General features: G+C 39.3%; 5 non-coding genes across 5 annotated transcripts; 4 read left to right on the forward strand and 1 right to left on the reverse strand.

Annotated features, from left to right (window-relative positions):
• The first annotated feature begins 31,800 nt into the window (after positions 1 to 31,800).
• On the forward strand, positions 31,801 to 31,941 carry LOC141326987 (U4 spliceosomal RNA). Its single transcript, XR_012354311.1, has one exon. It is a non-coding gene; the product is annotated as a U4 spliceosomal RNA (small nuclear RNA).
• Positions 31,942 to 32,799: 858 nt separating this feature from the next.
• Positions 32,800 to 32,872, forward strand: trnak-cuu (transfer RNA lysine (anticodon CUU)). The gene has a single exon. It is a non-coding gene; the product is annotated as a tRNA-Lys (tRNA).
• Positions 32,873 to 37,417: 4,545 nt separating this feature from the next.
• On the forward strand, positions 37,418 to 37,558 carry LOC141327094 (U4 spliceosomal RNA). Its single transcript, XR_012354411.1, has one exon. It is a non-coding gene; the product is annotated as a U4 spliceosomal RNA (small nuclear RNA).
• A 492-nt stretch (positions 37,559 to 38,050) lies between these two features.
• trnas-gcu (transfer RNA serine (anticodon GCU)) lies at positions 38,051 to 38,132 on the reverse strand. Its single transcript has one exon. It is a non-coding gene; the product is annotated as a tRNA-Ser (tRNA).
• A 500-nt stretch (positions 38,133 to 38,632) lies between these two features.
• Positions 38,633 to 38,773, forward strand: LOC141326997 (U4 spliceosomal RNA). Its single transcript, XR_012354321.1, has one exon. It is a non-coding gene; the product is annotated as a U4 spliceosomal RNA (small nuclear RNA).
• Positions 38,774 to 72,089: the final 33,316 nt, after the last annotated feature.

Consider the following 72,089-nt stretch of genomic DNA (forward strand, 5'->3'; position numbering starts at 1 on the left):
AAAGAAAATGTTTGTAGTTACAAAACATTGCAATGCTATTATGCTCATGAATAGATTGTCTCACGTATACATATAACTATTTTTGATTCTTAGCAAACATTTCAATCCTAATACAACTGCATGACCAAGTGATGTTGACAACGCAACTGCAAGAGGGAAAAAGCATTTCGGTGTTGGAGATGGCACAACACTTCACATGCTCAAGAACAAGATACCTGAGGAGGGTAAATTGAATAAAAACATTTTTATAAAAACATAATTTATAAAAGTATGAATCAAAACACACACACACACACACACACACACACACACACACACACACATCAGTCTTGGTCATAGAAATTGGATGGAGTAGAACATTTATTTCTCTGTTTGCCATGGTCATTTGGCTTGCACATAATAACAAGGGGACTACAGTTCAATATGTTAACAAGTCAGAAAGGATTTAAAGTGTGTCATATTTGCTTGAGAGATTTTTGTACTGTGGATGTTACATGAAAGCTGATATTAATAGCCATATTTTGATCTTGATATAACTTGAATGCCACACAAGGTGTTACTTTAGCACAACTGTAGTGAAGAAGAAAGATGTTAGCTATTAGACATTGGTTGCAACACAAATGCTTTTCTGCTGCTTTGGGCCTCACTGCATAAAGTCGCCTCAGTGAGCCATTAGAGTTGATACAGAAGGTAGCCAGGTAATATGACAGAGATACACTTGTCAGCCATCCTGGTTTATAGATTTGAATGGGTGACTCTTTTTATTCCTTTGAAGTTCTTTGGCCTCATGAAGCATTCTTAATATGTACGTTGTCCTTAATGTTATCTCTTGTTTTATTTTGAGATGTAGACAAGGGAAGTGAGGGTGTCTCAAGAAGAAGACTGTCAGAGGTGTCAAGTGGTCCTCCGACAGTACAAGACCGCTTTAGGCCCTGAGGCCTCTGCCCTTCTCAAAGATCAAAGTGGCCTCAGTAGTCCAGACACCAGTGAGGATGAAGAAGAAAACATAATTTAGGTATTTAATTTATTAATATGTATGTGGGGGTGTTCCATCAAGGTAGATTAAGGAAAGTCTGCCTTAGAAACATTGCAATAATGTCAGCTGGTCTGTCTCAGCTCAACTCAAGCTGACTGACGCTGCCATTGCAACTCAGCTTGTCAGTTTGGTTGTAGAATATAAGGCATGGTACCTGTTTCAACAGCCAATCAGCTTCTAGCAAAGTCAGCTAGTCAAGTCAGTAAACTGTCAGCTGGTTGAAGTTTTGGCTGAAGGAAAGAGAGGATCAATTCATCCATTTGTTTAAGAAACAAGCTGCTTATGTACTCCATGCACAAGCACAAGCACAATACATGCTTATTCAAGCCTGGTTAAAGAAAACGTTGACTAGACATGGCTAAATTATGAAGTGGAACGGCTTGAGCCTGTAGTGAAAGTCAAGGTTAATTCAAGCCATGCTTTTTAAGAGAGCACAGTTTTCATTAGCTGAATTGATGAAATATCCCCATTACTGTTACTCTTCATAATTTATTAGTGTATTTATTGATGCTTTACACACCTTGTTCATTCTAATCTCTTTTGTTTTTCTGTATTTCCCCAGATGGAAGCTGCACAAAGGACCGTTGAAAGAAATGGACTTGCCCAGTATCTGTGTATTTGTAGATACTATGCTGATTCATTTACCACATCAACATCTATATGCATTTTATATTGTTGAATATAAACCTGTCTACAGATTGCCAAGCAATTTAGTAAGCACATTAATGTTCCTTGAAGATGCACAAAACTTAGTATAGGAAATGGAAGTAACACAGTAGTGAACACACACCCGGAGCAGTGAGAAGCCGTATTGCTGTGGCACCCGAGGAGCAGTTGGAGGTTACTCAAGTGTCTGACCTCAGTCGTGGTATTGAGGATGGAGAGAGCGCTGGTTATTCACTCCCCCCACTGACAATCCCTTCCTGAACCTAAGACTCGAACCCACAGACTTTGGATTACAAGTCCGACTCTCAAACTATTATATAGGTGCACCAATCTCAGCCAAAAATGCCTGATTTTAACAGATGTAATTAATGGACTGACATGATGTTTAGGTGGTGCATTCAAAATCCTTTAAGAGAGATGTGATTTGATTAAATAAAAAGTGCTGCATGTTTTCAAGTCAGGTGCTGTGCTGATTTGTGTACTGCCCTTACCCAGGGGACCCTGCTGATAGAAAATTAATTGGCATTTTCAATAAACCTGTCTGGTGTTTTTGAGAGCAATAAAAAATATACAAATATTTTTACATTTAAGAAAATGCATAAATTTACATTTATTTAAAAAAAATTATGTTAATAATAATATAATTTAATATAACAAATTAATAAATGATACTTTTAACCTGTCCCTTTTCTTTAAATGTGATGTTAAATTTTTTTTAAGTTATCATTTTTCAAAACTTTATTATTTATTTGTATTTTTTTGTGAAAACCTGTATGTATCTAAACTGTAAATCAAGTCATATTTCAGATTAATATGACCATAGACACCGCTTATTCATTCACTCGTGGTATTCATGTTATTTGTGAAGGTCTTATAAATCACTTTAAAAGTCTTACATTTAATTTAAACAAATTCTGCAGGTACTGTTATAAGGACATTGTACATTACACTTGCATTAAGTACTTGTATAATGGATAAGACAGTATGTAACAGAAAAAAATGATGTTATGATTTATCTTTATGTTGTATGTTATTACAGTTGACAATTAACTTGATTCTCTGTTCTGTTGGTGCTTCTCAAGTGAAATTTACCATGGCCCAGTGTTGTTAAATACAGCCTTATGGCTTGTTTGACCAATATGCACACACAGAATGTGGTGTATTTTCACTGGTATTCATGTGAACAGCAACAAATAAAGTATTTTCAAACAAAGATGAGCATTTTATGTTTTCAATTAATTTCCAACAATGTTGTTGACTGATTGCACAAATACTATTTGAACTGAACTGAGCCGATGATGGTGACATCACTGAATCAGTGAGGAACTGACTTTAACTGAAAATTGAGTGTTTACTATTGTCCTTTTGCATTATTGACACACTATTTTCCTTATAAGACAGGAAATTTAATTCTGTAAAGCTGATTTGACATTATTTATTGTAAAAGGCACTATACAAATGAAGTTAATAACTTTTACATACATTGTTGTCAAAATAAAATTTGATATGGTTCATACAAGGTAATAGCTTGAGAAAAAAATTATACATGGAATTTTGTTTCCTTTGAAATCACACTGCATTATTAATTAATAACTTTATGGTATGTGTTTTTGCTTATATTCAAACAACCTGATCTTGCTTGTAAGAGCTCTTGCATGCCATCATGAAAATAAGGTTCAAAGTTTGGCCATGTCAATTTTACCCTGAGTCATTTTGTAGGGTTCTGTAAAGGTATGCTTGGGCAAAGTCATGTCCATTAAAACATTGTTGTAGGACTAAAGCAAATGCATTGGCTAATAAAACAGATTCTGTCATTGCATATACTCTGAAGGTTGGCCACTATTTCCACATAAAAAGGAAAAACAAACAAACAAAAGGCTTAATTTTATATACTGGGCCTTGAAAGTGCTCTCTAAACCAGGCCTGGGATGGCTTGTGTAAATGAAATGAAAACAATTAAAACTTTGTTGAAGAGACAAACCAAATATATCATTGGAAAGGTCTTGGCCTGGAGAGTAACATATGTCAGTATGAAGATTCTACATGGCTCCTGCTTTCTAAATACTGACTTTTAAACCTCAACCTCGGACCATATTTGAAGGTTTATAATCCGGCAATAAAAAAAGTCTACAGACGTGAGACTAACTGTTTTATAGAGTTCTGGACCCCAGCTATCATGTGAACAGTCACTATTGGGAACCAACTGGGGGCACTGTCAAAAATGACCAAAAAGCATTTTTCCCCCATTTAACAATAATTATCTTAAAATCTTATAACACCAAATGTCTTTCCCAACCCCTAAAAACCCTAGCAATACTTGCAGTTTAATACTGCCATCTTCTAAATATGGGGAATTTATCAATGTATTTAAAAACTACAATTTCCAGTAGAAGCACGCAATTGAACACGTTACTAAGCGTATAAATCAGCGTCCATATTTGAAGTTCTTTCAGTTTCCAAATTAGGGTTTGGATTAGGGTTATAAAATGTATCTTTTCTGTATATGTCGACAATCTCCTACAGTTGAAACATACATTATATTGCATTTATATGATCAAGATCGTAAATCGTGAGGATGTCAGATCATCTAGGATATTTAACTGTTATTGTAGAACAGCCAAGTAAGGACAGCCTCCAGTGAATTTATAGACTACAATTCCGACTAGACACGCGCAATAGAACTCATTATGAAGCGTACACGTCAACCACCATATCTGTAGTTCTTCCAGTTTCCAGAGTACGAATGGGTTATAAAAACTTTACTAAACATATCATCAGTCTCCTACAGCCGAAACATATTAATATGATCTGGATAAAAAAAAAAATCGTCAGGATATCAGTTCATCTGGGGTAGCCACTGCATAAATTATTTTGATTTATGCAGTAAAAATATTATTTTAATTTATGCAATTGTAATTATGGCCTGAATGTTTGTTTAGCTCCCTCGGGAATGTAACAAAAATCCTCACATAAATATGCCCCATGTAGATTCTTTTGTGAACATTTTTCTCAACCATATTACTGTCATTAAAAAAATATATAAGTAAAAGTGAAGACCTTTTGCAAGTGTTTGTGTATTTGTGGTCTTATTTAAAAAAAAAAAAAATACACCAAATGCTCATTTATTGACTAGATTCTTAAAAGGTGATCAAACAATTATTGCAAGGAAATTATAAATTAGACCACATGGACACACCAATATTTGATAAGTACAAAAGAAATGCATGATATGAAACGGAATATGCTCCATGGAGTCTAGACACGGTGTTGAAGAGGTGAATAGTAATGTTGAGATCTGAATAAATGTGGAGCTCAGCTCCAAGCACAGTGGAAGGACCCCTGTGAACTGAATACGATGAGGACTGGAGGTGAATGTGGTGGAAGATCTGAAGACATCGATTTGCCTGAAATGACAACTGCCAGCAGTAGAGAGAGGAACAGCTTTAAACATTTTTTGCATGTCTTAAGAACAGTCTTTGAGGTTAAGTTAACTTGAAAAGCACAAACAACAGAACGTGAAATAAAGTTATGTGTCGACTGTAATAACATAAGATACAGTGCAATGTATTATCATGAAATATAAAACATGTTTCCAAATAACATCTGAAAATAATATTTGGAATAGGTGAATTTCTATTTAATCCTACTAGAGATTAAACTCAATGTCTCAGGTTTATTGTGAGTCACACCTTTCCACTACTACAGAAAGATGAGACACGGCTTCAGAAGCAGCACAGAAACAATGTAATAAACACGCAGAAACCAAAATGTAGTTCAAATTCTACATTTTTATTTCTTTTCATTAATTTGAAGAGAATCCTTTGGCTGCCAGGAATGGGCCCACTCCTTGTCACTAAAAACAAAAGAGAATTTTTTATAATGTTATCTACTGGGGATTTCCAATAAACAAACAGTTTAAGAATTGTGAAGCACATACAGTACCATTACAGAAAGTGTATTTTATAAGCATAACAGTTTCTTTTTCCATCTATGAAGGACCACTATTTGCAAAAAAACTGAATACAAAATTCATATATATATATATATATATATATATATATAAGATAAAATATATTAATAATGCCTGCATTAATTGATAAAGCAGAAAACCAGAAGAGTACATATCATATTGGACAGGGCTCCCAGTCAACCAATATTTCTGCTTTGCCCCATCAAGAAAATAAAGATAAAAAAAATAGCTTAAAACACACAGATATACACAATCATATCATTCTTAGCATAAGGCTATTATGTTTGATTATAGGCATATCAGAGTTTCACTGATACAATATACAATGGGTCATTGTTGGTATTTACAGCATGTGATCATAATTCAAAAAGAATAAACATAAAGTATCTGCCTAACAGTTATGGTATGTATGGTATGTATTGTCAATGCACAAGCAAGTTTGTAAATCATATTTTACAATGCATTCTGTCTACACTATGCATTTGATATATAGCTGTCTAACCTTTCTCACTCTTTCTCTTATTACACTCCTGATGGGGAAAGTCTCTAGGTGAGTGTGGTAGGAGCAATCTGTGAACATTAAAAACATGTTTCACATATTTCTTAGAGTAGCAACAAAATACACACAACTCTGAAGACCTAGTGAACTGCAATGATGACAAGAGATGTTTATCACTAATCAAAAGTTGAACCAGGTTTAACTTGTACCATGGAACCGAACTACTCTCAGTTTCAGTGTGGTATGCTTACCTGAATAACCAAGTAATCCACAACTCACAATTGAAAACACTACACTGCTTTCTCTACTGCTGGGCAATTCATTTTGGTCAAATTTTACACATTAAGCCAGCTGGATTTTAACCAGTGTAAAAAAATCTATGTCAAATTTACATTTACAGGCACTTACTCATTTGTGGCCTTTTCCTCTTAGGCATATCTCTTGGTTCCTCTGTGGGATAACAGATTACAGCAGAGTCATATATACACAGTGGAGATATACAGAGTATATACAGTCATGGACAAAAATATTGGCATTCCTGCTTTTCTGTAAAATAATAAGTGCACTACTTCTCTCAGAATGCAATTACAAATTGTTTACATTGTTTCCAAACAGCAGAGAATAAAGTCAAATCTGAGACATTCTATACAGAACTTCAATAATGGACTGGACAAAATTATTGGCAGCTTTTAAGAATCTTAAAAAATGATTATTTTTCAAGCATGTGTTGCTCCTTTAATTTGTAAATTTTTCAACTACCTGTAGCAATGCATATGTACTTTCAATATAGAAATCACACTTGCAACCAGTTAAAATGTGGAAAATTTAGAAAAATTGTGTCTATGTGTATTGTGGAAAAGCATGAACAGTCTCAAGGCTACAAGTCCATCTCTAGACATCTTAATGTTCCTGTTTTCGGGTACACAGTACTGTCAAGAAGTTTACAGCCCATGGCACTGTAGCTAACTAATATGCCTGGATGTACACAAATGAGAAAAATTTATGAAAGATTGCAACGAACGATTGATCAAAGAATGGATAAAGAACCTCAACTAAAACAGACCTTTTTGGTAAAGCACATCATTCTGAAAATCTTTTGACAATGAGGCCTTCAAAAGAAAAGAACACTGTCCCTACATTCAAACATGGTGGAGGTTCACTGATAATTTGGGGTTGCTTTGCTGCCTCAGACACTGGATGGTCTTGACTGTGTGCATTGCATTATGAAATCTGAAGACTACCAAAGAATGTAGGGCCCAGTTTCAGAAAGCTGGGTCTCTGTCAGAGGTCATGGGTCTTAAAACAGGACAATGACCTAAAGTAAAAAGCACCAAAAATGGTTTAAGACAAAGCACTGGATGGTTCAAGTGGCCAGAAATGAGTCTAGATCTAAATCAACTGTCTAGACTCTAGAGATCTCAAAACAGCAGTTGGGTAAACCCACTGATGGCTACAGAAAGCGATTCATTAGTTACTTTTTCCAAAGGATGTGCTACCAAATATTAAGTTGAAGGTGTCAAGTTTGTCCAGTCCATATTTGGAGATCTATGCTTGACTAATGAGCACCACCAATAATTACCCTACTAACATAACTTGCATACCTGACTTTTTCTTTTTGCAACTGAGATCAACTGCATCAATGGCAGACCCTGTGAAGACAGCAATGGGTTTGGAGAAAGAAGATTACTCATATACCAAATAAAGCTAAAACACAATATTTCAAATACATCATGATGACAACATCACACAAATTGAGTCTAAGCGAAGGTCTGTAATAAGCAGTGGCCTGTTCCACCATATAAACATTGGCAGCTACTGTTGGGTGTGTATGCAGGTAGAATACAAGAGTCCACACAACTTTAACACCTTTTTGAGGGGCCGATGTATGCTGCTAAACCAGCAGTGAACTAATGTCAGGGAGCTGAAGAACCTTAAATGACTCTACGGTTGCTTTAATTATGTTAGACAGGTAATCATGGTTTATTTTGTTTCAGGGAGAATTTGTTGTAATGTTTGGTGTTTTTTTTGTTCAGCTGGATACTTTCAAAATCTAGCTTCTCTGACTGGTCTCTCTAACATTACCTCTCCTAGCTTTAACAGCGTAACAACAATGCCATATAAGTGTACAGGGAAAAAAACAGGAAGGAGTACAGGAATAATAATTAGGGCCCGAGCACCGATGGTGTGAGGACCCTATTGAATCTGCTCCGTTTATTATTATTAGGGCCCGAGCACCGATGGTGTGAGGACCCTATTGGATCTGCTTCGTTTATTATTAGGGCCCGAGCCCAAAAGGGCGAAGGCCCTATTGTTCTTCTAAGGATTCTTATTTGTTTTTTGTTTTTTTTTTTTTGTTTTTTTTCAACCGTTGGGGCACTTTTGGGGGCCTTAACATACTCAAAAACTCTTGAAAATTTGCACACACGTCGGAATCTGCCGTCGTCCGGACGCCACAGAGGCTGGGACCCGGGCGTGGTTCAGGGCCTCTACAGCGCCCCCTGGAACACAGTTTGAAAACTTGATGTACTGCGCACACATACTTGCGCGTATTGATATGAAACTCGGTACACATATAGATCTCACTGAGCCAAACAACTTTTGTACTCTATGTCATGGGCTCCACGCAACAGGAAGTGAGATATTTAGGGCTGTTTAAAAAGCGCATGCTCTGGAATTTAACGTACTCCTCCCAGGAATTCCATGGGATTGTCACCAAACTCGGTCAGCATGATCTCAAGACATTGGGGACGCTAAATTGCGAGGAGATTTTTGATATCTCGAACGGTTTGGCCGTGGCAAGGCGACAAAGTTATGGCGAGAAATGAGAAACAGGAAGTGTCTAATAACTGTTGCACACATTGCCTGATTCTGATGAAACTTCACCAGTTTGTTCCTTGTATGATGCCGATTCCATAACTGTGACTATTATGAGTCAAAGTTATAGCGCCACCAACTGGCAGCAGGAAACGTGTCATTTTCAAAATGCTTTGAAATCAGCCTCTTAATTTTACTCGATTTTCTTTAAACTTCATCAAAATCATGTCAAAACACGGCTGATAAGAATATGTAAAGGGGTCGATGATAAATCAAATGCTGTTGCCATGGCAACGTGTCAAACTTTAAAATTACATTCCTGTCTTTTCGAGGCAGATAACATGCTTAGAATTTCATGAAACTCAACACACACATCAATATTAATGATAGTTAGACACTGGCAAAAGGTCATAAATGGGCGTGGAGCAGGCACTCTATAGCGCCATCTTTTGACAAAAGTTGGGGGGTTAGTTTTTCCTACAGTCACCAAACTCTGTACTTATATTGTTCTCATCAATCTGGACAACTTTCTAAATCAAACTCATTAGCTAAGACCAACAGAAAGCCGGCTATTTTTATTTGAAGGTGGATTTTTTGAAAAATCAGGTAGTAAACAAATTCACACTACTCCTAAGAACAACCAGCTGTTCACACCAAACTTTTTTAACATGAAGAGAAGATTCTGAAGATGTTAAATTGCGAGCGGATTTTGGATATCTCGAACGGTGTTGACGTGGTGATTTTTTAAAGATGTAGTAAAAAACATAACCCTAATTTTTTATATCTTTAAAGTGCAGCATCCAAACTCTTTAAAACTTTTTTCACACAGAGATCTAATCATTCTGAGCAAGTGCTGGAAATATAAATTTTATACAAGCTTCAATGAATTAAAGAAAATTAAAAAAATAACTCAGAAACCTGCTGTCACTCTGGTGAATGTCTCTACAGTATGTGTGTGCGTTCAGTCAGACACAGAGAAGCTCATTATTGCAGGGGGGAGGGGTGAGAGGCAGAGAGGGTGACAGAGTAGAGAGCCATCCTACAGACCATCTTTGAACAAAAAATGCATGTACTGTATGTAGTGTAATTACATAAATATGTCTGATCTTTGAGAGTCTGATATTTTGAGAAAATATAAAGGGTCACTAAGTCTTTCATTGTTCGTATTTTGCAGTTGTTGTTTTTTATTTATTTTTTACTTAACTGTACCATGAACTTGTCCTATTCAGTCACATAGCAAAAGATTTAAAAAAATACAACTTTTTAGCATGATCAATTTATCTTCATTGATAGACAATATTTACATAGTGTTATTTATTGAATATAAAATAATAATAATAATACAAAATTAAGACAAACTTTGACAACAAAACAAACGTTACTGTTATCTCTTCAAAACATCTGAAAACCATCATTTTAAGATCAGTTATATATATATATATCACCCCGTTATAATACTCAACTTGATTTTTAAAGATATTTTGAAAGAATGAAGCGTTTATAGAGCACTTTATTGTGTATTGCTGTACACCCACATGAACTGTGTTCATGTTCATGTTAATTCACAGTACATAAACTTTATATGAATACTTTTTTTAGCTTAATATTAATTAACATTAATAAATGCTATTTATTTATTGGTCATGTTAACTAATATAGTTAATTTTAACAAATGAAACTGGATGGCAACATTTTATATTTTGTGTGTATGTGTCTGTGTGTTGATTTTAAAGTGTAACCCTTTCAATTCTGTAAACTTAAAATCCAAACTAGCAGAGGGTTACTGTGAATGCGTGTGCCAACTGGGCACCGTCTTCCTTATTGATTCTTAGTTATGTAGCACTTAAGAGTGATGTCTTATAACAGAGCAATATCCACATACAAATTGTATAGATAGGTAACAATGACATTTAAGCAGAAGTGGTGGACGTAATGCAAGCAATAATAACATTTTGTTCTCATCATCAGAATATAGGGAAAATGTAGCATATTGGTTCACAGTTGGCATTTATCTGAAGTCCTTGCAGGGGATTAGGTTTATAGCAAACTCCTTCTAGAGATTTAATGAAATCAACATTATATTTGATCAGTCTGTTCTAGAGGCCTTAGAGATGTTAAATTGTGAACATCTTTAGTTTTCATTAAAGGGCGTGTCCGTGGCGGACTGACAAAGTTTGATGTTTCGCCATAGACATAGAAGTTGTTATAACTTAGCCATAAAATGTCCGATCTGCCTCAAACTTCACAGGTTTGGTAAGAGTCCTGGCCTAAAGACACCTAAAGGTCAATATTCAGATATTATCATAGCGCCACCTGTTGGCAGCAGGATATATCATATCTTTCACTAACTCAAACATACCAAGGTCAATCTGCACCAAACTTCATATGTTTGATGAAAGTGGTGGCCTGAACACATCTACATGCCAATAATCAGTTATAGGCATAGCGCCACCAGCTGGCAGCAGTAAATTTGGCACATTTAAGTGACTTTGACATATTTCTCCTATTTTTACTGTATTAAAAGCATACTGCCTACCGTTTGATGTTTTCCTAAAGCCACCGGTCGGCGGTGAGCCCGGGTGCGAGGGCCCGTTCATCGCTGCTTGCAGCTTTAATTAGGGCCCGAGCACCGATGGTGTGAGGACCCTATTGAATCTGCTCCGTTTATTATTATTATTATTAGGGCCCGAGCCCAAAAGGGCGAAGGCCCTATTGTTCTTCTAAGGGTTCTTATTTTTTTTTTTTTTTTTTTTTTTTTTTACACCTTCCGGGCACTTTTGGGGGCCTTAACATACTCAAAAATTCTTGAAAATTTGCACACACGTCGGAATCTGCGGCCATCAGGACGCCACAGAGGCTGGGACCCGGGCGTGGTTCAGGGCCTCTACAGCGCCCCCTGGAACACAGTTTGAAAACTTGATGTACTGCGCACACATACTTGCACATATTGATATGAAACTCGGTACACATATAGATCTCACTGAGCCAAACAACTTTTGTACTCTATGTCATAGGCTCCACCTGACAGGAAGTGAGATATTTAGGGCTGTTTAAAAAGCGCATGCTCTGGAATTTAACGTACTCCTCCCAGGAATTCCATGGGATTGTCACCAAACTCGGTCAGCATGATCTCAAGACATTGGGGACGCTAAATTGCGAGGAGATTTTTGATATCTCGAACGGTTTGGCCGTGGCAAGGCGACAAAGTTATGGCGAGAAATGAGAAACAGGAAGTGTCTAATAACTGTTGCACACATTGCCTGATTCTGATGAAACTTCACCAGTTTGTTCGTTGTATGATGCCGATTCCATAAATGTGACTATTATGAGTCAAAGTTATAGCGCCACCAACTGGGAACAGGAAGTGTGTCATTTTCAAAATGCTTCGAAATCAGCCTCTTAATTTTACTCGATTTTCTTTAAACTTCATCAAAATCATGTCAAAACACGGCCGATAAGAATATGTAAAGGGGTCGATGATAAATCGAATGCTGTTGCCATGGCAACATGTCAAACTTTAAAATTAGATTCCTGTCTTTTCGAGGCAGATAACATGCTTAGAATTTCATGAAACTCAACACACACATCAATATTAATGATAGTTAGACACTGGCAAAAGGTCATAAATGGGCGTGGAGCAGGCACTCTATAGCGCCATCTTTTGACAAAAGTTGGGGGGTTAGTTTTTCCTACAGTCACCAAACTCTGTACATATATTAATCTCATCAATCTGGACAACTTTCTAAATCAAACTCATTAGCTAAGACCAACAGGAAGCCGGCTATTTTGGTTTGAAGGTGGATTTTTTGAAAAATCAGGCTGTAAACAAATTCACACTACTTCTAAGAACAACCAGCTGTTCACACCAAACTTTTTTAACATGAAGAGAAGATTCTGAAGATGTTAAATTGCGAGCGGATTTTGGATATCTTGAACGGTGTGGACATGGTGATTTTTTAAAGATATAGTAAAAAATATTTTTATATCTTTAAAGTGCAGCATCCAAACTCTTTAAAACTTTTTTCACACAGAGATCTAATCATTCTGAGCAAGTGCTGGAAATATAAATTTTATACAACCTTCAATGAATTAAAGAAAATTAAAAAAATAACTCAGAAACCTGCTGTCACTCTGGTGAATGTCTCTACAGTATGTGTGTGCGTTCAGTCAGGCACAGAGAAGCTCATTATTGCAGGGGGGAGGGGTGAGAGGCAGAGAGGGTGACAGAGTAGAGAGCCATCCTACAGACCATCTTTGAACAAAAAATGCACATATGTATTGTAAAATTACATAAATATGTCTGATCTTTGAGAGTCTGATATTTTGAGAAAATATAAAGGGTCACTAAGTCTTTCATTGTTCGTATTTTGCAGTTGTTGTTTTTCATTTATTTTTTACTTAACTGTACCATGAACTTGTCCTATTCAGTCACATAGCAAAAGATTTAAAAAATACAACTTTTTAGCATGATCAATTTATCTTCATTGATAGACAATATTTGCATAGTGTTATTTATTGAATATAAAATAATAATAATAAAAAATTAAGACAGACTTTGACAACAAAACAAACGTTACTGTTATCTCTTCAAAACATCTGAAAACCATCATTTTAAGATCAGTTATATATATATATCACCCCGTTAAAATACTCAACTTGATTTTTAAAGATATTTTGAAAGAATGAAGCGTTTATAGAGCACTTTATTGTGTATTGCTGTACACCCACATGAACTGTGTTCATGTTCATGTTAATCCACAGTACATAAACTTTATATGAATACTTTTTTTAGCTTAATATTAATTAACATTAATAAATGCTATTTATTTATTGGTCATGTTAACTAATATAGTTAATTTTAACAAATGAAACTGGATGGCAACATTTTATATTTTGTGTGTATGTGTCTGTGTGTTGATTTTAAAGTCTAACCCTTTCAATTCTGTAAACTTAAAATCCAAACTAGCAGAGAGTTACTGTGAATGCATGTGCCAACTGGGCACCATTTTCCTTATTGATTCTTAGTTATGTAGCGCTTAAGAGTGATGTCTTGTAACAGGAGGAGTCACCAGCAAAGCAATATCCACACAAAACTTGTACAGATAGGTAACAATGACATTTAAGCAGAAGTGGTGGACGTAAAGCAAGCAATAATAACATTTTGTTATCATCATGAATCATGTTCTTATCGTCATCATCAGAGTATAGGGAAAATTTTGCATATTGGTTCACAGTTGGCATTATCTGAAGTCCTTGCATTGATTGCATTTAATTAAATCAACATTATATTTGGTCAGTCTGATCTTGAGGCCTTAGAGATGTTAAATTTTGAAGATCTTGAGTTTTCATTGAGTTGTTATAACTTAGCCATAAAATGTCTGATCTGCCACAAAATTCACAGGTTTGGTAAGAGTCCTGGCCTGAAGACACCTAAAGACTAATATTCAGATATTATCATAGCGCCACTTGTTGGCAGCAGGATATATCATATCTTTCACTAACTCAAACATACCAAGGTCAATCTGCACCAAACTTCATATGTTTGATAATAGTGCTGGCCTGAACACATCTACATGCCAATAATCAGTTACAGGCATAGCGCCACCATCTGGCAGCGGCAAGTTTGGCACATTTAAATGACTTATGACATATTTTTTCTATATTTACTGTATTAAAAGCATACTGCCCACCGTTTGCTGATTTCCTGAAGCCACCAGTCGGCGGTGAGCCCAGGTGCGAGGGCCCGTTCATCGCTGCTCGCAGCTTTAATTATTATTATTATTATTATTATTATTCTCCAAAATGAATCGCATTTTTGAGGGCTTAGACATACCCGAAAACTCATGAAACTTTGCACACACATCAAACCTGGCGAAAATTTACGTCTGATATGGGTTTCAGAAGTGGGTGTGGCAAAATGGCTCGACAGCGCCACCTTTAGACGTTCAGCGGTGTGCGCTTTCAGCTGTGATTCACGTACATGCACGGAAATCGGTACACACATGTAACACACCAATACCTACAAAAAAGCCTCTTGGAGCAAAATCCGGAACCCAACAGGAAGTCGGTTAATATTAATATTCTCAACAAAATTTGTGTCATTTTTGCCATTTTCAGGCGTCGTACTTGAACGAACTCCTCCTAGAGATTTATTCGGATCAACGCCAAATTTGCAGAGTCTAGTTTAAAGCCCTTTGTGACGTTAAATTGTGAAGATCTAGAGTTTTCATCGGAGGGCGTGTCCGTGGCGGCCTCGCAAATTTCGATGTTTCGCCATGAAAAAGGAAGTTGCTATAACTCAGGCATACAATGTCCGATCTGTCCCAAACTTCTCATGTGTGATAACACTCCTGACCTGATGACATCTACATGCCCATATTCAGTTTTACTCATAGCGCCACCTGCTGGCAACAGGAAGTGTCATGCTGTACTCTGCAACAAACTCCTCCAAGAGATTTAATCAGATCAACACCAAAATCGGTCAGTCTAATAAAAAGGCTTTAGTGATGTTAAATTGCGAAGATCTTGAGTTTTTGTTGAAGGGCGTGTCCGTGGCGGCCTGACAAATTTCGAGGTCTCGCCATGGATATAAAACTTGTTATAACTCAGCCATAAACTGTCCGATTTGCCTCAAACTTCACATGTTCGATAAGAGTCCTGGCCTGAAAACATCTGAAGGCCAATATTCTATTATAATTGCAGCGCCACCTGTTGGCAACAGGAAATGACTTGTAGCAAACTCCTCCTAGAGATTTAATGATATCAACATTATATTTGGTCAGTCTGATCTAGAGGCCTTAGAGATGTTAAATTGCGAAGATCTTGAGTTTTCGTTATAGGGCGTGTCTGTGGCGGCGTGACAAAGTTTGATGTTTCGCCATGGACATAGAAGTTGTTATAACTCAGCCATAAAATGTCTGATCTGCCTCAAACTTCACAGGTTTGGTAAGAGTCCTGGCCTGAAGACACCTAAAGGCCAATATTCAGATATCATCATAGCGCCACCTGTTGGCAGCAGGATATATCATATCTTTCACTAACTCAAACATACCAAAGCCAATCTGCACCAAACTTCATATGTTTGATAAAAGTGCTGGCCTGAACACATCTACATGCCAATGATCAGTTATAGGCATAGCGCCACCAGCTGGCAGCAGGAAATTTGGCACTTTTAAGTGACTTTCATATATTTGTCCTATTTTTACTGTATTAAAAGCATACTGCCCACCATTAGCTGTGTTCCTAAAGCCACCGGTCGGCGGTGAGCCCGTGTGCGAGGGCCCGTTCATCGCTGCTTGCAGCTTTAATTAGGGCCCGAGCACCGATGGTGTGAGGACCCTATTGGATCTGCTCCGTTTCTTATTATTATTATTCTTCTTCTCCGGAATGAATCGCATTTTTGAGGGCCTAAACATACCCGAAAACTCATGAAACTTTGCACACACATCAAACCTGGCGAAAATGGACGTCTGATATGGGTTGCAGAAGTGGGTGTGGCAAAATGGCTCAATAGCGCCACCTTTACACGTTCCGCGGTGTGCGCATTCAGCTGTGATTCACGTACATGCACGCAAATCGGTACACACATGTAACTCACCAATACCTACAAAAAAGCCTCCTGGGACAAAATCCGAAACCCAACAGGAAGTCGGTTATTATTAATTTTCTTAGCAAAATTTGTGTCATTTTTGCCATTTTCAGGCGTCATACTTGAACGAACTCCTCCTAGAGATTTATTCGGATCAACACCAAATTTGGTGAGTCTAATCTAAAGCCCTTTGTGACGTTAAATTGCGAAGATCTAGAGTTTTCATCAGAGGGCGTGTCCGTGGCGGCCTTGCAAATTTCGATGTTTCGCCATTAAAAAGGAAGTTGCTATAACTCAGGCATAAAATGCCCGATCTGCCCCAAACTTCACATGTGTGATAACACTCCTGACCTGAAGACATCTACATGCCCATATTCAGTTTTACTCATAGCGCCACCTGCAGGCACCAGGAAGTGTCATGCTGTACTCTGCAACAAATTCCTCCTGGAGATTTAATCAGATCAACACCAAAATCGGTCAGTCTAATAAAAAGGCTTTAGCGATGTTAAATTGCGAAGATCTTGAGTTTTCGTTGAAGGGCGTGTCCGTGGCGGCCTGGCAAATTTCGTGGTCTCGCCATGGATATAAATCTTGTTATAACTCAGCCATAAAATGTCCGATTTGCCTCAAACTTCACATGTTCGATAAGAGTCCTGGCCTGAACCAATCTGAAGGCCTATATTCTATTATAATCACAGCGCCACCTGTTGGCAACAGGAAATGACTTGTACCAAACTCCTCCTAGAGATTTAATGATATCAACATTATATTTGGTCAGTCTGATCTCGAGGCCTTAGAGATGTTAAATTGTGAAGATCTTGAGTTTTCGTTAAAGGGCGTGTCCATGGCGGCCTGACAAAGTTTGATGTTTCGCCATGGACATAGAAGTTGTTATAACTCAGCCATAAAATGTCCGATCTGCCTCAAACTTCACATGTTTGGTAAGAGTCCTGGCCTGAAGACATCTAAAGGCCAATATACAGATATTATTATAGTGCCACCTATTGGCAGCAGGATATATCATATCTTGCACTAACTCACACATACCAAGGTCAATCTGCACCAAACTTCATATGTTTGATGAAAGTGCTGGCCTGAACACATCTACATGCCAATAATCAGTTATTGGCATAGCGCCACCAGCTGGCAGCAGGAAGTTTGGCACATTTAAGTGACTTTGATCTATTTTTCCTACATTTACTGTATTAAAAGCATACTGCCCACCGTTTGCTGTGTTCCTAAAGCCACCGGTCGGCGGTGAGCCCGTGTGCGAGGGCCCGTTCATCGCTGCTTGCAGCTTTAATTATTATTATTATTCTTCTTCTCCGGAATGAATCGCATTTTTGAGGGCCTAAACATACCCGAAAACTCATGAAACTTTGCACACACATCAAACCTGGCGAAAATGGATGTCTGATATGGGTTTCAGAGATGGGTGTGGCAAAACGGCTCGATAGCGCCACCTTTACACGTTCCGCGGTGTGCGCTTTCAGCTATGATTCACGTACATGCATGAAAATCGGTACACACATGTAACTCACCAATACCTACAAAAAAGCCTCCTGGGACAAAATCCGAAACCCAACAGGAAGTCGGTTATTATTAATTTTCTTAGCAAAATTTGTGTCATTTTTGCCATTTTCAGGCGTCGTACTTGAACGAACTCCTCCTAGAGATTTACTCTGATCAACAGCAAATTTGGTGAGTCTAATCTAAAGCCCTTTGTGACGTTAAATTGTGAAGATCTAGAGTTTTCATCAGAGGGCGTGTCCGTGGCGGCCTCGCAATTTTCGATGTTTCGCCATGAAAAAGGAAGTTGCTATAACTTAGGCATAAAATGTCCGATCTGTCCCAAACTTCACATGTGTGATAACACTCCTGACCTGATGACATCTACATATCCATATTCAGTTATAGTCATAGCGCCACCTGCTGGCAACAGGAAGTGTCATGCTGTACTCCACAACCAACTCCTCCTAGAGATTTATACAGATCAACACCAAAATCGGTCAGTCTAATATAAAGGCCTTAGTGATGTTAAATTGTGAAGATCTTGAGTTTTCGTTGAAGGGCGTGTCCGTGGCGGCCTGACAAATTTCGAGGTCTCGCCATGGATATAAAACTTGTTATAACTCAGCCATAAAATGTCCGATTTGCCTCAAACTTCACATATTCGATAAGAGTCCTGGCCTGAACACATCTGAAGGCCAATAATCTATTATAATCACAGCGCCACCTGTTGGCAACAGGAAATGACTTGTATCAAACTCCTCCTAGAGATTTAATGATATCGACATTATATTTGGTCAGTCTGATCTAGAGGCCTTAGAGATGTTAAATTGCGAAGATCTTGAGTTTTCGTTAAAGGGCGTGTCCGTGGCTGCGTGACAAAGTTTGATGTTTCGCCATGGACATAGAAGTTATTATAACTCAGCCATAAAATGTCCGATCTGCCTCAAACTTCACAGGTTTGGTAAGAGTCCTGGCCTGAAGACACCTAAAGGCGATATTATCATAGCGCCACCTGTTGGTAGCAGGATATATCATATCTTTCACTAACTCAAACATACCAAGGTCAATCTGCACCAAACTTCATATGTTTGATGAAAGTGGTAGCCTAAACACATCTACATGCCAATAATCAGTTATAGGCATAGCGCCACCAGCTGGCGGCAGTAAATTTGGCACATTTAAGTGACTTTGACATATTTCTCATATTTTTACTGTATTAAAAGCATACTACCCACCATTTGCTGTGTTCCTAAAGCCACCGGTCAGCGGTGAGCCCGTGTGCGAGGGCCCGTTCATCGCTGCTTGCAGCTTTAATTATTATTATTATTCTTCTTATCCGGAATGAATCGCATTTTTGAGGGCCTAAACATACCCGAAAACTAACAAAACTTTGCACACACATCAGACCTGGCGAAAATGGACATCTGATATGGGTTGCAGAAGTGGGTGTGGCAAAATGGCTCAATAGCGCCACCTTTACACGTTCCGCGGTGTGCGCATTCAGCTGTGATTATCGTACATGCACAAAAATCGGTACACATATGTAACACACCAATACCTACAAAAAAGCCTCTTGAGATAAAATCCGAAACCCAACAGGAAGTCGGTTATTATTAATTTTCTCAGCAAAATTTGTGTCATTTTTGCCATTTTCAGGTGTCATACTTGAACGAACTCCTCCTAGAGATTTATTCCGATCAACACCAAATTTGGTGAGTCTAATCTAAAGCCCTTTGTGACGTTAAATTGTGAAGATCTAGAGTTTTCATCGGAGGGCGTGTCCGTGGCGGCCTCGCAAATTTCGATGTTTCGCCATGAAAAAGGAAGTTGCTATAACTTAGGCATAAAATGTCCGATCTGTCCCAAACTTCACATGTGTGATAACACTCCTGACCTGAAGACATCTACATGCCCATATTCAGTTATAGTCATAGCGCCACCTGCTGGCATCAGGAAGTGTCATGTTGTACTCTGCAACAAACTCCTCCTAGAAATTTATACAGATCAACACCAAAATCGGTCAGTCTAATATAAAGGCTTTAGTGATGTTAAATTGCGAAGATCTTGAGTTTTCGTTGAAGGGCGTGTCCGTGGCGGCCTGACAAATTTCGAGTTCTCGCCATGGATATAAAACTTGTTATAACTCAGCCATAAAATGTCCAATTAGCCTCAAACTTCACATATTCGATAAGAGTCCTGGCCTAAACACATCTGAAGGCCAATATTCTATTATAATCACAGCGCCCCCTGTTGGCAACAGGAAATGACTTGTATCAAACTCCTCTTAGAGATTTAATGATATTAACATTTTATTTGGTCATTCTGATCTAGAGGCCTTAAAGATGTTAAATTGCGAAGATCTTGAGTTTTCGTTAAAGGGCGTGTCTGTGGCGGCGTGACAAAGTTTGATGTTTCGCCATGGACATAGAAGTTGTTATAACTCAGCCATAAAATGTTCGATCTACCTCAAACTTCACAGGTTTGGTAAGAGTCCTGGCCTGAAGACAGCAAAAGGCCAATATTCAGATATTATCATAGCGCCACCTGTTGGCAGCAGGATATATCATATCTTTCACTAACTCAAACATACCAAGGTCAATCTGCACCAAACTTCATATGTTTGATGAAAGTGGTGGCCTGAACACATCTACATGCCAATAATCAGTTATATGCATAGCGCCACCAGCTGGCAGCAGGAAATTTGGCACATTTAAGTGACTTTGACATATTTCTCCTATTTTTTATGTATTAAAAGCATACTACCCACCATTTGCTGTTTTCCTAAAGCCACCGGTCGGTGGTGAGCCCGGGTGCGAGGGCCCGTTCATCGCTGCTTGCAGCTTTAATTTCAGCATTAGATTTTTTTAGCTCACAAAATTCTTTTCAACAGATCTAGCGCGGATAAATACAATCTAAATATCAGTAATATCAGATGGTCCTTTCTTGTCAACTATTCATAGAATTTGAGAATCTTGTGAGTTTTTTCTTAGTATCATGCTGCAAAAAAGATAAAGAATGAGGCATTTGAGTTATTTTTCCCTACTTGGTATCATCTGTCCTGCAATGTGACTATTTCACATATCGATGCTGAAAAGATATATCATGCAGCCCTTACCTGCATAAATCTCTATGGGGAAAAAAGCACCAGAAGTCGGGTAACTTTAATGTAACTCATGGTTCAAACACTTCAAGCCTTTACAAATTTCAACTGTAACTCTTTAAATCTGTCCTAATTACCTTGTCCCTCCATAATGTTCCTCTGCTCCACCTGCCCCTCTTTAATGGTCTCCTGCTCCTCCATAGTGCTCATCTGCTCCTCTTGTGTGATCGTGGTCTCTTTCACCTGTGTGGTCCTCACCTCCTCCTGGTTGATGTGTTCTCCAGTGGGTGTGAGGTGAAGCGTAATCAGCTCATCATCATTGCCAATGGAATCCTGGTTCCAACCTGTGCAAGTTAAACAACTGTTATGTTTTGCTTACTTAAAACAAGTGCAGCTTAAACCTGGTTAATCTTTATGTTTTAAGTGTTAATTTGTTTAAATCATACAGTGCAATTTTGTGGGTTTGCACATGACAAACTGCAAATGTGGCCGGCTGGACTTTGACATACATGCGTTGTGCTCTACCCATCATTCCCAAAAGTTTTTTTCTCTTTTGGGGACTGATTAAAGAAAGTGTTTAAGGGATGGTTTGACTATATTTCAGTCAGCAACAACAGATACTTACAAAAATTTTAAAAAGTCATAGTTCCTCATCCCCGTATTTGAGGAAGTGCTGTTCGGCTATGTCTAAAGATAAATTCATATTTAAAAACTTTAATTGTATGAAAAGACCCAGTATTGTGCTAACAAACGGTGTTGGTTATAGAAAAATTAAAACTTCTCCCAAGTTTCTACTGTCAGGTTAGGAGTTAACTATTGAATTGAAGTTTTAGTGGGGAGCCATCCCTTTAAGATTTAAACATTGATCAAAATGTTTTACATACTCAACCCAAGTTGTGAACTGTGACTTTAAAAATATACATGCAAGCATGTTACCTTCACAAAGATATTCATAAAATGAACCTGTCTTCTGAAGGTAGTCCTGGTCATAGGAGGAGAGTGTGCAGTGAGGGGTTAATATTTCACATTTGTTTTCTTTCTTTTTGGTCTCCTTTCCAAGAAGCAGAATGGGCTTGTATCCAATGGCATGGAGTTTCTCAATCTGCAATGACAATAGTGTGGTTTAAAGTAATAGAAACACAACGGCAAAAACAAATAAGATCATTTACTATTGAGAATATACAGTATAGTATTATTGATGACAGCATCCAGGTTAATGTGATTCAGAATTTTTGTTTAATGTATAACCAAGTACATGCAAACAGCAAAGGCTCAAACAAAAGAAACAAAAAACAACTATCAATATCTACCTTTTTCCTGAACATGGAAGTCCAGTCCGCTTCATAACGAAAAGATGCTTTTCCTCTCTGGTCTCTGATGTTTCTTGTCAAATGAATGCACAGCTTAACCCTGTGCACATTTTTACATTTAGTAAGGTGGAAGTTAGAATCCATCACGGTGACGCTCATCGGTTAATCTGGTAGATAGAAAAACAGCAAAAAGATAAATCTGACAACATGAGAGTATCAAAGAACTTTCTGCAAGTAGATTTAATCAAAATAAAGGGAGAACCTTTGAAATTATATGACCAAATGGGTAAATGCTCCACATACATACAGCTGATGTGTGTACAGTGTAAAGTTATTTGAGTAGTACAGTATAAATGCAGTCCATTTGTCATTTCTCATCTCCTTGATATATTATATTTCTTGAATGCAGAAGTCACACCTAACTTTAACCAGAAGGATGCTTTGCATTTCTGGTCTCCAGTGTTTCTAATCAAATTAGCATATATTCTGAGCTGATAATCTAATGTTAAACATATTAAAATGTCTTTAAAATGAAAATTTGGGACTGTGGTGTGTTAAGGCTAAGATGTAATTACTGAAAGGTATTACCACTGAAATAAAATCAGTACATCAAATTAAACATTTTTGCAAAATCAAAATTAAATCTGACATCAAAGTTGATAGTATCTGATATAAAAACATAAAATCATTGACAAAAAAATAAAAATAAAATATATATATATATATAAAAAAAAAAAAAACCTTGGACTGGCATGTTCAATTAATCATAAATGGTATCACTGAATTTACGTCCTAGATGATCCGGACAGTTTAATGTCACATACAGAATTGTACATACCATGACAATGGCTTCATTCTTGATGGATGTAATGTTGTGGTTCTTCTCAAGGCTCTTGACCAACCACCAACCATCCATTCCTCTCGCTTCTCATCAAACCGCTGAAGCTTCTTCTTGAGGCGCTGCTTCTGAGGCTGCTCCTTTTTGCAATGGGAACAGATCTTATGTGCACAAAATAAAATACCCTGACAAAAGGGACAATTTTTTTTGTAGACCCCCCTGGCATTATAACAGCCAAAGGACAGACAGACTGACAAAGATTGATAAGACAGACAAGTAGACAAAGATAGACAGAGATGCAATTTTGTGAAATAAAGCCTGAGAGATAGATAAAGATAGATTAAAAATATGGATAGGAATATAAATAGTGAGACAAAAGGACACAGAGGTTGTGAGAAATAGAGATAGAAAAAGATAACAAAAGAGATATAGGTTGGTTCTTAAAAGTGCCTTTTGGTTTACTAAATCAGGTTATCTAGATTTGGACAGGTGAGGTGACTCTTTTGACAAGATCTGGAGGGAGAACAGAAAATGTTAATTATGTAGTGCAGAGTAGTTATATTAAAATAAGGTTTAAAAAGTGAGAGATTCCCAAATGCTTAATAATACGCAAGATAATCATCCCAGATTTAAAGGCAATGTTATATGTAGTAATGTTAGGCCAAGTTATATTGTTATTACTGACACATTCAGAGTGTAGCCAACATTTCAGAAGGTCAAATCAGAGATGTCAAATGTAATAATAATACCATAACACTTTTTTTCCCCCGGTTACACTGAGAGTTTTTTTGTTATACATATATATATCTTACTTTTAATTGGCTAAATAGACTACATTGCTGGACAATAACCCATAATTTGTAGTCTATAATATATTTTTTCTTTAATTTTTCTTATTTGTATCACAGGATAAGGCAGAACATATATGTTATAGTTTCCATACTTTAATAAATGCTATGTCAGCATTATTTATATACTTTATTGATTACCTGGAGATGATCACATACCATGTGTGTCATATATTTGTCTTTCATTGTCCTTTCATCAGTCACAACGTTTGTTTTTATTCAGCATAGCTACAGCTGGATGATTGTTCATTTTGGATACGATTAAAACATAAGGTTAATGCTCCACCCCAAATTACCCTTCAGCTGACATAACTTAAACTAGAGTTAGCTTACATTGAAGTTAGCAAGACCCGTTTAGCAAGCCTAACTTCCGCTGATAACGAGGAAACCATTGTTCGGGCTTTAATTGTTGTCTTAACATGTAAACCACGCGAGTCTAATGGTACATAACAGGATCCATTATAACGTTTAAACAAAACGTGATCATTAATTATTAGTCTAGTAACTTACCTGGACAGTGGTTTAAGCGCAATGAGGAGAATTCACCCAATCACAAAGCAGACTGCCACCGTCTCCATAGCAACGGAGGCTGAGGATCATGGGTATTGCTGGCGTCCACTATCGAAAAATATTTATTTTCTTTTTTCTTTTCATTTATTCAATTTTTTCTTTAACACATATATGGCTTGAACTGACACAAAGCAATAAATAATTAAACAAATAAATAAAAAACATAAAAAAATGTAAGCTTCAGAAAATAATCAGGAGATAACCCTTGCAGCAAAATCATATTAATTTTATTAGTACAGCTGTCTTATTAAGGAATGAGCAAAGACGACACTAACGAGATCAATAAAAAACACAATAAAAATAAGTGTGATATTGTTTATTAGAATTACGATTAGAATTACAGAATATGCGTTAATGAAGAGACGCCCAACTTACAGTAAAAAAGTAAATAATTGCAGGGATGGTAATTTTATAGTAAACATCGTATTGTTAAATCTTCAAGCACACTTTAGCTCGTGTTATGTGTTAAGTAGGGCTGTTCGATTCCGAAAATTTTGGAATCGATTCCGATTCCGATTCCTGGTTCTGGAATCGATTGGATTCGATTCCAGAATCGATTCCTCACTGTTGTTTCGATTCTTTTTCGATTCTTGTTTTTTAGATTGGAGGAAGCTAATTTCGCAATGTATGCAGGATGTAAAGGTTGTATAAAGTTACCTTCTCATAATATTAAGCTTCATTTGTAAAAAAAAAAAAAAAAAAAAAAAAAAAAAGAAGATATATATATACTATTTTTCTGTAGCTCTGACTGATTTCAAATTGTAATTCGTTGCCCAGGAAATTAGTCATAACCCACAGCTCAGCGGTGGACATGCATTTATTGCATGAATAAAACAAGATGTGACGTGTATAAAATGACAAAACTATACACTGAAACAAAATAAACAGAACTTTAACAACAACACTGATATGAGAGCTCGTGGCGAGAACTGTCAATCAGATGCGCTCTCGGCCACTGATACGTGCTCTCTGCGTTTTCTTTCAGAGTTATCATTTGGCTGATAGATTAAAAATAGCATTTATTTAAGATGTAAATAAGATCAAGACACGTCATGATCTATTCTGTCGTCTAAATTGTGGACATCATGAGCCAGTTTTCCCGTAAAATAACATCTGAATCGTTTTTTGAACTGGTTCATTTAAATAATCTATCCGAACGAATCTTTTTGTGGAAATGTATCAGACTATAATAACTATTAGTGAGCAAGAGGCAAATTAATGGGTGCTTCTCAAACTGAAGGCTGCGTCCTTAAACTCATTTTTATTACGTTTATTTTCGTCAATCGACGTTTGATGACTTGCAGCCGAAATATGCAGCCTTCATGGAATGCAGCCTTCCGTTTAAGAGGTAAGTTTTGTTGAACTGAAAACGGCTCTGAATGAGGAGTCGATTCCCCTTGAGAGGATCGATTCCAAACGTTGGAATCGACTCTCGATTCCCAATGCCTCGGAATCGAGGAATCGATTCTTTTTGGAATCGATTCCCAGCCCTAGTGTTAAGAAAAGACAACTGTTGGACAATCTGTGCGTCACCCACGGATGGCCACCGTGGTCCCATCACGGATTTCAGTTATAGACTCAAAATTATAGGCTACTCACATTTGCATTACAGCCTACATTTTCAGTCTTGTTGGCCCATCAGTTTAAATTGCTGAATGACAGATGAATCGTACAGTAGGTCATATTATATTACATATTATATTTTAAATGAAGCAACATTAGGGTACTAACCACAAGCCACTGTGTGAGACCCGAGGTTGTCCGTGTGTCTGTTACGGAAAACTCCGTGATGCCGCCACGGAAATTCACAAAAAGCCAAAAGCTACAAACGAACTGATTTATACAAAAACAGGGGTAGATGAGGGTCTGACATGTTAACTGCCATCGCAGACACTTCTTGAAGACTTGTAGAGTCAAAACGAACTACTTTGGTCTAAATAAAGTCCAGTGAGGGTGAAAAAGATTCCGTGATATCATCACGGAACTTGAGCCGATAAGAGAAAGCTAGCGCTCAACCAAAAAAATATTTCACCTTAAGTATATTTGAAGCAGGTCTAAAAGAGGCCAGAATATTTAAAGTAAAAGGCAAAATACGTTTCCAAAAACGACGTCATTTGAGGCAGAGCCGGTGCCGGACCAGTGGATCCGTGTGTGGATCACGTAAAAAGAGTGAGTCAGACGCATTTATACTTGAACCCGGTTATCCGTGCGTGGACCACGGCTGATGCCTGTCGTTGACTTACATTAGTATCTCTTCCGTGAACCCATCACGGAATCTTCGACGATTCCGTGACTCAAACACGGATTTGGAGTTAAGGGTCCGTGGTCTTTACACGGAATTCTGTGAGATCAGGTTGATTTAAATGAAAATGCAATGTTATATAGACATCCCTTACAAAAATTAACCATGGTTTAAGTAAAGTGTACTTACTGTTCTTTGTTTTTTTGTTTTGTTTTTCTCAGATTGATTATCAAATGTTTAACCATAGCTTATAACTAACAATGCACTTTATTTCACATTGTGATTAATACATGCTATATGTATTTACTATAGTAATAACAGTAAAGTATGCATAATTGGATGCAACTAACTGTAAACCAAACAAAACAATAATCTTATCCCCATCGTGACTAGATGTAGTAATTTCATATTCAAATATTTATATGTACAATTGTAGTGTAAATGTGTAACCTTGTTTTGCTTTATTAGCAATAAAATAATGTTTTATTGTTGTAATGGATGCCATTATTTAGTCAGCTTGAATATATATTGTTGCATCATTATAAAATTTTTTTAAACATTTGTGTAGTTGTCCAATACCTGCAAAATGCACATTACTAACTATTATTTCCCTATTATATTTAGATGAGCACTAAGCCAAAGTGCCACAAGGTCATGGGTGATGGCGAGTGGATGGCCAGGTCGAGGACTTTTGCCAGCTCTGGGGTTTGTCCGTCTGGAGGCAACAGACCAGCACCAAGGCAGCGGAAGTGGTACAACCTCTATCAGAAGGTAAAGTTACCTGTATCTTATTGTAGAATATGAATGTGTACATTATTTGTCAAACATTTTTACACATGACTGTGTTTAATGTTTTTGAAAGAAGTGCCTTTTGCTCATTCAGCCTGCATTTATTTGATCCAAAATACAGAAAAAACAGCAATATAATTTGCACTGCATATTTGTATATATTTTTTAATGAAAACTGTGATACGTTTTGCAGAATTCATTGATGATGAAAAAGTTAAAAACAACAGAATTAATTTCTTTAAAAAAAATTTTTTTGAACAGTACTGTATATCGTTACAGAAGATTTTATATTTGATTTCTAATGCTGTTCTTAATATAACTTTTTACTGATTTCTAAAATGATTGCTAAATTTATTCAGCGTTGATGACAAAAAAAATTTAAATTTAAAGTACATGTAACTGTAAATTTAAACTGTATTAACATTTTATAATATTATTAATGTTTTTTATATTTTCTATTTAATAAATGCAGGACTGATGAACATAAGACACATCTTTCAAAAACATTAAAAATAGTAATGTGTCCAAACTTTTGACTGATCCTGTATTTGTGTGTTTTCTTTTATTATTATTTTTTTCATAGGAGAACTGCTTGGTGTTGACTACCTCCTGCGTCAGACTGGACAGCCCCTGGTAGTGGACCCTGACTCAGAAGAGACAGAGAACATGCTGGAGGATGTGGATGAAGGTGAGGATGAAGAAGACGAGGGCTTCAGGGTGGACCAAACACTTGACATTACTGAGTCGAGTCTTACTGATGACCCAAGCTTCTCTCTGTCCTCCACTCAGCCTGATGCCTCCTTCACGCCAGGTGCCTCAGCATCTCCTGACGAGTCTGTGGTATGTAAATGTCTCGTTTAATGTATGTATGTAATTATGTTTTATGTAATACTGTAAAATTTCTAGGGAAAACAATAATTTGTGCTGACCTGTTGCTTTTTGTCTGAAGTTGACAAAAAAAAAAACATCTAGAAAAATATATATATATTTATTTGTTTTGGTTTTTTTGTCCCACTTCACTGTACTCATAATGTTGTTGATTTAATTTTTTTCTTTTTGTTGTATTTTTCTCCCAGGCTTTGCATAGTGCTTGTGTGCTGGACAAAGTGGACAGCCTTGCGGAGTATCTTGTGGAGCTCAGGAATCAGCCATCTCTGGCTCTCACCAACCATCAGGTCAGTTTCTCTTCTTGACCTGTCATATGTTAACACTACCACTTGTTTTGTTTTCTCATTTGCCTTGTATTATATGTTCTCTCTGCTTAGGTGGGCAATATAGTTGGCAGAACCTGCTGGATTTCGGGAGTGGAGAGCGTGAAGAGGCATACATTCACCACCACTGCCCCACTTGCCCAGTGGCCAGATTGTTGTCGCCTGATAGAGACCATTTCAAGCTCTGTGCCATCCATAAGAGTCCAAAAAAGAAAGGGGATAAAGTTTTATTTATGTGTATTGTTTTCTGCTTTCTGTTCTTTTGCACTTGAATGCACTAGTGCCATGGACATTAAGACAGTTTTATTTAAAAGTATAGTTTTGTTTTCTGTTCTTTAGCACTTGCAAAACATGCACAGGAGTCATTAATATTTTAAAGTTTTATTCATTTGTATTGTTTTGTGCTTTCTGTTCTTTTCACTTGCAGTTAATGCACAAGAGCCATGGACATTGGACGGTTTTGTTTATATGTATAGCTCTGTTTTCTGTAGAAAGTATTGTTAAGATGTATTATTCTGTTTTCTGCACATGCAACATAACTATAAGAATAAAAATGTAAAAAAAAAAAGAATAATGAATAATTGGCTATGACTGATTGAAAAATAAAAGTTTGGTCATGATTAAATAACTCTTTTTGTTTGTCATTGTTACAGTATCATTAAACAGTTATACGCCTTTTAAAAATGTTGATACAATTTGGGATGATTTAATAAATAAATGTAAAATGTTTTGTACTATAAGTTTTAGAACACAACTACAGCCGAAATATATTTAAAGTAAACTTTGAATAAGATATCAATAATCAGTAATATAAATCTAATAAAATATTACTTTGTCATTTCAAAAATGATTTCATTCATTTGGACATCATTTATGTGATAATTACTGTTAAATAAAACATTCAGTAAACACTTCAATGTATGGCAACACTGTAATATGAACTGGGAAGCTTGTGATCATCCTTACTCCCATATAAATGTACAGGAAAATAGAGAAAAACATTTTTTTTCAGATAATTTATTGTAAATATACACTCCAAAAACATTGCTTTAAAGGACAAAGAGATAAAATTCCCTTTCATTTCTTTTCTCCTCATTTTTTCCTTTTCTCTCTCTTTTTTTTCTTTTTCTCCCCCCCTTCTTCCCCCTCCTTCCTTTTCTTCCCCCCCCCTTAACAGACTATTGTTCCCCAGCTTTGGCGCAATCGGTTAGCGCGTTCGGCTGTTAACCGAAAGGTTGGTGGTTCGAGCCCACCCAAGGACGTGTGAAATGCCGGAGTTTTGCACGCGCGTCAGGTGTCCACTAACGCCTATGCCATTCTTAGGGTTGCGAGGCACAGCTTTCTCAGGGCGTTTATCTTGTGCACCTTCAATAAGCTGGCTTGTTTTAAAAGAACTCAGCGGCGGGCATTTGGTGAACATTTTCACCAGCTCGAGTAGTTTGCTGTGGCATGTGGATGCCTTCTTTACTGATGATCTGTCTCTGGGGCTCATCTAGTTGACATAGTATCCGCTGACATTCGGCTGAAGGTGCTGATCCACCATCTGCTCTTGGTACGGACTGGAACCGGGGGACTGTAGTGACCATCAGATCGGAATGCAGAATGGATCTGGTGGCTACGGTGACCTCAGAATAAGAAGAAACAGACTAATATTAATGTAGATGCAAAAGTTCCATGTTGCCACAAAGTCAATACCCAATACCCCACCGGGATGACTTGAAATACAGTCAGCATCGGCAATTTTTGCCAGTCTCTCTGGAGGCTTGTTGAGAAAGATAGTCTTGCTTCGTTTTGTTTCCTTTTATTGGCGTGGCTGGTTGTTGGTCCTCGTCAAAGAGGTGTCCACCGATCATAGCGTGCCGGAGCCAGAAGACTTGTTGTTTTGTCAATATGTTCTCAAGACTTTGCGGCAGGTATCAATAAACTACAGCACAATCACAGCTCGCCGCTACCCATCGTAAACAGGTTGGGCCTGTCTGTTCCGGTGGGCTCTCAGTGGTGCTAAAGCATCAAATGAAGAGGATGGGATTCGAACCCACACAAACCAAGGCGTGCCGAGCACAACGGACTAGCCTTGCATCGCCTTAACCACTCGACCACCTTTCGTTTTGCGCGGTCCTTTTGTTTAACACTCCCGATTCAGACCACCAGCTCATTAGTAGAGCGCTCAGTGAACTGAACTGAGTGTGTCAGATAGGGAAGACACACAAAAATTGCAGAGTGGGGTCCCCAGGACCGAGGATCACTGCTAAATGTACCGAACGACGAGGATGGGATTCGAACCCACGCGTGCAGAGCACAATGGATTAGCAGTCCATCGCCTTAACCAGTCGGCCACCTCGTCGCATTACGTGCCGTCTTTTATTTAGCACTCCCGATTCAGATCATCAGCTCATTAGTAGAGAACTCAAAGAACTGAACTGAGTGTGTTAGATAAGGAGGACACACAAAAAGTTCAGCATGGGGTCCCCAGGACCTAGATTAAGGTCCAGTGCTAAAGGAACCGAACGACAAGGATGGGATTAGCAGTCCATCGCCTTAACCACTCGGCCTCCCCGCCCCCTTGCTGACTGAGAGAGGCCATGCTGCGGACCTTTTCAGCTGCTGCTGCTGTGCTTTCAGCAGGCTGTTTTGAGCACAGAGGGAATAGTGAATGAGCCGTCTTTTACACACCTCTAATCTGTTCCGTAGAAACACGGTGCAGCAACCCGTGCCAGGAGACTGTTTGTGCGGCAGTTTAAAGCTTGCTACCACCTTGTCGGTTCACATCCACGTAGGTGCCTGCAAAGGTCACGACCGTCGCCGGCATTCTTTCGCAGAGGCAATATTGTAGCCTATGAGGTTTATCCGAGGCGCGATCATTGCTGGTTGAAAACTTTACCCAATACCCCGCCAGGATGACTTGAAATACAGTCAGCTTTGGCAATTTTTGCTAGCCTCTCAGGAGGCTTAGAGTATTGTTGAGAAAAAATAGCCTTGTTTCGTTTAGGTTTTGTTTCTCGTCGAAAAGGTGTCTGCTGATGATTGAGCGCCAGAGCCAGAAGGCTTGTTGTTTTGTAAATATGTCCTCAAGACGGGTATCATTAAACTGCAGCGCAATTACAGCTCACCGTTACCCATCGTAAACAGGTTGGGCCTGTCTGGTCCGGTGGGCTCTCAGTGGCGCTAAAGCTTCCAGTGCATGTCGAGCACAATGTATTAGCCTTCCACCGCCTTACCCGCTGGACCACCTCGTCATCTTGCGTGGTTTCTTTGTTTAACACTCCTGAACCATGTGCATGTGGATGCCGCCTTCGTCTTTTGTTTCAGCCGCCGAGGGCCTGTTTTCCACTGAGGCCCTGCGTCAAACTCCCTATGAGACACAATCGAACGTTAGTAGTAACCTCCGATTACGGCCGAATGTGGATTCTGCTCGGACGACGGGGCACCGGTACATCCTTTGTAGCTTTGGCTTGTTAGCCAAACGCTACAGCAGTTTGCCATTTCCCATGAAATCATCCTTGATTTCCTTAAGAAAGGTGCCCCAAATTGGTGGAAAATCACATCTCAACCATACGCTGTCCAAAGCATTGACCCGCCTTCACGCGGCAAAACAGAACGTGTTGTTGGCCCGCACTGCTGGGTCAAACTGCGCTTCCCAAAAACAGATTGGGTCAAAACCGACAGAAGAAAACTCTAAGCCTGCTCTAAGCCCTACCCACGGGGAGGGCTCGACAGTCTCGCACAACGCGAGAGCCTCCGTTTCGCCTGTGTAATTTGGGGGCCGATGAAAACTGGGTCCGACCCGGTGAAGAAGCCCACGACCAGCCCGGCTAGCTCAGTCGGTAGAGCATGAGACTCTTAATCTCAGGGTCGTGGGTTCGAGCCCCACGTTGGGCGGCTCTGTTGACTCTCTTTCTTCCCAAAAGGGTGGCGGGCTCCAGCGTGCCCATTCGCCGCGCAGGCTGAGTGGATTTTGCGAGCTCCGGAAACATCTTTCAAAACAGATGTCGCTGTTAGTGCGAGCAATTTTAATCCCTATCACTAACCCTAACCCTTGCTTTTACACCGGTGATCCGGCGGCAGCAAGCAACAGCGGCTGTCTCTGTGGCGCTACCTGGAGCAGGATCGTCTGTTTCCGCGGCCGTCTCCTCGTCCAATCGCCGATCTCGCCGTCCATTGTGAGAATGGACGAGAGCCAATCGCGTCGCTCGCCGTCCATTGTGAGAATGGACGAGAGCCAATCGCGTCGCTCGCCGTCCATTGTGAGAATGTACGAGAGCCAATCGCATCACTCAAGCTCCATTGTTGAGAGCCACTCACCGCGCTTAGTTTCATTCTAAGTCAGGTTCAAAAATCAGACGAACGGAATATAGGATAAGTTTTCAAAGTAAGTAATACATGTTTTCTACTTTCTTCCTCTCTGTTTACAATGTTCTCAATTGGTAACTCGTTACGTTTTCGTCCGTCGTTCATCCGTGTTTGGCGTTCACAAACTTTTGACTCGCGAATTGCCCATAATGAAACAGTTTAAATGAAATCTAACTTTCTAAAATCTATTTACACGTTCTTAAGTTCGATTTAAATGGGGGAAAAAACGCGTTTCAGCTGTAAGTGCAGTCATCCCTTATGACAATTTACCTTGTTTTTACTATAGTGAAAGCGTAGGAACCATGTTGTGTTTTTGGCTGATCGATTACAACTGTATGAACACAGTCTTACTATAAATGAAAATCTGAATGAACAGCAACAACAAAAAACGTTGTGCTTGTGTTTGTCGTCATTTACCATGGTTTTACTATAGTGAAAGTATAGTAATCATGTTTTCTTTTCATGACTTGCCTAAAATCTCACATATTAAACATAATTGTGCCTGTAATCGTACTTATTAAACTCAGTTTACTCGTTCTTTAAGTGTAAACACAGTCTTAATATAAATAATCAAGTAATTTACCATGCTTTTACTATAGTGAAAGTGTAGTAATCATGTTTTGTTTCCATGATTAACCTATAATCTCACATATATAAAACACCATTTGCCTGTAGTTTTGCATAGTAAACACATCTATTCTATTTAAAGTTTGATTTGGATTTTAAAAATATGTGTAGTTGTAGACATTATCATTTCTAATTAACATTTAATGTGATTAACTAACAATGCACTTTATTTCACATTGTGATTAATACATGCTATATGTATTTACTATAGTAATAACAGTAAATTATGCATAATTGCCACAAGGCCATGGGTGTTGGCGAGTGGATGGCCAGGTTGAGGACTTTTGCCAGCTCTGGGGTTTGTCCGTCTGGAGGCAACAGACCAGCACCACGGCAGCAGAAGTTGTACAACCTCTGCCAGAAGGTAAAGTTACCTGTATCTCATTGTAGAATATGAATGTGTACATTATTTGTCAAACATTTTTACACGTGACTGTGTTTAATGTTTTTGAAAGAAGTGTCTTTTGCTCATTCAGCCTGCATTTATTTGATCCAAAATACAGAAAAAACAGCAATATAATTTGTACTGCATATTTGTATTTATTTTTTAATGAAAACTGTGATACGTTTTGCAGAATTCATTGATGAATAAAAAGTTAAAAACAACAGAATTAATTTCTTTAAAAAAATTTTTTTTGAACAGTACTGTGTATCGTTACAGAAGATTTCATATTTGATTTCTAATGCTGTTCTTAATATAACTTTTTACTGATTTCTAAAATGATTGCTAAATTTATTCAGCGTTGATGACAAAAAAAATTTAAAGTACATGTAACTGTAAATTTAAACTGTATTAACATTTTATAATATTATTAATGTTTTTTATATTTTTTATTTAATAAATGCAGGACTGATGAGCATAAGACACTTCTTTCAAAAACATTAAAAATAGTAATGTGTCCAAACTTTTGACTGATCCTGTATTTGTGTGTTTTCTTTTATTATTATTTTTTTCATAGGAGAGCTGCTTGGTGTTGACTACCTCCTGCGTCAGACTGGACAGCCCCTGGTAGTGGACCCTGACTCAGAAGAGACAGAGAACATGCTGGAGGATGTGGATGAAGGCGAGGATGAAGAAGACGAGGGCTTTGAGGAGGACCAAACACTTGACATTACTGAGTCGAGTCTTACTGATGACCCAAGCTTCTCTCTGTCCTCCACTCAGCCTGATGCCTCCTTCACGCCAGGTGCCTCAGCATCCCCTGACGAGTCTGTGGTATGTAAATGTCTCGTTTAATGTATGTATGTAATTATGTTTTATGTAATACTGTAACATTTCTAGGGAAAACATAATAATTTGTGCTGACCTGTTGCTTTTTGTCTGAAGTTGACAAAAAAAAAAAACATCTAGAAAAATATATATATTTATTTGTTTTGGGTTTTTTGTCCCACTTCACTGTACTCATAATGTTGTTGATTTCATTTTTTTCTTTTTGTTGTATTTTTCTCACAGGCTTTGGCTAGTGCTGGTGTGCTGGACAAAGTGGACGGCCTTGCGGAGTATCTTGTGGAGCTCAGGAATCAGCCATCTCTGGCTCTCACCAACCATCAGGTCAGTTTCTCTTCTTGACCTGTCATATGTTAACACTACCACTTGTTTTGTTTTCTCATTTGCCATGTATTATATGCTCTCTCTGCTTAGGTGAGCAATATAGTTGGCAGAACCTGCTGGATTTCGGGAGTGGAGAGCGTGAAGAGGCATACATTCACCACCACTGCCCCACTTGCCCAGTGGCCAGATTGTTGTCTCCTGATAGAGACCATTTCAAGCTCTGTGCCATCCATAAGAGTCCAAAAAAGAAAGGGGATAAAGTTTTATTTATGTGCATTGTTTTCTGCTTTCTGTTCTTTTGAACTTGCAATGAATGCACTAGTGCCATGGACATTAAGACAGTTTTATTTAATAGTATAGTTTGGTTTTCTGTTCTTTAGTACTTGCAAAACATGCACAGGACAGGAGTCATTAATATTTTAAAGTTTTATTCATTTGTATTGTTTTGTGCTTTCTGTTCTTTTCACTTGCAGTTAATGCACAAGAGCCATGGACATTGGACGGTTTTGTTTATATGTATAGTTCTGTTTTCTGTTCTTTTGCACTTGCAAATTATTATTAAGAGGTAATATTCTGTTTTCTGCACATGCAACATAACTACAAGAATAAAAATTAAAAAAAAGAAAAAAAAGAATAATGAATAATTGGCTTTGACTGATTGAAAAATAAAAGTTTGGTCATGATCAAATAACTCTTTTTGTTTGTCATTGTTACAGTATCATTAAACAGTTATACGCCCTTTTAAAAATGTTGATAAATTTGGGGATGATTTAATACATAAATGTACAATTTTTTGTACTATAAGTTTTAGAACATAACTACAGCAGAAATATATTTAAAGTGCAAAAACTTTGAATAAAATATCAATAATCAGTAATATAAATCTAATAAAATATTAATTTGTCATTTCAAAAATGATTTCATTCATTTGGACATTATTTATGTGATAATTACTGATAAATAAAACATTCAGTAAACACTTCAATCTTTGGCAACACTGTAATATGAACTGGGAAGCTTGTGATCATCCTTACCCCCATATAAATGTACAGGAAAATAGAGAAAACATTTTTTTTTTTTAGATAATTTATTGTAAATATACACTACAAAAACATTGCTTTAAAGGACAAAGAGATAAAATTCCCTTTCACTTCTTTTCTCCTCATTTTTTCCTTTTCTTTCTTTTTCTCTTTTCCCCCTCTTCTCCCCCCTCCTTCCTTTTCTTCCCCCCCCTTAACAGACTATTGTTCCCCAGCTTTGGCGCAATCGGTTAGCGCGTTCGGCTGTTAACCGAAAGGTTGGTGGTTCGAGCCCACCCAGGGACGTGTGAAATGCCGGTGTTTTGCACGCGCGTCAGGTGTCCACTAACGCCTATGCCATTCTTAGGGTTGCGAGGCACAGCTTTCTCAGGGGGCGTTTATCCTAGCTGGCTTGTTTTAAAAGAAGTCAGTGGCGGGTGTTTGATGAACATTTTCACCAGCTCGAGTTTGCTGTGGCATGTGGATTCATTCTTTACTGATGATCTGTCTCTGGGGCTCATCTAGTTGACATGGTATCCGCTGACATTCGGCTGAAGGTGCTGATCCACCATCTGCTCTTGGTACGGACTGGATCCGGGGGACTGCAGTGACCATCTGATCGGAATACAGAATGGATCTGGCGGCTACGGTGACCTCAGAATAAGAAGAAACAGACTAATATTAATGTAGATGCAAAAGTTCCATGTTGCCACAGTGTCAGATTGGAGAGGATCTGGTTTTCACAGTCTTGCGTCGATGGCCGTCCAGGTGAAGAGGTCTTCACTGATGATCTGTCTCTGGGGCTCATCCAGCTTGCTACCACCTTGTCGGTTCAGATCCAAGTAGCTGCAAGAAAAGGTCACGACCGTCACCGGTATTCTATCGCAGAGGCAATGTTGTAGCTTGTGTGGTTTATCTGAGGTGTGATCATTGCTGGTTGAAAACTTTCCCCCGATATCCCATCGGGATGATTTGAAATACAGTCGGCTTCGACAGTTTTTGCCGGTCTCTCTGGACGCTTCTTGAAAAAGATAGTTTTGCTTCGTTTTGTTGGAGTGGCTGGTTGTTGGTCCTCGTCAATGAGGTGTCTACAGATCATAGCGTGCCGGAGCCAGAAGATTTGTTGTTTTGTCAATATGTTCTCAAGACTTCGCTGCAGGTATCGTTAAACTACAGCACAATTACAGCTCACCGCTACCCATCGTAAACAGGTTGGGCCTGTCTGTTCCGGTGGGCTCTCAGTGGTGCTAAATCATCAAATGAAGAGGATGGGATTCAAACCCACACCAACCAAGGTGTGCCGAGCACAACGGATTAGCCTTGCATCGCCTTAACCACTCGACCACCTCGTCACTTTCCGTGGTCCTTTTATTTAACACTCCCGATTCAGACCATCAGCTCATTAGTAGAGCACTCAGTGAACTGAACTGAGTGTGTCAGATAAGGAGGACACTCAAAAAGTGCAGAGTGGGGTCCCCAGGACCGAGGATTACTGCTAAAGGAGCCGAACGACGAGGATGGGATTCGAACCCACGCGTGCAGAGCACAATGGATTAGCAGTCCATCGCCTTAACCACTCGGCCACCTCGTCATTTTATGCGGCATTTTCTATTTAGCACTCCTGATTCAGATCATCAGATCATCAGTTCATTAGTAGAGAACTCTAAGAACTGAACTGAGTGTGTTAGATAAGGAGGACACACAAAAAGTTTAGCATGGGGTCCCCAGGACCTGGATTAAGGTCCAGTGCTAAAGGAACCGAACGACAAGAATGGGATTCCAACCATTGCACAGAGCACAATGGATTAGCAGTCCATCGCTTTAACCACTCGGCCACCCCGTCCCCTTGCTGACCGAGACAGGCCATGCTGCGGACCTTTTCAGCTGCTGCTGCCGTGCTTTCAGCAGGCTGTTTTGAGCACAGAGGGAATAGTGAATGAGCCGTCTTTTACACACCTCTAATCTGTTCCGTGGAAACACGGTGCAGCAACCCGTGCCAGGAGACTGTTTGTGCGTCATGTTTAAAGCTTGCTGCCACCTTGTCGGTTCACATCCACGTAGGTGCACGAAAAGGTCACGACCGTCGCTGGCATTCTTTCGCAGAGGCAATATTGTAGCCTATGAGGTTTATCCGAGGCGCGATCATTGCTGGTTGAAAACTTTACCCAATACCCCGCCAGGATGACTTGAAATACAGTTAGCTTTGGCAATTTTTGCTAGCCTCTCTGGAGGCTTAGAGTTTTGTTGAGAAATATAGCCTTGTTTCGTTTAGGGTTTTTTTTCCTCGCCAAAAAGCTGTCTACTGATGATAGAGCGCCAGAGCCAGAAGGCTTGTTGTTTTGTCAATATGTTCTCAAGACAGGTATCGTTAAACTGCAGCGCAATTACAGATCACCGTTACCCATCGTAAACAGGTTGGTCCTGTCTGGTCCGGTGGGCTCTCAGTGGCGCTAAAGCTTCCAATGCGTGTCGAGCACAATGTATTAGCCTTCCACCGCCTTAACCACTGGACCACCTCGTCATCTTGCGGGGTTTCTTTATTTAACACTCCTGATTCATGTGCATGTGGATGCATTCTTCGTCTTTTGTTTCAGCCGCCGAGGGCCTGTTTTCCACTGAGGCCCTGCGCCAAACTCCCTATGAGACACAATCGAACGTTAGTAGTAACCTCCGATTAGGGCCGAATGTGGATTCTGCTCGGACGACGGGGCACCGGTACATCCTTTGTAGCTTTAGCTTATTAGCCAAACGCTACACCAGTTTGCCATTTCCCATGAAATCATCCTTGATTTCCATAAGAAAGGTGCCCCAAATTGGTGGAAAATCACGACTCAACCATAGGCTGTCCAAAGCATTGAACCGCCTTCACGCGGCAAAACAGAACGTGTTGTTGGCCCGCACTGCTGGGTCAAACTGCGCTTCCCAAAAACAGATTGGGTCAAAACTGACAGAAGAAATCTCTAAGCCTGCTTTAAGCCCTACCCACGGGAAGGGTTGACAGTCTCGCACAACGCGAGAGCATCAGTTTCGCCTGTGTAATTTGGGGGCAGATGAAAACTGCATCCGACTAAAATTACAAAAAAAATTTTAGGACTCTAATGATGTTTCAGATGTAACTTTTCTCATCTCTGTTGTTAGGTTGTCACCATCTCTGAGACTCAAAGTGTCAGAAGTCGCATAAGCTGGTTTTGCAAAATGGAGGTCAAAACTATACTTTCAGGGATCATTTCTATAGTTTCTAACTAGGAAATGCATCTTTGTTAAAAAAAAAACAAGTTTTAAATGAGCATCAGTTTCCATATGAGTTCCATACAGTCTATCTTTTCTTTCATTAACAAGTGTAATAATGACATTAATGCAAAGGTGAATATCTGGCCCATTATTATGCATAACAGCTAAAAGACAAGGTACAAGTATCTTTTAACTATAAGGGTTATTATAGATATGCATTCCCCACTGTCGAAGAAGTTGTGACTGTCACAAAATCTTGCACTGACACATTTAAGCCATATTAAAGAAAAATGTTTAGGTATAGAGAGATGATATGAGGGCAGTTAAGAGTAAAACGCTCACCTCTAAAATTCTCTATCTGCTCAGACAGCCTCCACTCAGTTAGTTTATCAGCGACAAAGCTGTCCATTTAAAATGACCTGGAGAAAACATAGCAATAGAAGTTAGCAACAATTTGAAGACTTGACACGCTTCTTTAACTCTTACTACTTAAGCCAGTAGAGCACTGTATAATATGATAAGCACAGCGCAGCTGGTTAACATAACTCAACTATTGTGTTGCCTCGTCGCTCTAGCCGCGGCTAAAGGGGGTTGCACACTGGACGAGAAGGGTTTTTAAAATTCAAACACATTATTCTCTATGGGGCCGTTCACATGTCGCACCTAAAAACGCGTGGAAAACGCTAGGCGCGCCGCTTTCATCCTATCAACGAAGCGCTCGGGCGCTTGCGCTCCGGAAGCTTGTGCCGTTGCTAAGCAACCATGACCTGCGCTCTCCATAAATACGCGGAAGATTCAGGAAAGGATAAATGGATTTTCAGCATTAAAAATCGTTTGCAGTAGCTCTGTTATTAAATTTATTTAAAAATATTTATTCCTGTACAGCTATGATAAACTGTTTCTCCGACTAGGAAGTGCTTTCAATGCTATTACGGGACAGGATGAAGCTAATTGGTTAGTTCATGTCACATGAGCTGAGGTGCGCATGCCGCGCGCCTACATTTGAAATAACGAATTTGAGCGCGCAAAAGACGCTTCATGTGAACGGCCCCTATGAGTGTACACACACCGGCGGCGCAATGTACATAGTCTTATATTAAATTTACACTTATTTGTCACAAATCGTCGTTATACTGACTTCACCATGTGCTGCAATATAAATTTAGTTTTACATTAATTTACAGAAATCGGCTACTAGAATGAAAAATTGCTGATGTTAATGGATTTTCAGGTGATATTCTCAATTCATTCAGTTAACAGACGTTAAGTGTTCAGACTGCAGACTCAGCAACGGTTGTATTTAATTATACAGTACAATCATAACATAGTACTGGAATTATCTAAACCCATGTCCTTAAACATAACAATATTGCTGGCCATAAACTGAGAAAGTACGCGATACCTCGAGTTGTCCTAGACGCGGCGAGGGCGGCTTCTCATCCGATGTTTGAGCCCCTTAACGCGGCATGAAGTCGCCACTAGCTGCACTGTACTTATCGTATTACCACCATTATAACAATGAGATAAGTACAGCACAATTTATGAAAAATAGAATTTAAACACCGTGTAAAGTGAATTCAGTCATTTAGGTCATACATTTACTTCTCAAAAGCATTTCAACCATTTTGACATCCAATTTCATGAACTTATCGTTATTTTTAATCATTCAAATTTGGCTGGGTGGTTAATAACACTTTCTTCTTTAGTCTGAAAAACTCAAAACACATTTATTTTGATTTTACACGGATTTTAAACTAGTTACATGTCGCGATATCCGCGGGTGACTACATGATAACCACAGAATTACCACGGTCATTTTTTCAGCAAATGGTGCTAAACTACCAACGGGGACATGGACACAGAAAAGTTTACGTTACATTGACACTGAAAATACTTGCTTACCTTGAATACGCGACGAAGTTGTACCGAAGAAGCCCAGGCCAAAAAGGATCGAGTGTGAAGTTCAAGTGACGGTTACTCAAACGACTGTTGTGAGAAAATACCAGAATAGCGGGGGGAAGGCTTCGTGAACCCAGAACATGGGTTACTCTTTGAAAAATAACCCATAAACCTAAACAACCCAGGAATTGGGTCAAAATATTAGCCCTATAACCCAGAAAATAGTTACTCTCTGAAAAAATAACCCAAAATTTTAACCCAACACAAATAACCCAGAAAATGGGTTAAAGAAATAACCCAGGAGTTTTTAGAGTGTAAGTATGTAATCATGTCAGTGCAATTTAGACAAGTCCAACGGATTCATAGACCCAGAAAACATTGGGTTAGACACCAAGATTACTTGGCTAGGACTTAGGATATTTTAAGGGTTTTCATCCCATCTTGGACGCCATCTTGAAAATGACACCTTTCTAGTGGTCAAACTTTGGTAAACTTTTAGTATGTTTTTAAGGACACCTAATACTACAAAAAACAGCTGAGAAACCTTTTGTTAGAATTTTTTTAGGGTTAACGTAGACTAACCATGTTCCGTACACAAACGATGTTCCGTACAGATTACCTTTTACTGCCGATCGCTGAATAAATCATACATAAACTATATATCTGTGTCAATCTTCATTTCTCCCTCTTTCACCCCCGATCACGACAGAGACACTCCCACCATTTGTTCCAGAGAGATTTCAGTAAGTTTGTTAGGTCCGCCCACTGCGCTTGAAAATGGATGGTGGGCAAACTAAACGTGAAACTGGCACTTGGGAGGGAAGACAACTAGAGCAGCAAAAATTTGCATTTCCATTAAATTTATGGATCTCACAGTATTAGTCTTTATAAAATGAATATTAAGTTATCACAAATTGTTAAATAAATTACCTTTTGTTGAATAAATGCTTTGAAATGGGAATATTTAAACGTCAAATGTGGGCGATGACCACTTGGCGCCACTCTCCGTCAGCAGACGCGGTTTGCCCATCATCCTGCGCGCAGTTTTGATTTATAAGTTCATAAAGGGTCAATTAAGTTAGCATTCATGTTAATTTAAAAAGAAAAAAGTTGGCATTAATTTAATGTTACATGAATTTAATGTTTTGACATTTTAAATTGTCATTCTTTAACAAATTAAACATGAAATAAAACTGGATTGTAACGTAACATTATTTTATTGCCAACTTTTCAGTTATTTAATTTATTATAAAGTCAAACACAATGATAGGTTATTTAGAAAAGTTATTTAGTAAGAGTTCATATAAGACATACAATTTCATAATTCATAATATAACAATTTGAAAAACAATTTCACACAATTGACACAAATAATGTTAATTTACAGGAAAGTCAGCAAAGCAAAAGGAAAAGAAAGATGTCAGGAAAGAAAAAAACAATATTCAAAGGAGAAATCAAATGAGGCAGTTGAGGAAGTGAAGGCAGGGGCAAGTTTAAGGGCAACTGCAAAAAAATACAGCATTCCCCACACTACTCTCCAGGACTATAAAAAAAATGAATATGTCCACAACCCTCATCCTAACTCAGCCCTGACACCTGCAGAGGAAGAGGCTCTAGTTTCTTTTATTTTCTGGATAGCGGACCATGGCTTTCCGGTGACAAGATCCCTTGTCAAAGTGTTGGCTGTGGGGATTATAAAAGAGAGTGGCAGAACGGAGAGCACCACTGTCAATTTGGAGAAGGGCCCAAGCGATGTGTGGTGGTCCAGGTTCAAGGCCCACCATCCAGAATTAACCTCACGGACAGCAGATTCCCTTGACAGAGCCAGGGTCCATGGGGCGACACCAGAGGCCATTGAAGCCTTCTTCAGGCTGTTTGAGGACCTTTACGTAATGCACGGTTTAGATGAAAAGCCACATCTCATCTACAACTGTGATGAGACTGGCTTTGGAGACAAGCCTCGGTCCAGGGAAAAGGTCCTGTGCCAGACTGGAAGGAAGCATGTGTACCAGCAGCAGCAGACCACCAGGGAGCACATCACAGTCCACTGCTGTGTGAATGCCTTCCGAGTAATGCCTACAGGCTGGATGGGCCCCCCAACGCCCTCTACGGTGTCCAGGATAATGGTTACATGGACTCGGAGCTCTTCTTAAAATGGCTCAGCCATTTCATTAAATATGTTCCTGAAGAGAGACCACTAATTTTAATCATTGACCAACACGAGACACACGTTTCAAAAGATGTAATCATGTTCTGCAGGGAAAACCGAATTGAAATTCTCTGCCTACCTGCCCACACAACCCATATTCTGCAGCCCCTTGACATTGCAGTCTTCAACCCACTGAAGACTGCTTTCTCCACTATGGCTTCCAGGATGGGTCTGGTGCGAGGGGACATTGTTGTGGGGAAGAAGCAGTTTTCAGCTCTCCTCAAACATGTCTACCCCACTGCAGTCACAGCCCAAAACATTAAGGCTGGGTTCCGCAAGGCTGGCATCTTTCCTCTCTCCAGGGCTGCTGTGGACACAACACAGGTATTTTGACATTAATAATATGATAATTCATCCTCTAAGTTACTTACATTTCTTTCCAAGTGTGTTAATGAGTTTTACATACACAGCAAAAAGGGCAGAGTTAAATTAACTCTCCAGGAAGTTTATATGATTCTACTCTCAAGAGTGTCAAGTGTTAAAATCAGAGAGTTAAATTAACACTGAAGCAGAGTTAAAGTTAATGAGATAATTAGTGATTAACGAAGTGATGATTGATCATTATTGGAGACACCTGATGTTAACAAGCAGAATCGCCAAAGGAGAAAACCACATTTTTTAAGCAACCATTGTAGTGGTCAGTGTTTGCATTAGTTGGGCTCTTGACCCTTATATCATTAACATTAGATCTTGCTGGGCTGCTTTATTTGAGGAATAACAACCAGGCAAGCCAAGACCACAAGTCATCAGGAGGTGATGGTTATGTTTTAATGTAATCATTGCTTGACCTGAATCATTGAACTCAATTTAGAATCAAGTCTCTGAGTTATTTTCCATTAAAGGATCTGTAACTCGGAGATAAGCTTCTAAAAGAGTTCAGTCTATTAACTGTTGTATATATTTAGTCTCATGAGTCCACAACAAACAAATCTCTCCATCTTTTTTTAAAATATATTCTGGAAGAATTTCTCATAAGTCAAAATTGGGTTGTTTAGACAAACACACACATCAAGAACCAGCGTATGAATCTCAGGAACGGTGACAAACGACGTGTTCAGATAAACAGATCAACTCTGAACTCTCATCATTTATCCATGCCGCAATGCATGATGGGAGTCATGGATGAGTCCTGATTGGCTACAATACTATTTTTGATGGTCACCGTTGTTGTGGTTCTCACACTGATTCTTCATGTCTGTGTGTCTTATCTACTTTATTTTCTTTTTGTCTAGACTTTGATCAAAATACTTTTTTTTTTTTTACATATCTGTCTGATTAAAGATGTGGTTCTCATTCATAGAGTCTATGTAACCAGTGATAAAAACCATAGTCTAATATTTCACAAAGAATTATTGAAAACCTGGTTGCCTTTTGTCTGGCTGTTATAACACTGCTACAGCAGCCAAACAAGTTGAGATTTTACAAACGTTAAGTTCAAGAGCCCAACTAATGGAAACACTGACCACTGTAATGGTTTCTTAAAAAATGTGATTTTCTCCTTTGGTGATTGTGCTTGTTAACATCAGGTGTCTTCAATAATGATCAATCATGACTTAATTAATCACTAATTATCTCATTGACTTTAACTCTGCTTCAGTGTTAATTTAACTCTCTGATTTTAACACTTAACACTTTTGAGAGTGGACTCATATAAACTCCCTGGAGAGTTAATTTAACTCTGGCCTTTTTGCTGTGTACGTTTTATTTTATTAGGTGGTAAGAGTGCTTCCATCTGCAGATGGAAATGATGCCACACCATCCAGCGCTCCCACCACTCCGTCAGACACACCATCCATCGCTCCCGCCACTCCGTCAGACACACCATCCATCGCTCCTGCCACACCAACCAGCTCTGCCACCACAACATCCATTACTCATTCACCCACACCATCCAGTGCTCACGCCACTCTCACCTTCACGTCCAGCACTCAACCTGATGACAGATTAAGCACAACTCAAACACCTTGTCCCACCTGTAACCGGGTGGCTCCCAAAAATTACCTGGTGGCAGCAGGCGTAATACCCGAGAGTCTGCCTAATGTCCTCATGAGTCCAGCCCTGGAAAGGAAGGAGAAAGTGAGGCGTCGCATTCCTTTGCCAGCCCGTGTCATCACCAGCGACGAGTGTTTCAACCTGCTGGTAGAAAAAAAAACTGAGGGAAAAGAGAAGGAAGAAAACAAAAGAAAGCGCAAGGAAGAGATGGCAAAAAAGGAGGAGGAAAAGAGGCAAGCCCAGGAGGCCAAACGTCAAAAGAGGCAGGCACCTCCTACTCAGACGGAAGATGGGGAACACTGTGCTGTCTGCCGTAGAGTGGTCCCACCTGGCTCAGAAGATGAGGCCATTGATGAATGGCTCCAGTGTGATTTGTGCCAATTGTGGTTCCACTTGGTGTGTGCAGAAGTGGAGGAAGTGCCAGACACCAACTGGCTGTGCCATAAATGTTGTCTGTCAACATAAAACACAAACCTACACACACACACACACACACACACACACACACACACACACACACACACGTTTGTTTTTGTGAATTGTGGGGACATTCCATAGACGTAATGGTTTTTATACTGTAAAAACGATATTTGCTATCACCCTACACCTTCCCTACACCTAAACCTAGCCCTCACAGGAGACTGTGCATATCTTTACATTCTCAAAAAACGTATTCTGTATGATTTATAAGCCTTTTGAAAAGTGGGGACATGGGCAATGTCCTCATAAGTCACCCTCTCCTTGCAATACCTATGTCATACCCATGTTATTACACCAATTTGTGTCCTGATATGTCACAAAACTCACCTTCCTTATTAATTTAAATGTTGTTTTCTTCAGTAAAAACAAATAAATGGCACACTGTTGATCTGTTGAATGTCCATTTTTTCAAGATACGCCCTCTGTACGGAACACCATTGTAAGCCTGTACGGAACATCGTTAATGCTTATCATCTTCCGTACACATGCGGAGGAGGTGCTTTTCCCCACTTTTCTCAAAAACTATTGGTCCAAAAGACATCAGTCAACGTGTTACTGTGTAATAGTATTCTCCCAGAGAATGTTCACACAAACATGCTTGTCAGGCTTTCAACAACGGAGGAGTGGTCATTGGCGTGCGATAAAAGACGAAAAGTGTACATAGTTAGTCTACGTTACATATCTTAGTATCCTACCAGTGTGTGTTACTGTGTTTTGTTCGTATAAGCTAATACTGTTAGCTGCGGCTAGGCGGTAACGTTATATTTATGTCTTGCCGAATATATGTAGTGAAAGAAATCTGCACCTCACTTGAATAGTCAAATACAGAAAGTTTACTTAAGATGTAATTGTCCTAAATACAGTCGCTATAATGTTTTGAGTCCAGGGCCCGTATTTACAAAAAAACATCTTAAGGCTAAAAGTAGCTCCTAACTTGATGATTTAGGCGAAAATCTTAAAAATAATGGGCGTGTCAGTCCTAAATTTAGGACTCCTAAATTTTTGCTCTAAGAGTATTTCACAAAGCATTTTAGCGCTAAAACTAGCTCCTAAATCTGTGCAACGTAAAGACTGATTTATACGCGTCGCTTGGGTTTGTGAAATCACCCATTTCGTGTGGCGGTGTGCAATTTGTTCATGAAAACAATGATATAAGGGACAATTTGGAGTTGGGATAACCTCAAAAACTAAAAAAGATGTGTGGAAAAATATATGTGTGCAAATAAATGCAGCTTTCCCACTTTTGTCCAGAAGCAAAGATTACTGTGAAAAGTGCTGGTATTCTTTGCAAAGTCAGGCAAATTAAGGCAGAGATTTAAGTGATAAACAACAGCTACAGCTAAACGGACATTACTTTCAAGTTGCCGATAATGTTTTCATATAACCTTGTCATGCTATTGCAGATTGAAATCCTTTGCCTCATTAAAATATTTATTGCATTCATAAGGAGCTGCCATTCGAGTATTGTCAGAACCTTGATCTGTGGCGTAATTGGGTTGTTTCTATTTGTTGCAATTCTGCAATAGTCATAATACCTTAAGACCACATCTTCTGAAAAGCTCATTATCATCCAATGCTTCTAAAATCTTCCGAGGCAGACAGCCAGCAACAGCCATTATAGGATAGTTTTAGGACTTGATCTTAGTGATTTAGGAGTCCTCTCCACTGCTCCTAACATTTAGCAGATTTAGGAGCTAGTTTTAGTGCTAAAACGCTTTGTCAAATACTCTTAGAGCAAAAATTAGGAGTCCTAAATTTAGGATTGTTTTAAACATTACTTTTAAGATTTTCTCTTAAATCGCTAAGTTATGAGATAGGCTACTTTTATCCTTAAGATCTTTTAGGAACAGAGGCCTAGAATTTGGTGATGCACGTGCGCAGGCAGCACAGGCTTGCGGTGCAGAAGAACGCTTCGAGTATAAATCAGTCTAAATCAGGCTTAAATCACAAGATTAAATCCTAACCTTCCTAATATTGCTGTTGCTGGCGATCTGCCTCGGAACTTAAACTATTTAGAAACACTCTTCCTGTATATGCACGCATATTCCTACACCACTTTTTTTTTTTTTAGTCTTGGAGGTTATCCCAGCTCCAAATTTTCATACGATGGGCAAGAAGTAACAGCTGTTCTTGCGTCCAGTTTGGTTTTGTTTTACGTTTCCGTATCTCGCTATCAGCCATGATTATTCTATCATGAATAGAACAAAAAAATTTTTTTACGTCAACACCAATAGCCCAGTGGTTAGTGCGTCAATATATAGCGTAACTCTGCTCAAAGCGCCCCAAGTTCAATTCCAGTTTCGAAATGTTTTGCTGCTCCCGCCCCCTTCCCTTCACCCAATGATTTTGTGTCAGTTCTCCGCTATTGTGTGTCATTAAAAGCATAAAAAACTCTTTTAAAAAGTCTGTTTATGTATAGCGACAGACCAAGAGGTTGTAGCCTTTAGCCTCCTTGTTAGTGCATCCGCCTCACGTGCTGGAGACCCGGGTTCGAGACCTGCTTGGAGTGGGTGTGGTAGGACTTGGGTGTGAGGGGTTACATTTACATGCATATCAGCTAATTGTTTGTTATAAAAGGCTGTCAATCATTTTAACGCTTGTTTAGTACGTGACACTTGCCCTGTATTTTAAATTCTTTATTTGAATATGGCCACATTTACAACAATATTTCTATGAATAAATGTCTGACAGAGACCCCTCCCCTATCAGCCAATCACTGTATGCATGGTTAGTGAGCAGGCTGACATCATCCATAGTAACAAGATCAACCCCGCCCTTACTCTTAGCTTAAGACTTCTCTCTACTGCTCAGTAAAAGTTTGTCTCAGCAGCTTTGTTAATAGGTTTTAAGAGAAAACTCTTAGCTAAAAACTTTTACTGCTATTTAGGAGAACTCTTAGTGGTAAGATAAAATGTTTTGTAATTACGGGCCCTGGTCTATATTTCTGGCATATCGTTCCCCTTCTGGAAGGCGCATCATTGCACTAATGGAACAACAGAAGGAGAAGAATGGACATCTGGGAGGAGGATGAAGAACAGAGTCCAAGGTGGAGATGACGGAAGGAGGAGCCTGTCTCTGTATGTCCTCATGTTTCCTTCCCTTTCTCAGGGAACAAGGGTTGTAGTTGTAACCCGAAACGGTGATTTTAAAAATGATAACAATGTCCTTTATTGTGCTTCAACCAAAAAACTGCACTTTCTGTGAGATCTCTTTTCAATTCATGATACACAAATGTGAAGTTCTTACATTGTAGACAGAGCGAACACATTGTCCATAATCCAAATTATTCCTTGCGCTTTTATGCATAACCGAGTGTTGTGAACTTTTCTCAGAGACCAGGAGACGTTTTGGATATCTTGAAGCAGAAGTTTCTCTTTATTGAGATCCTAGCTGTTCGTTCGCTGCAGTCATCAAAAGTCGTCTACTAAGGCATATACATTACAGTTTATATACCTTTCTAGGGGGAGGATTACATAGAGGTGGAGTCAATCTAAACAAAGCATGCAAATGCAGTACAGGAATCAGCCCGTTACCAGAGTTCCCCAGCCCTGATCTCATTATCATAACAGTGTCATTCAAAGGCATAGGTGCTAATTCAGTCAGTCTGACAGTATTGCCCATACCTTCACATTATCATTGAGACAAAGGTATCATTCAAAGGCATATATACTAATCCAATCAGTCCGACAGTATTGCCCATACTTTAACATTATCATAGAGACAAAGGAATAGCTGTAACAAAAAGGTTAATGTCTCAGACACCTGGGCTGCCTGATTTGATCTTCTTCTAATGTCATCATCTGTACCTCTAAATTCAATGTACTTAACTTTAGATTTATCTGTGATGCTATGTAAGAATCTAGGGTCAGCATTATCATAAACAGATTCTTAAATTTGTAATCCCACAGTTCCCCCTTTGAGAGTTCTAATAACTCTCACATAATACAAATTTAAACATTTAAAAGTTCGTTCTTGTAACCTTTGATTGTTACAGGCACATAGTACTTGCTCTGTGGTGATTGTTTGTAACGGCATGTTGACACAGAAAGAAACATGCAGCTAGGGCCCGTTAAGTTCTTACGGGTAATAGTCTTTTCTGGTTGGACCAGTCATTTCAGCATGATGGTCGTGGGTCTTTTGCTGAATGAAACACTTGATACTGTGGACGCATAGATAGTACACCAGTAGGAGAATCAATAGCAGAACTGCTATTTCCTTGATCCACAGCCAGGGTTTCCCTAACAAGTTTCCAAACCATGAAGAACTATCTTCAGTCATCTGGTGTAATTTTGCTGAAAGATCAAGAATGTCTTGTTGGATTTTGTTGCGATGTTCATGGTGATTACTAGAATGGCAATCTTGATCATGTTGATGGATGACTGAAGTTCTCTCATGTGATTCTCTGAAACTTTCATAAGTCCATTCTATAGCCTACGTTGGTTAACATAAGCCCCATCTTGCAGTCATGTAACTTGAAAAAGTTACAGGCACATACAACTTATTCTGTGTTTTGTCCTAGATTTACGTAGGTGTAATAGTTCTTTTCAGAACCATAACTGTTGACACATAAAATGTCGTACAAACTACATGATGTCACAGAAAATCACGTAGCGTAAGAGTGGAAGTCTTGAAGTCTATGGTGCCTGAATAGCTGTGAAGCTGTCTGTTTTCTGTAGTCCGTTTCCCACGTAGATTCACTCAGATGACTCTTTGTCCTCATGAAGCTTGTTCATGGATGTCTGAAGTGATGCTTTACACCAGGGTTTCTCTTATGAAGATGACTTGGCATACACACCTGAAACACAAGAAAACAAAGAAACAGCAGACCAGCAGTATTCATGCATAGACTTTTTTAGACTTCTGTTGATCATATAGTGGTTTTATTTATTACATTAAAATTCTAGTGATCGTATAGTGTTTTTTTTTTTTCTTAACCTTATCTTAATTTGACACCTAATAGACCAGTGAGGTGGGGATTGAAAGTACTAATGGGGAAAAACCTATGAGGAAATGTTCACCGCAGGATTGGCCCCCGAGGCCTATTGCACTTCGGTTCTTTCCTGGGCTCCTCACTGGTTTGTGTGTCCTAATCTGTCCCTTTAAGTGTTGTGCACACTGTATAGTGTGAGACATAAGTTCCTAATGCAGAACAAAAATACATGTATTTCCAAAACAATGCAATCACTACATTTCAGTCCTCTAATTAAACATCAGTCCTGGTAGACATCATAACAGAGGATGGGTTACTGAATAAAATATTCTGGTATGGCTGTGAGTGTTGTTAACCAAGTGTCCCCAAGTTTGGGGGGAGTGATATTCAACTTCCCTTTGTTCTGTTAACAAAGAGTCTTTCATCTTTGTTGTAGATTACTGGGGTAATTAAGAATTCACAGCCTTAACGGTTAGCACCTCAGCAAGCTGCCCAGTGAGTTTGGTGTAGTGGGGAGGTGCTGTTTTAGCATTGCTAGCAGACTGTGTAAAAGCTGATTTACATTGTTCATTTCTTTTACGTATTTTTTGTTTTTCCTGCATTCTTTCATCAAGTGTCCAGGTTTACCGCAGTAATGACAACTACCCTCTCTCTTAGGACATTTACTTTCCTGTCGGTTCTCTGTTTTCAACTTAAAGGAAGCTGCTGCAATCTTTACTCTGGCTTTAACATCAGAGTTTCTTTCCCAAGTAGCTAACCTGTCCAAGTTGCTTTGCAGGGTTCTATTGGACCATGTGAGATCTAAGAAAGGCAGTGCATTTCTATATTCAATTAAAAGGCCATCAAACCATGTACGAGCTAGTGGTCCTTTATCATCTAGCACCTTCTCTGGAGTGTCAACTATTCCACTGTATGCTGCAGCTGACTGACAAAACCTTTCAGTGTACTCACTTACAGTTTCATCTTTCTTTTGCACACAGTTAGTGATTCTGGACCAGTCTGTTTTGGGTCCTATGATATTCTTTAGAATTTTTAAAACACCTTCTCTCAAATCGCCTTTATTGGCATGTTGTAGTTCAGAAGTAACAGCAGACTCAAAACTGTTGAATTCAGATTCAGTTAGAATTTGTGACATCAGCTGTGTGACTTCTGCTAACGACATGTCATAAAGACGCATTTTGCTGTTCAATGTTCTTCTAAATTCTGAAAAATGTGTGCGTGCTGAAGGTAAGCTCTGGGACAATCTCTCTATGTCTTTAGGTCTTAGCGCTTTGGCAACCATTTGTACTGGGACAACAGAAGAGTTTGGAGAAACACCTTCAATTTTCTCAATTCCCTGAGATCTTCTCCTAGCACCACATACCTTCACTGAATTCACTGCATCTTTCTCCATTGTTACAGTATTGCCACTGTCTTCTGGTCTACATGAAGACTGTAAGTCAGGATAGCTTTCATCTGACTGTTGGTCTTTTGAATCACTTTTGGTTGAAGCCTGGTTATGGCCCACCTTTTTAGTGAAACGGGACAATCTAGTGTGCAGCTGTTGGTTTTGTTCTTTCAACTTAGTGATACACTGAGCCTGTTCTTGTGCTAACGATAGTGTAAATTCTCTGTGGCAGCAGATAATGCCTTTTAGGTTTTTCTTTCGGATACATGTTCCGAGTACCTTTTTGCATTCTTCAATTGACCAAACTTTATCTGGATCAATACCAATACCAATGTCCATAATGGCATAGCTAGTCCACCTTTCTCTGTGGTTGGAATTAGCCTAGCATTCTTTCTAACCATTTTTCAAGTTTCTTTGCTACCACGCAATCACAACACTAAAACTTCTCTGATCAACAGAGGGTACGCTTGTTAACACAGATCAACTATTGTTAACCTTCCCTGAATTAACAGAGGACAACACAAACTACTAGCACTTAATGCTAAACTTCTCTGCCAAAACAGAGGATAACAAATTTTAGCACTTTAATGCTAAACTTCCCTGCTTAAAACAGAGGATAACAGATATTAGCACGTAATGCTAAACTTCCCTGGGTGAACAGAGGATAACCAATTCTTCCCTGCCAAAAAAACAGAGGGTGAACAAATATTAACGTAATGTTAACCTTCCCTGAGTGAACAGAGGATAAACAACTTTAGCACGTAATGCTAAACTTCCCTGAATTAACAGAGGGTAACTTTTCATCTCTAAAAGAACACCTTTAGAGGATAACTTAGTTAACTAAACCCTACAGCTGTCTGTTAACTCTTCTCTGACGGCGCAGAGGATAACTATATGTACTGGTCTTTAGCGGTTCTTTTGAATAGAGTAGCACTCACCAACCCTTGGTTGTAAAGGAAGATTCATGGAAATCTTTGTTCAGCTGGAAGTTTCGCTCTGGATTCCAAAAGATGCAGTCTTGAAAGCAGATCTTCTGTTGAGCTTGCTGTTTCAATCTGGATTCAGGAGAAGAAGCTGGAACTCTATCCGGGTCACGGCACCAAAACTGTTGTGAACTTTTCTCAGAGACCAGGAGACGTTTTGGATATCTTGAAGCAGAAGTTTCTCTTTATTGAGATCCTAGCTGTTCGTTCGCTGCAGTCATCAAAAGTCGTCTACTAAGGCATATACATTACAGTTTATATACCTTTCCAGGGGGAGGATTACATAGAGGTGGAGTCAATCTAAACAAAGCATGCAAATGCAGTACAGGAATCAGCCCGTTACCAGATTTCCCCAGCCCTGATCTCATTATCATAACAGTGTCATTCAAAGGCATAGGTGCTAATTCAGTCAGTCTGACAGTATTGCCCATACCTTCACATTATCATTGAGACAAAGGTATCATTCAAAGGCATATATACTAATCCAATCAGTCTGACAGTATTGCCCATACTTTAACATTATCATAGAGAGAACACATTGTCCATAATCCAAATTATTCCTTGCGCTTTTATGCATAACCGAGTCAACTAGCTATATTGTAATATTGGACTGAGATTAAAGTGTACAATGGACAAAACATAATGAGAAACATAACTAGAATGTTCCATTTTATACATTTAGTTTGAAACTCTTTCTACACTAAGGGGATGTTAGGCTTCTCTCTATTATGAATTTTCATGTGCCTGTCAAGGCTTCCTTTTTGACTGAAACAGTTTCCACACTGTTTGCATGTGTGAGGCCTCTCTCCAGTATGAACTAACATGTGCTTATTAAGGGCTCCTTTTTCATTGAAACTCTTTCCACACTGTTTGCATGTGTAAGGCTTCTCTCCAGTGTGGACTCTCATGTGAATGTTAAGATTTCCTTTTTGATTAAAACTCTTTCCACACCATTGGCAGGTGAAAGGGCTCTCCATGGTGTGAATTTTCTGGTGGACTTCAAGGTTTCCACTTTGATTGAAACTCCTTCCACACTGTTGGCATGTGTAAGGCTTCTCTCCAGTGTGAATTATCATGTGTCTGTTAAGGCTTCCTTTTAGAGGGAAACTCTTTCCACACTGTTGGCAGGTAAAAGGGTTCTCTGTAGTGTGAATTTTCTAGTGGACTTCAAGGTTTGTAGTTTGAGCTCTTTTTTGTTTAGAAGTCTTTTCAGACTGTAAAGAACAAAAAGATTTTTCTCCAGATACGAAATCATAAATATTCTCAAAATGATCTTTCTCTTCGGTTTCATTCAGATCTTCTCTCTCCTCTTTCAGCTCTGTTAGGTCTAAGGTGGAAAAAAAAGGAATAAAAGTTAACCCAAGTCTAAATGGCACAAAACAATTAACATCAAAACATGTAGATTTGTAATGCATGTATGCTAGATCCTATACCATGGTGTCCAAACCTGATCCTGCTCAGCCGGTACTAGGGATGCACCGAAATAAAAAATTCTTGGCCGAAACCGAAAACCGAAACACCGAAAGAATTATGCCAATTATTAGCACCATTGCATTTATGGCTATGACTGTGTACCAATTTGACTAAAATCAAGGCATTGCAATTAAATAAATTAATATTAAAGTTTCAAAGAATAAATCAGTTATATTAATTTAAACAATTATTATCAATCAAGTATTATATAATAATAACATATACATATATTTTACTGCCTTTGTTAAAATTGTTTACATTTTATAACACATTATCCATCAGTTCACATTTACAAGTCTACGTTTTTCTCTTCCAGCAGGAGGCACTGTCAGAATGGTAAACAAAGCAGCGCAGCAAATGCCTTTGAAACGTGCAGCGCTCATATTTATTCAATAGATAGCCTTTTGAAGTTTCATTAAAATTAAGAGCTTTAAGTCTTCCAAAAAAGGTTAGGATCTCTCTCTCTCTCTCTCTCTCTCTCTCTCTCTATATATATATATATATACAGACTGATATCAATGTTTCTGTACCATTTTTGTCTCCTAGGCAATAAAATGCAACAAATTTAGAGAGAGACGAGGAAAAAAAGATGAAAAATTCATCACAATTCTTTCTGAGGTTTTATTAAAGGGGCAATTATGTTAGCCAATCAAGAAACGGGCTGTTACACTGACCTGTTAGGTCAATGTCCAAGTTTATTTATCTAATTTAAATTACTTTTAAAAACAACAAGTGTTTACTAAAGTGATGTACAAGCATACTAAATTTAAAACAATAAACATATACAGTGGTGTGGAAAAGTGTTGGGCCCCTTCCTGATTTTTTTTTTTTGCATGTGTCACACTTTAATGTTTCGGATCATCAAACAAATGTAAATATTAATCAAAGATAACCCAAGTAAACACAACATACAGTTTTTAAATGACATTTTTATATTATGTAGGGAGATCCAAACACATATGGCCCTGTGTGAAAAAGTGTTTGCCCCCTAAACTTAATAACTGGTTGGGCCACCCTTAGCAGCAACAACTCCAATCAGGTGTGTGCGATAACTTGCAATGTGCGGTTACAGCGGTGTGCAGGAATTTTGGCCCACTCATCTTGGCAGAATTGTAGTAATTCAGCCACATTGGAGGGTTTGAGCATGAACCACCTTTTTAAGGTCATGCCACAGCATCTCAATAAGATTCAGTTCAGGACTTTGACTAGGCCTAGTTCCATTGATCACAGCAAGTTTTCCAGGTCCAGAAGCAGAAAAACAGACCCAGACCATCACACTACCGCCACCATATTTTACTGTATATACTGCTCAGCAGCAGTTTTTGTCTTGGACCTCTGCCATGCAGGCCATTTTTGCCCAGTCTCTTTCATGAAGTTTTGCATGCTCTTTAGATGTTGTTGTAGCTTTTGAGGACCTTTTGGTCTACTTCACTCAGGCAGGTCCTATTTATGATTTCTTGATTGCCAACAGGTGTGGCAGTAATCAGACCTGAGTAAGGCTAGAGAAACTGAACTCAGGTGTTAGGGGTGGGCGATATCTCGATATTTAAAATTAGGGGTGGGAAAAAAAATCGATATTGCAATATATTGTTGTGCTCTCTGTCGCAATAAATAATCGATACACTAACGGCCAATATCGATATTTTATTACAACACAAATGATTAATTTACCCGTCGTCAGTGTCACTGTCACTACCCAATATCTACCATTCTGTTTGCGGGGGCGCTGTTCGAGTAAATAGGCGTAAAGTGGCGGAAGCAGCGGCCAGTGAAGAACACAAGTTATCTTACAACATCAGAGAAGAAGCGCAGAAAAAAAGAGAAGTGAGAAGAATGGCGGAAGATAACGAAAAACAAATCAAAGACGCACCCGCTAGTTGAGCATGCTGATCAGTTACGCCTGTTTCACACATACTCCGTCTGCAGTGCTTATGCGTTGAGTATTTTTTTCCGCACCCATGTTAACGGATTAGAGCGTTCACACTGCACGCGGTTGCTGTGCAAGTGCATTGAATAATACGTTGTTTATTATACGTTGATTTTAAACGTGAATATATCTAGAATTGTATTAGTGTACTGTGATAAAAGAGTATCACAATGCTGAAAAAGCACGTTTGTATTTGAAATCAAAATAACGGATAAATGGTGTGTTTGTGGTAAACAGCCGCGGATCAGGAACGGACTGCAAACGTGTTCTGTGTGAAAGCAAAATGAGTCCGTGCTGCTTCTGCATCGCATACGTAACGCACACGGACTGCATACACACTGCAGACGGAGTATGTGTGAAACAGGCGTTAGTGTTCCTCAAGAAGAATATGCCTTGATGAGACCACTGTCCAGGTTAACATAAAGCACTTTACAGTAACTTACTACTGACGTTTCAGTATCATGGTTTACACATGTTAGTTAATGTTCATGTTGTTTTTTAATGTTCAGGCACTTTTATCTGTCTAGCTGTACAGTGTTTACATTTAAGACCAGGAGGCAGTGAGTTATTATGCAAATGCATATTTCTTTGCACAGTGTTGGAAATGTTGGCATTAATAAATGCATAAGATTTCCTTATTATGGGTATTTTTTTCTTTTTCAGTCACATATACCGTGATATATCGTTGATGAAATTTCTTCCAATATATTGAATATCGTAGATATCGTGAATCGCGATATTATCGATATCATGGGCCACATATCGCCACAGAATTGAATCGTGAGTTACCTGTATCGTCCCACCCCTATTTAAAATATATCGAGATATTTTTTAAACTCGATATGAATTTTGACATAATGTTTGATATAATGTTTATATTTAATTTTCACCTCTAAGATTGTTTTCCTTCTCTGTGTTGTTCTCGCCCCCGTCTCTTTGCTTTTGTTCCCCCTCCCCTCGCCTGTCTTCTCATTCAACATGAGTCTCTGCAACCTCCCCCGAGGCTACAGAACTCGTCGCAAAAAAAGGACAACCGGCTCCATTACATGGAGATACTTTGGTTTTAAGGCGTCAAACCCGCACGTGTACGCACATTCAAAAGCAAATTTAATACCCCGCGTTTAGAGAGCGACTCCCCAATACGCGCAAATTAGGCTACATTAAATGCTTGAAAAAGTCGGTCTCTATTTGCACTTTGAATATTGAAAGAGTAGTACTTTGATCATGCCAGATTTATGGACCATGACGATCCATTAACCCCTTATCTGTTACTCCCATTTTTGAACAGACGTGAAAATGAAGAATTGAAACTTAAATCTTTATAATTCAAACATTTTGTAATATGATTTTGATGTACATTGTCCATGTTAATGCTATGTCTGATTTTAAAATGGCTTTCAAATTATGAATTTTGATATTTTAAGTTTTCATCTGATATAGCCTATCATTTCTAAAGTGTAATAGAGAAAAAAGGTAACAAGGGTGTCTGTGAAAAAGGTCAGAACTCCTGTTATGAAGTATATTTTTAAGGTGCACCACAACAAAATGTTAAATATCTTTTTAGGAGCCTTAGACCTTTCCTATGTAATATGGTTTGGTTTGATTAGATTAGGCTTTATTTGTAAAATGGTGAAGTAAACTGTGTAGCTCTAATATGTATACAGGGATTTTTAAAAGAAAATTCGCAGAAGCACTTTGTTCTGAACTGCCTACCTCTGAGTTTCAATAAAAAAGACTTTGGAATTTGGCATATTTGTTTTTGCAGTAGTTTTTGGGGGGTTATTTATCCAGTAAAGATATCGAGATATATTTTTTTCTTCATATCGCCCAGCCCTATCAGGTGTGATAAAACACTGTTATGTTTTAACACTTTTTCACACAGGGACATTTGGATTTTATTTTCCCTTCATTAAAAGAAACCGTTTAAAAACTGCATCTTGTGTTATCTTTGATTAATATTTAAATTTGTTTGATGATCTGGAATATTAAAAATCAGGAAGGGGGCCAACACTTTTTCACACCACTGTAAAACAGACAAGAGTCCAACACAATCATAAAAACTTAACTCTCATACTGTGTTGAAAGCCAACAAGTAAAGATGAGTTTTAAGACTAGGTCCCCCGGTTTTTAACCTTATGGCAGGAACAACCAAAAGTAAAGGCTCAGTGGATCTAAGTGCTCTTGTTGGAGTGTATAGCTGTATTAAGTCAGAATATGCTAGTCCATTTAGTGATTTAAACACTAAAAACAAAATCGATTAAAATCCATTATAAAATGAACAGGAAGCCAATGGAGAGGTGCCAGAATTGGTGTAATATGTTCTCGTTTGTGTGTTCCTGTCAACATACCAGCAGCAGCATTCTGTACCAACTACAAATGTATGAGAGAAGCCTGGTTAATACCTAAACATATGTATAACTCTTTCTAAGTTACTAAAAGATAGAAAAGATTTCACTTTGGATAATTGCCTCAACTGGAAACAACTAGCTTTAATTACCGAATTAACCTTTTTTTTTCCAGTTTTCACTCCATAATAACACCCACATTTTTTACATGTACCGCTGTAAGATCTAAAAGCAAGAGGAAAGCATAATTACCAAAGTCATTAGCTAATAACTGGTCATTAAAAACTTTTACAAGTGCCGTTTCAGCGCTATGATGGGATTTAAAACATGACTGGAGCACTTCCTGAACGCCATGTAAATCTAGAAAAGACAGCAGTTGTATTAATACAACCTTTTCTAACACTTTGGGAAGAAATGGCAGTTTTGATACTGGTCCAAATTTGCCTTTTTAATCAATGGTTCCACTATTGCATGTTCAAAATTCTGTGGTGCAACACCTGAGGTAAGACTGCTATTTATAATTCTCTAAATATTGGGTGCAATGGTTTCAACAACAAGTGTGAAGGGACAATGTCCATACAGTAAGAAGATGGTTTCATCTTACCAATGTCTCCTAAAAACTAAAGAGACACAGGCTCAATCTGGTTGAAACGTTTTAACCAGATTGAGCCTGTGGTTTTATGACAGCTGTATCTTCTATCAAAAAAGAAATAATAGAAACCAGCCTACATTTTAACTGGGAAGAGGAACAGACATTTACTTATTTAAGCTAATAATTAGGACTGTATAAATCAGCTTACAATTGATTCACATTTACTGCTATAATAAAAAATACACTTACATTATAGTTTATATAGATTAGAGTAAGCCTTGATATGCACTTGTCCTTTAGACAGCTAAATCAATCATTCATTTGTAGAAAAAAGTAACAAGTTTTATGTAAGAAAAAAATAATTTGTTGTTCAAGTAATTTATTTACAAGCAATATTCTCTCTACAATTTCATCAGTTATAACATAAATAGCCATATCTGTGGTATTCGTCACATTAAATTGAAGGATGTAAGTTGTTTTTATATAAAAAATAAGTATGATTAAAAAAAACTATGAAAGTATATTTGGGAATATACTAGGGGTGGGCATAGATTAATTTTTTTAATCTAGATTAATCTAGATTAAATCTTGCAATTAATCTAGATTAATCTAGATTAAAATGGCTAATTTGAATTCTGCTGAAGGCATTCAGAATATGTATGCTACCCAAATAATGACTTAAAGTCTTTGAGAATGGATCATAAAACTCATAAAGCTGTTCTATGATAATTTGTTGATGAAAATAAATTATGTTCAATTAGATGTAGGACTTGTGTTTACTAACTAACTAACAATGAAATTATTTTTTCTACCTATTAGATTGTGTTTTTTTTTAACGTCAACACCTACCCAGCCCATTACATGTTACACCGTACTTTTATTTTGACAGGTTGCCGTGAAGTTTCTGTGTATACAGTATGATATGATGCTAGTTTTCTCAAATGAAACGGTAAAAGTGACACTCACAGCAGTTTGGGAGATTGAGTTTATCTGTTCATGTGAGATGAAAATGCCAAAAATTACCGGGAGCGTCACGTGTGTTTCATGCGTGTAGTAAAAGCTCGTCTGCGCAATGCATACATACAGCTAGGCAAACGGAACATATCGGATTCATATTAAAACGGTCTTTTTGCATTTCAGTTTTCACATACACTAGTCCATATCGCGATTTGAATTAAGTGACTGACCAACATTTGATTTATGAATCCAAAAAACGTCGAATTTACGTGGCATTTCGCTATAGTAGATTCGGTTTTTATGAATGGAGAACGACGCGACCCCGTCTGTGTTTTGGCGGAGGAGACTTAAACGCGCGACCATATTCTATAGTCTTCGGTATATATCCGCGTTAAACTATCAAGGTGAAAGTCATCATAGCTTGCGTAGTTTAGACCCAGCTCCCAACCCAAATTTGAGAATAGATTAACGGCGATATTTTTTTTATCGCGCGATAAGAGTTTCACGTTAACGCAGCACGTTAACGCCGATAACGGCCCACCACTAGAATATACACATAAAATCATGATTTTAGCTTTAAGAAAAAGTTTATTAATTTTATGGTGAAATACAGCACCTTCTTTATAAATATGCCCTACTGCTCTACTCTGATGCACTTGAAGCGTGGTCATCAATTTATTTACTTCATTATATTAATATTATTTGAATTATTCTTTATTTCCTCTGACTAGAGGAAAATGCATGAAAAAAGTATTATCTGTTCCGTTTGTATAGTCTCAGTGAGCTTTTATGAGGTTTCACGCATGCACAGAAAGGCAAATTTAACACTTTCTTACGTTCAAGTGTGGACGAGAAACTTTTGGAAAATGCTTGAAAACGTTAGGGTGGATGGAGAAAATTTTTACAACAAAAACACCTTTTCATTTGTATCCGGATTAATTTAGATTCAGTGTCCACTGTCTGTTTTATTTGCTTACCAAATACTTTAAATGAACAAATGTAGTCAGCATGCAGTAGCCAAATGTGATCACTTACATTTCAAGGTTTGTGCAAATAATTTTCTTAGATACTTTTGCATAATTAGCCAAAGTGCTATCAATGGTTTTAATATTATAGCAGATATTGGGTTTAATATTACTGAAAAATGTTTAAGGCTTTTTTCCATATTATTGTTACAACATAAATGCATGATCTCATAATAACAAATGTTCAGTGTGAACGCAGGATATTGAAGGCAGGGTTAGTATTTGTCATGTGATCTCAACACTTCTGTCAAATATCTTAACATTTCTACACTCCTGTGACATTGTTCATAAATATCATTCCTTTCTGAAGTGAATTCAGCTTTGAGAATAAAAACCAACCTGTATGTTCCTCAGTATCTTCATGTTTGACTCTGAATGCTTCTTCAGTCTTCAAGTCTTCCATCTCCTCTTTAATAAACACCGTCTTTGTTTGTTCTTTAGTTTCTTCATGTTTGACTCTGAATGTTTCTTCAATCTCCATGTCTTCACTCTCCTCTTTAATAAACACCATCTTTAAATACTATAGTGTCACATGGATCTCTGATGTTTCTCCAGGAGTTTTTCTGTGTGTTTGAACACTTTGTCCTGTTTAAGATGAGAATAATTAAAGATAAAATAAATGCAAACTAAACACACTCTGGGTGCGTCTTAATTAGTTCAGTTGTCAGAGTGAGAGCTACAGTAAGAGATTTGATAATAACTATACACAAGTTAAACATATCGTTCATATTTAGGTAGGCTAGTTTTAACTTACATTTGGTGTTGAATTATTTGTACATCATATCTAATATATTACACTTTCATGAAATCATTCTCGGTTGTGATTCACTCGTTTGTGTTTGTTGTTGTCGTTTGTGGTCCGCGTGCCGCTGAATCGAATCACTGAATCATTTCACAATGATTTGATTCAAATGATTCGGATTCTCAGTTTCTCTCATCACTTCTTATCATCACACGATTGATTCATGATAGAGAGAGAGAACTGAGACGCATCTTCTCTGTTACTAATGGCTAACGCTTTAACTAACACTAAATAAAGCATTACAATGTTATATTTAAGAATTATGCATTTATTTTACGTAACTTGTAAAAAACGCTTTAATTCATTTATTTAAAAGCTTTAAAACCACGAACCTTTCTTCAGGTGAATCACAAAAGATGAGGAGGGCGGCTCATCTTAATGACGTCACACCACCAGAGCAAAATAAAAGTCCGATTCATACACTTATCTCTCTCACTGAAGTCTGACTTGATGTCTTCTTAGAAATTAATAAGTGTACAGCTCACTGAGCTCAGACTCGATTGCAACTAAAAGATTATTTATCACTCAGCTAAGCATACTCAATGCTAAATAGACTTAAAACCTAACTGAAAATGTTTAGAAATATGGTGATTTAGAAAAGACTAATTTGCCCAACACAACTTTATAGTTCCTTGAAGATTAAAGGAACCACAGAAATAAGCAAATACTTGTTTAAAATAGACACGTCTAAGTAATAAAATATAATTATTTGTTGAATATTAAATATAATTTTGGTCCAAATTTAATCATAGCCTAAGAAAAAAGTGTATAGATAAATAAAACATTTAAGCTGAATATATTTTGCTAAATGTGTGTATGAATACAAATGTAAAATCATGGTAAGTGTCTGAAGGTGAGACTTTCCCTGATCTCTGTTATAATGAGTGTTATTATGCTGATTGGATTGGAGTCGCAGAAAATCTGAGCAAATTCCTGTAACTGCTGTAAATCAATAACCTCAATGTACTGTTTTATTCCAACAGCAAACAAGGACGTTTTATAAGAAAAATATTAGTTTTGAGTGTCATACATATTCAAATGTACTGCAATACTTGAAAAAGTATGTGTAATATGTAAAGCATAAAACTAAACAAATGAAAACATATGGTGTAAATATCTCTAAATTGAATAAAGTTTAGCAAAAGTAGAGACATATGGTCCATTGGAAACCCCATACAACAAAGTTTCATGTGAACAACTGGACAACATTTAGTGTAATGAATGTGTTTATTTATTCAGGGATGGTATAGAAAATGACTTCAGTAACACAACATTTAATATGTCAGAATTACCTGGAATCCTTGTTATTTAACACATATTAGATATTGCTGACACTTTCTAAATAATTTAAAAGATTGTTAAAAGATTATTTGTAGCAAAGCTTGATTCTATCTATCTATTACCTCCCCATATTAAGATTCAGAAAATGCAGCAGTAAACCAACAATAAAGTCATGACTGTAATGTATGGATGTGTGTTGTTGCTTTGATAGTCGTCACATCCACTGCTGCTCTGAGCTCTGGATTGGCTGCTGTCTGTGGTGCTGAACATCATTACAAGTCAAATCAGGAATCAAGTCAGGACCATTTAGGCTACGTCTACATTAATCCGGATACATTTGAAAACAGAGTTTTCATTTTAAAACGCTCTCCGTCCACACTAGCGTTTCCAAGCGCTTTACAAAAGTTTTTCATCCACACTGTAGAAAAACATAAAATTCGCCTTACTGCGCATGCGTAAAGCCTCCAAAATTATACAGACGTAATAAGTTTTCCCGCAATTCTTTGACAAATTTGGCAGTGTGTTCTTTAGAGTGCGGATCGGGCCGCATTTTTCTGTCCGAGCCCGGCCCGAGTCCGACAGAGCAGTAACCGAACCCGACCCGAGCCCGACAAGCATTAAGATATTTATGTCCGAGCCCGATCCCAGCCCGACACAGTTAAAATCTCTTTTTTCACTCATACTAATGACACATGCACTTTTTTGTGTGGAAAGCCCGCTTTTATTAAGCAACTGTAAAAAAAGCGTACGGAAATGTCAACAGATGAGAGCATCAGTGCACACTGGGCAAAAAGCGCCGTTATAACACGGGCGCACTATCGCGCTGAGGTGACCGAGCCCGACCCGAACCCGAGCATCCTTTCTAAATATCTGTCCGAACCCGGCCCGACCCGTCGGGTTCCGTCGGGTACCGTCGGGCTCGGCTCGGGTATCCATCCTCTAGTGTTCTTCATGAACTGTAAGTAAAGCAGAAGCAGTTCACTGAAGTAATTTGCCTCAGACACCACAAATTGAACTCATTACTTGGCCCCCTGGTGGTTGGGTGCCAGGGGGACACTAACACCTTAAATCAGCGGTTCTCAATTCCAGTCCTCGCGCCCCCCCGCTCTGCACATTTTGTGTGTTTCACGTATCGCTTCCGACGTTTGTTCTATTCCAACGTTACTGCCCTTCGAAGTGGACATCACAGGATATTCCGCCATTATTCATTAGTTCAAAGCGAGCGTATGTGTTCCATTTGAAGGTCATTAAAGCGTGCGAGACGTAAATTTAAAATGCATTTATTTACAGATGCACTTATGTCACACTTCTCTAGTAAGTTTCATCTGTGTGTGAAGACGCTGCATGCGGTGACGTAGCGCAAATATGTGAATGAATGTTTCGAAGTATAGTAAACAGATTTCCCCCGCTTAGGGAGCAGGGAGCAATGAACACTGTGCAGGCAATGTCAATCGGAACACATCCTGCACGGACCTCACTTCTAACGAGCTCGTTATCTGAATCAGGTGTGTTAACTAAGCGAGACATGCAAAATATGCAGAGCGGGGGGGCGCGAGGACTGGAATTGAGAACCGCTGCCTTAAATGATGGATGTGGTGTAGTGTGTTGTGTTTGCAGTAGATGCTTCTCTTCACAGGCAGATAGTGGCGGAACAAATAATTATTGGAAGGTGTTGAGGCGTGTAGTAGCAGTTTTTGGGAGAGAGGGGAAAAACTGGGACCACCACACTATGGGAATTACCTCTTGCTTGAACTGATTGTCAAGTTTGACCCCTTTTTACAAGAACATTTAAAAAATAACATGGACAGAAGGGTAAAGGTATGCTCTCTCACTTATCCTCTAGAATCTGAGAAGAATTTATCTCGTTAATGGGTGAGAAAAAAAAAAGGCAGCTGAAATCAAACAGGCCAAAGGTGCGTTTACACTGCCGCCTGCCACCACCGTTTTTATTATTTTTATAGTAAAAAAATGTACAATTAAAAACAGTCGCATCACAGATCAGATTTAATTCACACTTGAGAAGAATCAGTCAAGCTGACTGACAAGAATGTGAGAAAGCACCTGTTGGGCAATATTTTGGATTTTAAAAAGCCTGTTGACTTTTTTCGTTTATTTGTAGTGGTATTAGAAGATTTTTTTAAACATTTGTTTAATTGGTTTCCCAGTTTTTGCTGATTTTTTTACTTTTATTTAAACTTAACTTGCAATTTATTTATTTTATTTGACATCAAGGTGTAGCCGTGTCTCCGAGCTTTTTTATTCATTTTGCTAATAAACTTTCTACGTTTCTTATTTGGTGCCATAGTATTTACTTAGTTTTGTATACCTGTGTACACTTTGTGAAAGTAATTTGTTATTTTATACCACTTCTATCTCATTGGTCTTTCCCACGGTAGCCGTGACACTGATGTAGAAAAAGCATTAATGCCAACAAATTTGAATATCCAGGAAAAGTCCATTTATTTCAATAATTTGTTTCAAAAAGTGGAACGTGTGTATTATTTCACTACACACAAAGTGAAATATTTCAAGCCTTTATTTGTTGCAATTTTAATGATTATGGATTAAAGACAAAAAACAAATCCAATAATTCACAAAATTAGAATATTTCATGTGACCAATAAAAAAAAAAAAAAAAAAAAAAGGATCTTAAACACATGTTGGCCTTCTGAAAAGTCTGTTAATGTATTATATTATCCTTTGTACTTTGTTGGGCCTACTTTTGCTCCAATTTTTTTTGCTCTTGCATCAAGGCGACGTGGAGGCGATCTCTGTTCCCTCATCTTCCTTTTGACAATACCCCATAGATTTTCAATGGGGTTTAAGGCGAGCTGCCTGCCAATTAAGTACAGTTATTCCATGGCTATTAAACCAGGTACTGGTAGTTTTGGCTTTGTGGGCAGGTGCCAAATCCTGCTGGAAAATAAAATCATCATCTCCAAAAAGCTTGTCGGCAGCAGGAAGCATAAAGTGCTCTAAAATTTCCTGGTAGACAGCTGCATTGACGGTAGACTTGATAAAAGACAATGGACCCACACCAGCACATGACCTGCTCCCCAAACCATCACTGACTGTGGAAACTTCACACTGAACTTTAAGCAGCTTGACTTTTGTGCCTCTCTGGTCTTCCTCCAGACTCTGGGACCTTGATTTACAAATGAAATGCAATATTTGCTTTCATCTGGAAACAGGACTTGGGACCACTGGGCAACAGACCAGTACTTTTTCTCTTAAGCCCAGCACAAACGCTTCTGATGTTGTTTTTGGTTCAGGAGTGGCTGGACCCATGTCATGCAGACGTCTGTATGTGGTGGTTCTTGATGCACTGACGCCAGCCCCAGTCCACTCCTTATGAAGCTCCCCCAGATTTCTGAACCGCCCTTGCTTGACAATCCTCTCTGTCACTTATGCACCTTTTCCGGCCACATTTTTCCCTTTCTCTTAACACTCTGTTAATATAAATTGATACTGCGCACTGTGAGAATCCAGCTTCTTTTGCAATTGCCCTTTGAGACTTTTCCTCCTTAAGGAGGGTGTCAATGATGGTCTTCTGCACAACCGTCAAGTCTTCCCCGTAATTCTGAAGCCTGTGGCATCTTTATGCTGATGGTGAGATTTATTTTAATTATTTTAGCTTTACGGTTAGTTCATGTCCTACTACCACCCATGTCCTCACCCATCATTTTATGCTCTTTTTTTTCTGTGCAGTCTGCCTTTTACATTTCTCTGAATGCTCCTTTTGACTACACAATTGTAAGGAACTGTTATTTCTATTTGCTTGGGGTAGCTTTTAAAATATATATTTAAAAACATATTTACTAAAATGTTAATCTACCTTTGTTTTGTTCAGGAGGATATGCCAGTGCTGAGGAAGTGGTTGTGTGTGATGTTGATGGAAAATTTCCCACTGGACAAGTAAGTCACACGTGGGCATTCAGATATTTAACTGTTCATGGCAGGATTCATGTTATAATGTTTGCATTACTGATGTGGGGAAAATGAAATAACTACCTCCAAAAACTACATTATCTGGCCATGAAGAAGTGTTCGCTCACCGGACAGAGGGATCAAGGGAATTGCTGAGCGGCCTTCGACAGCCATTATTTCGCCTGAGGAGGCGAAGACATGAGGAGACGGAGGTAAAAGTTTGTAATTTCAAGGCAGTCATAACAGAAACTCGTGGCACAACAAATGCAGAACAGACTTTTTCTCTTAACCACGAGTCATCTGCAATTCATGTAGTGAAATGGGAACATAAAACTGGATGAAGTAGGCCCAGTGGCCTAGTAGGCCCAGTTCCAAGTTTTCTGACACATGACAATCGCTGTTTAACTTGGCTTTGTGATTACTTTATTAGGCTGTTGGCGAAGCAAAACGGGGGAAGAATGATCCCTTCATTTTGGATGATGCCATGGTCAGTTTTCAGTTAAAGGAACACTCCACTTTTTTTGGAAATAGGCTCATTCTCCAACTCCCACCGAGTTAATAAGTTGATTTTTACCGTTTTGAAATCCATTCAGCCGTTCTCCTGTTCTGGCAATATCACTTTTAGCATAGCTTAGCATAGATCATTGAATCCTATTAGACCAATAGCATCATGTTCAAAAATGACCAAAGAGTTTCGATATTTGTCCTATTTAAAACTTGACTCTTCTGTAGTTATATCGTGTACTAAGACCGGTGGGAATGCAAAGCTGCGAGTTTCTAGGCTGATAAGATTAGGAACTACACTCCCATTCCGGCGTAATAGTCAAGGAAGTTTGCTGCCGTAATATGGCCGAAGCAGACGGAGTATTATCAGAAATGAGTTCCCTGCTAGTTTAGCATTTGCACATGTGCTGCGTGGTATTACTGCTCCTGCTTCAGCCTTATTACGGCAGCAAACTTCCTTGACTATTACGCCGGAATGGGAGTGTAGTTCCTAATCAGCCTAGAAAACCGCTGCTTTACATTTCCACCGGTCTTAGTACACGATATAACTACAGAAGAGTCAAGTTTTAAATAGGACAAATATCAAAACTCGTTGGTTATTTTTGAACATGATGCTATTGGTCTAATAGGATTCAATGATCTATGCTAAGCTATGCTAAAAGTGATATCGCCAGAACAGGAGAACGGCTGAATGGATTTCAAAACGGTAAAACTCAACTTATTAACTTGGGGGGAGTTGGAGAATGAGCCTATTTCCAAAAAAAGTGGAGTGTTCCTTTAACACTTCAAAAGCATCACAGTAGCATCATACCAAGATGACAAAGTGTTAATGACTTGTTTTTTTGGTCAGATTGTCAGCATGGATGAAGAGAAAAGCCATGAAGATGTATCCATGGTAATACCCACCCTCTCTCATCTATCATCCTGCCTTTCCTGCATAATCTATTTCTGTTATGCCAGAGCTCCCTGGATGGCTGGACACACAAAAACAACATTGTAGACCAGGGCAGGGGAGGTGTGTATGTGGGCTCTGAAGGTGTTTCACTGCATGCCTCCCCCCTTTCAATGCAAAGACATCTTAGATGAGGCTTATATCAGTGCTTAGGTTTGGCAAAGGCAGTGTGCGTGTGGAGATATAGGCTTGTTTTCACCCCTTCACTGTCACGATCTGGGCTGTGGGGATTTCCCTCAGCCACCTGAGGTCGCTGTTTCCCCTTTTCCCTTCCTCTCGCACTTCCCTCCTGATCTCGTACACCTGTCTCATCACTCAGACCCACAGCTGACCCTCATTATCACAGACTTTATAATCTCCACTCTTTCCCCACTCTAGGAGTCTGCATTGTTTCCTGTTGGTTTGTATTTTGTGTCCCTTGAAGTCTTGCTCCAGTCTTGCTCTTGTTTTTTCGTGTCGTGTTGTGCCGTGTTGGCCTTTTGTTTGTTTGTTTATTGTTCATTAAAATCCTTTCCCTGCATTTTGGACCCAGATCTCCTCTATCTCACCGTGACAGAATGCAGACTCCACAGATGGGTCCAGCGGGGAGTCATTTTTTTTTTCTGAGGAGGCGGCGGCGTTTGAGGCGGCGTCGGCCGCTCGGTTCGAGGAGGTCATTTACCTCCAACTGGCCGAGATGGAGGCCTGTAGGGCCGAGTCGGCGCGACGGCGTTCCCGCTTTGCAGTGGGGGTGGAGTGGCTCTTCCGTGGGAAGGCGGAAGTGTCCACGCTCTCTGTTACGGACGCGGCGGTGACCGCGCTCTCTGTTCCGGACGCGGCGGTGACCGCTGTCTCTGTTCCTGATGCGGTGGCGACCGCTATCTCTGTTCCTGATGCGGCGGTGACCGCTCTCTCTGTTCAGGACACGGCGGTGACCGTTCTCTCAGTTCCGGACGCGGCGGTGACCGTTCTCTCTGTTCCGGACGCGGCGGTGAACGCTCTCTCAGTTCCGGACGCGGCGGTGACCGTTCTCTCTGTTCCGGACGCGGCGGTGAACGCTCTCTCAGTTCCGGACGCGGCGGTGACCGCTCTCTCTGCTCCTGACGCGGCGGTGACCGCGCTCTCTGTTCCTGACGCGGCGGTGACCGTTCTCTCTGTTCCGGACGCGGCGGTGACCGCTCTCTGTTCCGGACGCGGCGGTGACCGCTCTCTCTGTTCCGGACGCGGCGGTGACCGCTCTCTCTGTTCCGGACGCGGCGGTGACCGCTCTCTCTGCTCCTGACGCGGCGGTGACTGCGCCCTCTGTTCCGGACGCGGCGGTGACCGTTCTCTCTGTTCCGGACGCGGCGGTGACCGCTCTCTCTGCTTCTGACGCGGCGGTGACCGCTCTCTCTGCTTCTGACGCGGCGGTGACTGCGCCCTCTGTTCCTGACGCGGCGGTGACCGTTCTCTCTGTTCCGGACGCGGCGGTGACCGTTCTCTCTGTCCCGGACGCGGCGGTGACCGTTCTCTCTGTTCCGGACGCGGCGGTGACCGTTCTCTCTGTCCCGGACGCGGCGGTGACCGTTCTCTCTGTCCCGGACGCGGCGGTGACCGTTCTCTCTGTTCCGGACGCGGCGGTGAACGCTCTCTCAGTTCCGGACGCGGCGGTGACCGCTCTCTCTGCTCCTGACGCGGCGGTGACCGCGCCCTCTGTTCCTGACGCGGCGGTGACCGTTCTCTCTGTTCCGGACGCGGCGGTGACCGCTCTCTGTTCCGGACGCGGCGGTGACCGCTCTCTCTGTTCCGGACGCGGCGGTGACCGCTCTCTCTGTTCCGGACGCGGCGGTGACCGCTCTCTCTGCTCCTGACGCGGCGGTGACTGCGCCCTCTGTTCCGGACGCGGCGGTGACCGTTCTCTCTGTTCCGGACGCGGCAATGACAGCGGACGTTCCACTGGCGGCGAGGCCAGCTCACGTTCCCTTGGCTGTGGTGCCCGCGGACGTTCCTCTGGCGGCGAGGCCAACTGACGTTCCCCTGACTCCGATGCCCGCGGACGTTTTTCCTGGGTCCGGTCGTGCCCTGCCCAAGTTCTCATGCCCTGTGCTGGTTTTGCCCAGCCTCCCAGAACATTCTTCTCCGGGCCTGCTGCAACTGCACGGGCCTGGCCCGCCATCCCTCCCCCTGATTCACCTTCCCCCGTTCCTCCTCCCTCCAGACTGTTTTTGGCCTCAGGGGACGTCTGGGAGCCGTTCCGTAGGGGAGGGGTAGTGTCACGATCTGGGCTGTGGGGTTTTCCCTCAGCCACCTGAGGTCGCTGTTTCCCCTTTTCCCTTCCTCTCGCACTTCCCTCCAGATCTCGTACACCTGTCTCATCACTCAGACCCACAGCTGACCCTCATTATCACAGACTTTATAATCTCCACTCTTTCCCCACTCTAGGAGTCTGCATTGTTTCCTGTTGGTTTGTATTTTGTGTCCCTTGAAGTCTTGCTCCAGTCTTGCTCTTGTTTTTTCGTGTCGTGTTGTGCCGTGTTGGCCTTTTGTTTGTTTGTTTGTTTGTTTGTTTGTTTATTGTTCATTAAAATCCTTTCCCTGCATTTTGGACCCAGATCTCCTCTATCTCACCGTGACATTCACGACACTTCTTTTAAACGAAAAGCTTCAATTGCTTCGTACATGTCTGCAATGGTG

Source organism: Garra rufa, chromosome 2 (assembly GCF_049309525.1).
Source record: "Garra rufa chromosome 2, GarRuf1.0, whole genome shotgun sequence".
In the NCBI taxonomy this organism is placed as follows: Eukaryota; Metazoa; Chordata; class Actinopteri; order Cypriniformes; family Cyprinidae; genus Garra; species Garra rufa.